The sequence below is a fragment of the Erythrolamprus reginae genome, chromosome 7 (assembly GCF_031021105.1).
Source record: "Erythrolamprus reginae isolate rEryReg1 chromosome 7, rEryReg1.hap1, whole genome shotgun sequence".
Classification (NCBI taxonomy): Eukaryota; Metazoa; Chordata; class Lepidosauria; order Squamata; family Dipsadidae; genus Erythrolamprus; species Erythrolamprus reginae.
This window is the reverse complement of record NC_091956.1, coordinates 47815593-47887681: the sequence shown is the minus strand read 5'-3', so window position 1 is coordinate 47887681 and position 72089 is coordinate 47815593. Positions and strand designations below refer to the sequence as shown.

The window sequence follows — 72089 nt, the reverse complement described above, 5'->3', positions numbered from 1 at the left end:
ATATTTTATAAAAGTTGATGTTTTTTATAACCCTCATTTCCAATATAGCTAACTCATTGTTGTATGATTTGGAGTTGCCAATTGTTTGACCATTTTGACACAAAGTCAAGGTCTTTTTGTAGGGTAGCAGCATTGTCGATGGTGTTGAATAGTTCTACATCATCAGGTAAGAGAATGTAGTTACTTATAATATGATTGCAAAGGTCATGTTTAACTCAATACTGCATAAAGAAGCATTTCTCTTTATTGATCTTGATCTCCCTATACTTATTTTCAAGAAGACAGAAGATTGACTGATAGCCATCACTTATTAAGAAGAACAAGAAAAGAGAGAAGTGTGGTATAATGATTAAAGTTTAGAGATCAGAAGCAGGAAGGCTTAGGTTCATATAATTTTTGGTCATGGAAGCTAACTAAGTACTAGTGCTTCTTTGTCAGTTTATTTGTCTTAAGCTTTGGGAAGAAAAACTGTAGGAGGGAGCTCCTGAAAGAAAGACAGAATACAAATCAAATGAATAAACAATAAAATAAACATATGTAACAATGATGCCTTAGATGCGATCATGTCCAGGAATTGAGCCAAAGTGAATTTGACAAATGGTGGGTGTCTCTTTTACACTTTGATTTGCCTTGAGCAATGTGGGAATCTCATTCTAGTCCAAGTAAGAAATGCACTGACAGGAATCAAGGAGAAGCATGTAGTTAGTGTAAGCTTTCATTCCCTTATATTTTCAAAACTATTGATCTAAGGGGAGGCTGGTTTTTCTCACCAGTTCTACATCTTCCGCTTACATGTCTGACATTTTACTAGCTGCTCTTGTTAGAGATGCATGGCATCCTAAATAGATTTGTTTGCATACTGTGCTATACTGCTCCCATGAAATTCAGAAAAGGGTTTGCAAATTGCATTTCTAGGAGCAATATGGCATGACAGCCAAAGATATTTTTCCTCCCTACACACTCAAAGATGAATCATATATTTCATTAAATATGTCCTGACACAGCTTGATCAGCAGGCAAGCAAAAACAAACTTAAACAACAACCCACTTTACTCCTGACCTCAGATCAATGACCGACCTGACATTCTGCTTCTCTGCTGGTAAAGTGCATTCTAAAACTGCAGGGAAAAGCAATGTGGCACAGTGATTTATAATCATAGTTCTGAACAAATGAAAACCCACAATTTTTACACTCGAGTAAAAATTAGGCTGGGACAATGGGGAACCAAAAACTCATTTGGATACATGTGGCGTTCAAAAACGCATCCCCTGGATCTTAAAATCAATGTGGTATCTAATTGGTAGGCAGGTACAGTGATATCAATGCTGAAACATGCGATGACCAGCTACTGTACATACTTAAAATTACTGTAGTGAAATTACTCTCAATACCATAGTTCTCAGGAGAGTAGACCAACTGATACCTGCAAGCTGTGAATTACAGTCATTCAAACAGACTGTGACAAAAGCACAAATTAACATTTTGGTATCTCTGCAAGAAAAAAGTTTCAAACTTGCCAAACTTCTAAACTAGTAATAGGACTTTTCTTCTCCTAGGATGCACATGATCTCTAAAGAAAAGTCCTCAATTAAAGTTTACTCGAGAACAGATCTAGAATACAGCCAAAATTTTTAAAAATAGAAAGTTCGGGATTTTCAGGCACCATGTTAATAGTATTATTGCCATAACTATGAGAATTAGTTGGAATATATCACAGTTGATATATTTACAAACAGCCAGAAGAATGAAATCACATGTCAAAAAGGTAAGCAGGACATCTGGGAAAAATAAATCAGAATTTGAAACACAGACAAAACTAGCATTAGCCATTAGAATACATATATAAAGTATTAGTTAGAAATAACACAGAGAGCAAGCAAAAAACTGCATGATAAAATGGGCACAAAACTTCAAAGTACAGTAATTTGCGAAGTATAAGATACACCTTCCCCACCCCCCAAAAAAGAGGGTGCAAATGTTGGTGCATTTTATTTATTTGTTTGTTTTGTCACCTATATATTGGTGGTATACAAAGATATAACAATATTTATATACATAATACCTGTAAGAGATAAACATTAGTACAGGGGATGGAAGGCACACTGGTGCATATACACCAAATGCAGCCATTTTTGCTGTCTGGAGCTCACTGCAGAGAGTTCTTGGGTGCTGGGGAATGGCAAAAATGCCCGCTTTGGTGTATAGGGGCCATTTTTCAGCCATTTTGTTTGCAAAAATGGGGTGGGGAAAGGGTCCAGGTAACCTGCAGATACCTCTTGGGTGCTGGGAAATGGCAAAAATGCCCTTGTTTTTACAAAAATGACCAATTTTTTGCCCATTTTCCCCACATAAATGGTGTGGGGAAAGGGTTTAGGGAGCCTGAACAGCGCTCTGGGGACTGGGGGAAAGGCAAAATGCCTCCATTTTTGTGGGGAAAATAACAGGGAAAAATTGCCTGTTTTTCACAAAAATGGAGGCACTTTTGCCATCCCCCAGCACCCAAGATCAGTCTACAGGCTTCCCAGACCCTTGGCCCACCCAAATGTTGCCCCCCCAAAAATGGCCGAAAAATGGCCTGCTTTTCACAAAAAGGGAGCTATTTTTGTCTTCTAATTACTCCATCTAGCATGATTAGAGGAGGGATTCTGAGAGTTGAAGTCCATTAGTCTTAAAGCTATCAAGTTTGAAAACCTCTGGGTTAGGGATTAGGGGTACAAGGGTATTCAAACTTGGCAAGTTTAAGACTTGTTGACTTCAACTCCCATTCCTGAACTAGCATGACTAGATGAGGAACTCTGGGAGTTGAAGTCCACTAGTCTTAAAGCTGTCAAGTTTGAAGACCTCTGCATTAGGGATTAGGGGTGCAAGGGTGTTCAGACTTGGCAAGATTAAGATTTGTGGACTTCAATTCCCATTCCTGAACTGGAGGAGGAATTCTGAGAGTTAAAGTCCACAAGTTTTAAAGCTGTCAAGTTTGAAGTTTGTAAAAAGTGTACATGGTTGTAAAAAGCATACATGTTTAGAAAAAGTATTATGCTACACTGGTATTTTATTAAATAATATATTACTACAGCATTTGGTTCAGAATACCCTTTTCCTTGTTTTCCACCTCTAAAATCTACATTAGGTGTGTCTTATACTCTGGTCCGTTCTGAAAAATACGGTAAATCACAACATACCAATGTGAAAATTATGGACTACATTTATAAATTTACTCCAGGATATAACTGAAAGGAAAATTGGGACAAAATATTTTACAGATGGTATACAACTCCATCAATATTTAAGATACTAGCATCTAAGAAAAGGACAAGCAGTAAGATTGTAAAAGTCTGTTAAAAAGGTGTCAGGACGAAGTCATTTCAGCTGGGGTCTTTGGCCTGCCAGACTTTATGCTATTTTAAGATATATTCTTTGTTGTGGGAGGAGGAATAGCATGAGGGCTGTCTGCATGTAGACATAACAAATTTTTTCTAGATATGCAAGGTCATTCTTTCTCATCCTATTACTGCACCTGCACGGAAAGAGATGGGTATTTTTGCCAAGTTGAAGATTAGTTAAGGTGATGAACTTGGGGATATTGGGACAAGGGGTTGAATTTTCAACTGGGTGGAGAAACCTCTGGAACTTTAGATTTGGATTTCTCCAACATGGCTCTGTTAATAAATTGGAACTTTGAGGAATACTTTGCTCGGACTCTGATTTAATTTTGGATGCTATTTGGAACCCTGTCAGAAAGTTTGAAATCATTAATACATTGCTTAACTATAGCATATTTTTCTTCATCCTCTCTTTTTTTCCCCTTGCACTTTCTTTCCTTTCAAATTTGTCATTTATACTATAAAAAATACTTAATATAAATTCAAAAAATTAAGCTAGCCAGATGATAAAGTAATAAATGTCAGAAATGTCATGAAACAGATTGAATGTTTTTTCACATGTGATGAACATGTATAAACCCCAAAAGTACTGGAAATGCAGGCATAGTATAATACAGATAATGACTGAACTTAAATTTGAAATGAAACCATAGCTTTTCTGATTAGCTGTAATCTTAGGGGGGAAAATTAACAACAAACTTTTAAGGACATATGTGCTTGAAGCAGTAGGAATAAATTTCACTCAACATTGGAAGAAAGACCCAATGGCAATAATATATTGTATAATTAGCAACTTAAATCTGGAAAATATGCAGCAATGGACTTGTTCGTACTTGTTCATATTTGTATGTATAGGAAAGGAAGGGAATGAGACAAAGAGGGGAGAGAAAGGAGGGAAAGAAGGAGAGGGAGAGGGAAGGAGAGAGAGGGAGGGGAAGTTTAATTAAATTTAAGCAAGAATAATTTATATACCGGTATATAATATATAATAATTTATATACAACACATCACGCAGTATGGCAAGTATAATCACTTATAAGGGGGACTCAGTAACCAAACATTTTCCCCCTCTTCTTCTAATATTTTGGTTTTTAATTATTGTTAAATTTGCTTGGTATAATTTTTTTCTTCCATTAACATGTATGTTCATGTATACACAAAATATAATTAAAATTTTAATATTAAATAATGTTTAAGTTTAGCCTCTATTATACAGCACTTACTTCAATGTGAATCATACTGATCTTTTTTCAGTTTTAAACTCAACTTTTGATGACAAAATCTAATAATGACATCCTAAATTGTAACTAGCATTGATAAAATATTTTTTCCTTTCCCTATTCTCAGTACTCTAAGCTATCTGCATAACAGAATGCTAGCAATATTTAACCATACAATGTATCAAGATTTCTAACAGCATAATTACAAATTTAAAAAGCTATTTAGGTTCATTTTTTTCCTTTGCTGAGGCTATTTTTCAGGTACAAAAGAGCCTGAAAGTAGCCAGTCTGTGCGAGATAAGGGAAACCAGATGCCACTACTGCTTCTGCAGCAAAATAATTTTAACTATTATTTCTGGTACTAATGCCAACTTTTCCATTGGGCTGCTTATATCTTTTCTTTTTCATCTATCTCGTCTACAATATCAAGACAAAAGTATAGTAATTAAAAATTAAAAATTAAAAACAGCATTCATTGAAGGTTTCATTATTCACTATTCTTTCTAACAAAAGATAGCAGCAATTGAATTAGACAATAATGCAAAAAGAACAAAAAATATTGAGGTGATCAGTTCATATTATTTCCTAAGCAAATATGTATTTTCTTACTTTTTCAATTATACACACAAACGTATTAAAATGTACACACCTTTGCAGGGATGGGAAGATTTCATTAAGCAAGTGAAACAGACTTTTTACCTGAAATATAGTAATTAATGGTAGAAACTATTTGCAAAACAAATTTATCTAGTTAAATTTATTTGGCCCCAATTTGTACAACTTTTAATTCAAATCCTAATCTATTATGTCAAAGATGATGCTCTAATCCTCACACCATACACCTACGGTCTCTATATAACAATTTTGCTCTGTGAGAAATATGAATCTGTATTTGAATGTTACTCATCTTGTTGTTGTTGTTGTCGTCATCTCTTTTATTAAGTAAACATGAAATTCAGTCAACTGAACATTTTAAAAAATGTCACTAATACTGACTGGAGCTAATGGTTGATATGGGTTTCTGGAGCTAATGGTTGATATGGGTTTCTGTCAGTGTTCTAAATATCACCCAAGTATCTTCTTAAAATATATGATGTTCTGAGTAGCACTGTTTTTGTGGTTCCACTGATATTATTGCAGGAAGCTGCAATTTCTTGATGTGTTTTGTGAAATTTTTGAACATGGTACCAAGTGCCAGATGTCAACAGGCATACGTGTTACATGTTTCATCTGTAGCCATGTAGAGTAGTTTCAATGGCAAGGTTGCAATATTTTGTAATATTTTTCCAGTTCTTTTTCTTCGACTCTGGCATCTTCTGGTATAGCGATATCAATAAACTGTACTCTTTGGCCCTCATCAGCCATGATATCTGGGGTGTTATGTTTCAAATCTCTCTGTATTATCTGTATTCAAATGTCCCACAAGATCACAAGCCACCCCGAGTCTACGGAGAGGGGCGGCATACAAATCTAATAAATAATAATAATAACAATAACAACAACAACAACAACAACAACAACAAAGCATTGCATGGCTAGTTCTTGGAGAAGATTGAAGGCAAAGTGGATAAAGAAAAGACCTGGTCATAGCTTACAAGTGGAACACTCAAAAAGGAGACAGAAGGACTAATACTGGTGGCACAAGAACAGGCCATTAGAACAAATGCTGTCAAAGCCAGAATTGAAAAATCAACAGACGATCCAAAGTGCAGACTCTGTAAAGAAACAGATGAAACAATCAATCACATACTCAACTGCTGCAAAAAGGTCACACAGACTGACTACAAGCATAGACATGATGCTGTGGCACAGATGATCCACTGGAACCTGTGCCGGAACTACCATTTACCAGTGGCAAAGAACTGGTGGGATCATAAGCTCGAAAAAGTGGTCAAAAATGAGCAAGCAAAACTACTGTGGGACTTCCGACTTCAGACTGACCGAAGCATAACACACCACAAATCCTGATTGTGGAGAAAAAGAAAGTATGGATCATTGACATCACAATCCCGGGGGACAGCAGAGTTGAGGAGAAGCAGCTTTAGAAATTAGTGAAATACGAAGATCTAAAAATCGAGCTGCAATGACTCTGGCATAAGCCAGTGAAAGTGATCCCAGTGGTATTTGGCATGCTGGGTGCAGTGCCAAAGGATCTCAGTGGACATTTGAAAACCATCGGAATTGACAGGATCTCCATCTGTCAATTGCAAAAGGCCGCTATATTATAATAATAATAATATTAACCGATGATTAGCTAATAATTAATATTAAGAACTGATTTTATACCATTTTTACCATTTTATACTATTTTATACTATTAATTATTAACCTTGTGAAATTTTCTATTTTTATTTATATGTATTTATACTATGTCATATTTTATCAGCATTTTTATCTATTATTAATTTAATCCTTTTTTAACATTGGGGGGGTCTCTAATTAATGGATGATTGGAGCAGATTCAATGTTGTGCATGGAATGAATGACTGGTATGAGTGTGATGGTTGGGGTGGGTGGGAGTATGGTATGGATGGGATGAGCGACAGTAGTATGAGTGATAGATTTGGCCCACCTGACGCTCGGGAGACAGGAGAGGAAGGGGCATTGATCTCTGGGGTGGCAGAGGGCCGGAATATCCCTGTGTTGCTGGGGAGAGGCAGATATGGCGGGGGTCACAGAGCTAGCCGTTCCAGGGGAACGAGAGACCGTTGCTTAATAACGGTCCCTTGTTCCGGGTCTGTGAGCCCAATCTTGGGTACTGGTGATGAGTGTAACTCTGGCCCTGGACTCAGGTTGCTGCTGCTTAATGCCAGGTCGGTGGTCAATAAAGCTCTCCTCATCCGGGATCTGATCCTGGATGAGGAGGCCGACCTGGCATGTATTACTGAAACCTGGCTGGGCCCAGAGGGAGGTGTTCCTCTCTCTGAAATTTGCCCAGCTGGGTTTCAGATATGGCACCAACCTCGACCCCAGGGAAGGGGGGGAGGAGTGGCTATTATAGCCAGGGAGAGCCTTTGCCTACGTGGACTCATTGCTCCGGAAATTGCGGGTTGCGAGTCACTCTTGATGAAGTTGGACTTAGGGGTTCAGGTGGGCTTATTTCTCACGTACCTGCCTCCCAGCTGCGTGTCAAAAGCCCTGCCTGTGCTACTCGAGGAGGTAGCCGGGTTGGCGGTGGAGTTCCCCAGACTTATTGTCTTGGGGGACTTCAACCTGCCGTCACTCGGCGAAACCTCTGGGTTGGCACAGGAATTCATGGCCACCATGACAGCCATGGACCTGACTCAAGTAGTACGGGGTCCGACTCATGAGGGGGGGCACGCACCTGACATGGTATTCCTTTCCGAGCAATTGAGCAATGGTCTGAGACTAAGGGGCTTAGAAGCAGTGCCTTTGTCATGGTCAGACCATTTTCTACTACGGCTTGACTTCCTGGCTCCAATCCTTCCCCGCAGGGAGGCGGAACCAATGAAGATGTTCCGCCCCAGACGCCTGATGGACCCAGAGGGCTTTCAGACGGCGCTTGGGGTTATTCCAGAGGCACTCATCCACAGTTCGGCGGAGTCTCTTGCGGAGGCCTGGAATACGGCTGCTGCGGAGGCTCTTGACCGGATTGCGCCTTTGCGACATCTCCGTGGCGCTAGACCCCGTAGAGCCCCATGGTTCAACGAGGAGCTCCGGGAGTTGAAACGCCAAAAGAGACGTCTAGAGAAGCGATGGAGGAAGAGCAGGTCTGAATCTGATCGAACACTTGTAAGAGCTTTTATTAAGACTTACAAAGTGGCGCTCAAGGCGGCAAGATGCGCGTACCATGCCGCCTTGATTGCATCAGCGGAATCCCGCCCGGCCGCTCTGTTTAGGGTGACCCGCTCCCTTCTTAACCAGGGGGGAGTTGGGGAGCCCTTGCAGAGTAGTGCCGAGGAGTTTAACACGTTTTTCGCTGATAAGTCGCTCAGATCCGGGCCGACCTCGACTCCAATTGTAAAACAGAGTCGACTGACAATGAGTCAGTCGAGGTGACTGGGGCACGTACTTGTCCACCTGTCTGGGAAGAGTTTGATCTGGTGACACCTGATGAAGTGGACAAGGCCATTGGAGCTGTGAGTTCCGCCACCTGTTTACTGGATCCGTGTCCCTCCTGGTTGGTCTCGGCCAGCAGGGAGGTGACACGGAGCTGGGCCCAGGAGATTACCAACGCTTCCTTGGGGAGGGGAGTTTTTCCATCACTCTATAAAGAAGCGCTTGTGCGCCCCCTCCTCAAGAAGCCTTCCCTGGACCCAGACGTACTCAACAACTATCGTCCAGTCTCCAACCTTCCCTTCATGGGGAAGGTTGTCGAGAAGGTGGTGGCACTCCAGCTCCAGCAGTCCTTGGAAGAAGCCGATTATCTAGGTCCCCAGCAGTCGGGCTTCAGGCCCGGTTACAGCACAGTAACCGCTTTGGTCGCGTTGATGGATGATCTCTGGCGGGCCCAGAACAGGGGTTTATCCTCTGTCCTGGTGCTCCTCGATCTCTCAGCGGCTTTCGATACCATCGACCATGGTATCCTTCTGCACCGGTTGGAGGGGTTGGGGGTGGGAGGCACTGTGCTTCAGTGGTTCTCCTCCTACCTCTCTGGCCGGTCGCAGTCGGTGTTAGTGGGGGGTCAGAGGTCGACTCCGAGGTCTCTCCCTTGTGGAGTACCTCAGGGGTCGGTCCTCTCCCCCTTGCTATTTAACATCTACATGAAACCGCTGGGTGAGATCATCCAAGGACATGGGGTGAGGTATCATCAATATGCCGATGATACACAGCTTTACATCTCCACCCCATGCCCAGTCAACGAAGCGGTGGAAGTGATGTGCCGGTGCCTGGAGGCTGTTGGGGCCTGGATGGGTGTCAACAGACTCAAGCTCAACCCGGATAAGACGGAGTGGCTGTGGGTTTTGCCTCCCAAGGACAATCCCATCTGTCCGTCCATTACCCTGGGGGGGGGGAATTACTGACCCCCTCAGAGAGGGTCCGCAACTTGGGCGTCCTCCTCGATCCACAGCTCACATTAGAGAACCATCTTTCAGCTGTGGCGAGGGGGGCGTTTGCCCAGGTCCGCCTGGTGCACCAGTTGCGGCCCTATCTGGACCGGGACTCATTGCTCACAGTCACTCATGCCCTCATCACCTCGAGGTTCGACTACTGTAATGCTCTCTACATGGGGCTACCTTTGAAAAGTGTTCGGAAACTTCAGATCGTGCAGAATGCAGCTGCGAGAGCAGTCATGGGCCTACCCAGGTATGCCCATGTTTCACCATCACTCCGCAGTCTGCATTGGCTGCCGATCAGTTTCCGGTCACAATTCAAAGTGTTGGTTATGACCTTTAAAGCCCTTCATGGCACTGGACCAGAATATCTCCGAGACCGCCTTCTGTCGCACGAATCCCAGCGACCGATTAGGTCCCACAGAGTGGGCCTCCTCCGGGTCCCGTCAACTAAACAATGTCGGTTGGCGGGCCCCAGGGGGAGAGCCTTCTCTGTGGCGGCCCCGACTCTCTGGAACCAACTCCCCCCAGAGATCAGAACTGCCCCTACTCTTCCTGCCTTCCGTAAACTCCTCAAAACCCACCTTTGCTGTCAGGCATGGGGAAACTAAACATCTTCCCCTGGGCACGTTGAATTTATATATGGTATGCTTGTGTGTGTGTATGTTAGTATAGGGGTTTTTCTTAAATTTATAATATTTTAATTAATTGGATTATGTATTGGATTGTCTTTTCAGTTGTTGTGAGCCGCCCCGAGTTTTCGGAGAGGGGCGGCATACAAATCCAAATAATAAATAAATAAATAAATAATAATAATAATAATAATAATAATAATAATAATAATAATAATAATGCCATGGCAGTTGCTGCTTACTGCCTGCCTCCTTAGACAGTGATTCCTTTGATTGATGATGAGGAGGAGGAAGACTGTTCTCCTTCAAACCCCTATCCCAGGCCCGCCAGAGATCATCCATCAGAGCGACCAAAGCAGTTTCCATGCTGTAGCTGAGCCTGAACTCTGACTGTTGAGGGTCCAGATAATCAGCTTCGTCCAAAGACCGTTGGAGCTGGAGCGACACCACCTTCTTGACAACCTTCCCTTTTTGACAATCTTCCCCATAAAGGGAAGGTTGGAGACCAGGCAATAGTTATTGAATAAAGCTGGGTCCGGGGAAGGCTTCTTGACTAGAGGATGCACAAGTGCCTCCTTGTAGGGAGCCAGAAAGGACCCCGTCCTCAAGGAAGCATTGACAAACATTGTCCCTCCAGCCAGGAGGGACATAGTTTAAACAAACAGGTGGCGGAGCTTACAGCTGCCATGGCCTTGTCCACTTCATTAGGTGTTAGAGGTCAAACTCTTCCCACACAACAGGATTAAGATGAGCCCCTGTCACCTCAACTGACTCATTGTCAGCTGACACTGCATTCCAATTGGAGTCAAGATCTGTCCATATCTGAGTGATTTTATCTATGAAAAACTTATTAAAGTCCTCAGCACTACCCTGCAAGGGTTCGTCAAACACCCCCTCCAGTTAAGGAGGGAGCGAGTCACCCTAAATAGGGTGCTGGGCAGGATTCCGCAGGTGCAATCAGGATGACATTATACATGAATTGCCACTTGGTAAGTCTAAACATAAGCACTTAACAGTGTTTGGTCAGATTCGCATTTACTTTTCCTCCAGCGCTCCTCTAGATGTCTCTTCTGGTATTTCATCCCTGGAGTTCCTCAGTGAACCAAGGAGATCTCCAGGATCTACTGCCACAGAGAGGTAACAAAGGCCCAATCCAGTCAAGAGCCCCTGCCGCTACTGTATTCCAGGCTGCAGCAAGGGACTTTGCTGAACTGTGTACAGGTGAATCCGGCAAAACCCTGAGCACCCTCTGAAAGCCCTCCAGGTCCATCAGGCGCCTGGGGCAGAACCACCTAATTGGTTCCGCCTTCCTGAGGAGGGAGGATTGGAGCCTTAAAATCAAGCCGCAGCAGAAAATGATCTGACCACAGCAAAGGCAAGATATCTAAGCCCCTTAATTACTCAACTACTCTGAAAGGAATACCATGTTGGGAGTGTGCCCCCCATCGTTAGTTGGGCCCTGAATTACTTGGGTCAGGTCCATGGTTGCCATGGTGGCAATGAAATCCTGCACCAACCCAGAGGATTCACCAAGCAAAAGTAGGTTAAAATCTCCCAAGACAATAAGTCTGGGGAACTCCACTACCAGCCCGGCTATCTCCTCGAGTAGTGCAGGCAGGGCTGTTGATACACAGCTGGGAGGCAGGAGCAACAAGCCCACCTGAACCCCTAGGTCCAACTTCACAAACCCGCAATCTCAGAAACAGTGAACTGCATAGGCTGAAGGTTTTTCTAGCTCTAATAGCCACTCCTCCCCCCCTTCCCTGGGGTCGTGGCTGGTGCCATATCTGAAACCCAGTGGGGCACATTTCAGAGAGAACAACTCCTCCCTCTGGGCATAGCCAGGTCTCAGTTACACATGCCAGGTCACCCTCCTCATCCAGGGGAGTTTTATTTACGACTGACCTGGCATTGAGTAGCAACAGCCTGAGTCCAGGGACCAGATTTCGCTTGGATTACACCAACTGTTTCATTTTTCAATTAAATTTTAATGCTATTGCTTACTTCCTCTACTAGTTGTTTTCTCTTGCTTAATTCATCTAAGCCTTTGTGCTTCATTCATTCGCTTGCTTGCTTGCTTACTTGCTTGCTTACTTACTCATCATTCATTATTCTTAACCCCATTTCATGACAATGCCCCTAAAAACTTCCACATTTACTTATTATCAAAAATGAAATATCAATTCATATTAAATATTATACATCTTATATCTGGCTGATATCCTCTCCTTTACAATACAAGGAAAAGCAGGTATCATTCAAATTCCAAAGCTCACATGTTAACTTCTTTCATTCATTATTCATTATACTATGACTTCCCCTCTAATATTACAAATACCGGTATGTCATTTTAAATTTATTTCAACATATCTAATTTATACCAATCTATAATATAATTATATTTTCACAGAGGCATCACTTAATTATATAATTAATTGCTTTTAAATAATTGTATTAGATTTGAATTCTTAGGTTAAAAACAAATTAAAATTTAACTTTATTGCTTGTTTCCTTTGCTGGTTATGCTCTCTTGCTTAATAAATCTAAACCAAGTAACCATCATTTAATTAATCTAAGTGTCACTACGTTATATGGTCATTAAGCAAAATGACACTTAGCAATGGCAATTATGGCAAACCCAGTTGCTGTCATTGAGATAATCCTGTGCAGCCATTAAGCCATTAAGCCATCAAATGAAAGTTGCTCTTGGAAAACCTCCCTCTCCCCGTCTCTGTCCTTTTGCCCATCCAGCTTCCCACTGTTACCATCTGCCCTCACTATCCAACCCTGCCTGCTACCACACCAAACACAACTGCTGCATTTTGTGCCACCACCAGTCAATCTTTTTGTGCTGTTTTTTTCTTCTTCTCCAGCCTACATTTGTGTAATGGTTGAATCCTTTTTTCATACTTGCATAGCCAGGGTCTTCTTTCATAGCGGCCTTCTTTCATGTACCGGTTGGCTATTTCTTCTGCAAAAGAAGATTCTGTCCAGCATGTGAAAGGAAGACCCCGGTGACATGTGAAAGAAGTTGATGTATGAAAGAAGAATCAGTAGTGACACTTCAAATTGATAATGAATGGACATTAAGTGAGAACAACTTGTATAGGGTTTACAGACAGTATCCACACAGAAGAGTTCTGTTTCAGAAGAAGCACTTTAAATATATGATTACTATCAAAAAGGAAAAGCTGCTTGTGTAACCTGGGCTCAGCTGATAGTGGCACATAGGTGAGACTGCCAAATACCAGAGGACAAATTGTCATAATGATTATCACCATCAATGGCACATTAATCCTTTTGACTGTATTATGGAGAATAGAGTTCTTCACAAAGCACCGTTAAATTTTTATGCTATTTTCTATAAAATTTTACTGATTTTGTCTTATTGTATTTAATCTGATTGTTTTGATATGCCTGTTGGATCTGTGACCTGTAATAAAGAAATTGAATTGCTTAGCTCTGAGGACTTCAAATTTGGCAACTTTAAGATTTGTAGACTTCAACTCCCAGAATTCTCTAGCCAGCTGTGACTTGTTAGTTCCCTCATGGATCATCTGCACATCTGCTCAGCTTTCCATCTACCAAATGATTGAAATCGTTAATAAAAAATATAAAATAATACAAATCCATGAGCATAGTAATCACACAGGAGTAGAGGCTGCAGCTCCTCAGCAGTAGTCATTGAGCAAAATACATTTTCCACACACTGATAAAGAGCTCCTGAAAGGAAAAAGTCAAGGAGCGTAGCATCCCAATGGGTGGTTTTCTCCAAGCCATTCAGTCCCACCCTGACTAAATAAGGACATAGAACAGTGGAGCGTCAATTACAGAGCTGGCAGAGTTACACCTACTTCTTGCAACAGCATGGAAAAGGAACAAAAAGAATACTAGGACTGTCTTTTGTTACTTGATGTCATTGGACTGCTGAAAAAGACTAATCCTGAGGGGTTTTTGTCTAAAGGTAAGTACCCACTTTTGGAAAGCAAGAGTTTCCAGAGTGGGGAGGCAAAATGCTAAGTACCATTTTAGTCATACACAAAACAGGACAGATGCTATTGTGCCTATATGCAAAAGAAGAACTAGTTACTTTGTTTCACACCTCCTCCATCAATCTGGTAGCTTTTATAGTTCACATATGGTGGAAATATGTTTGTCTAGTCCTAATAAACTTTTTAAAGTTACTCTTCAGGATATTGGACATTACTGACAAAAATGTTAGAGGAATTTAAAATCTAGAGTACTCAGCAACTGCACAACTTTTATAAAAGGTTAAGTACAAATAGCTTTCAACTTTTATATTTCTAAAAGAACTAATCAGTAAGCACTGGAAACTTGATCATGTACCACAAGCCTAGTCTAACAGTAATTAACGGGCCAGACACATCAGGGACACTGAGGAATTAAAGCTTCATTTGACAGTTACAATAGGGGCTCAATTCACCAATGTAATATAGGCCTAATGGAAACAATTTGGCAAAGCATTAATTCCAAACTAACACTGGGACAAGCAGAATGGAAAACCAATGTTGTAAAGTCTCCAAAATAGCTTCTAAACATAAACTCTCTATTTGTTTTATCTTAGAATCAGTAATGCATAATTTAAAACAACGTTTTAACCAGAAAAATCACATATTTCAAAAAACAGAAAAATAGTTACAGAAGCATAGGCAATCATTTATTTTCTTACAAATCTAAATTTAAAACAAAACAACCTGCAAACAATTTTACATCTGTTACTCCTGCAGCATTTTATATTATACATAATAGCAAAATTGGATCTTGGAAAATAAATCTGTACTTTAATGCTACAGTGCAATAATGTGGGTTGCTACAGAAGAGCTCAGGATGTTGAAATGTTGCAATCAGAACAGTTCAAAAGAATTCAATGAAGTTAATTTCCAGATGATCACATTATAATTATGGGATGGAAGCACACTCACAATTGAATTACATTTTAGCCTGCTGTACTGTATTTCTTTTTCAGGATATTCCTTTCACTCTACTCAGTTTATCATTTTTCTTCCTAACAGATACTATATACAGTATTGTGGTTACCTGACATGTGCAGCCTTCAACAGGTTATTTCTTTAGATCGAGGCTGTTCCTTAAATATTACACATTTATCTCTTTGTATAAATAAGTCTTTGTCTAAATTGCAGTTCGTTTGGCTTCAAAGGGGTTAGGGTTGCTCAGGGTTAGGGTTGCTGTAGGGTTGCTACAGTTGAGCTGTATAGTTCCTGGTGCCCTCTGAGTTTGGTTATTTGTTTGCAGACATTTCATTATCCTACTAGGTAACATTATCAGTGTTAGTGTATATGGAGTTTGCACTTGGTTTTTATAGACTAGCTTACGCTGCCAGTGTTGGTAGGGATATGGTTTTCTCCTTGGTAGTTTCTTGATTAAAGTATTAAAATCAGTATTAAAGTACTGATTCAGATAGAGAACTGATTCATTTAAAGGAGTACATTCTCCCACACTGATAATGTTACCTAGTCAGGTAGTGAAATGTCTGCAAACAAACAATGATGCTCAAAGAGCACCAAGAATTTCACAATTCCTTTGGTTCTTCTCAGCTACATTTGTAATTAAATGAAAAAGTGGTATAAAAGGTAAAAGGTGAAGAATAATTGCATAATGTCAGGAATGATCAAAGCCCTCAAAGGAGTCATGCCCAGGACTCATCAGTCTGAAGCATTATGGTGGCTCAAATAATGGACTTAGTAGAGCATGCTTAGAAGTAATAACAACATACACTTTATATTGTTTGTTTGTTTGTTTGTTTGTTTGTTTGTTTATTGATTGATTGATTGATTGATTGATTGATTGGATTTCTCTGCCGCCCCTCTCTGAAGATTCAGGGCAGCTTACAACATATAAAAACCAGTAGGTTACAATAATATTAAATCCAATTAAGTTAATAGAATAGAATAGAATAGAATAGAATAGAATTTTATTGGCCAAGTGTGATTGGACACACAAGGAATTTGTCTTGGTGCCTATACTCTCAGCATACATAAAATAAAATATACATTTGTCAAGAATCATGTGGTACGACACTTAATGATTGTCATAGGGGTCAAATAAGCAATGAAGAAGCAATATTAATAAAAATCTTAGGATATAAACAACAAGTTACAGTCATACAGTCAACATGGGAGGAAATGGATGATAGGAATGATGAGAAAAACTAGTAGAATAGAAGTGCAGATTTGGTAGAAAGTCTGACAGTGTTGAGGGAATTATTTGTTTAGTAGAGTGATGGCATTCGGAAAAAAACTGTTCTTGTGTCTAGTTGTCTTGGTGTGGAGACATAACTATCTAAACTCCCTAGTTATATTAAAATCAAGCACACCCATTCGCACAGCAACCATACAATCATTCATTGGCCAGGGGCTAAGGTCTAATCAGCCCAACCCTAGGAACATAAATGAGTCTTAAGACTCGAAAGGTGAGGAGGGTGGGGATTGTTAAATCCTTAGCGGAATGAAGGACTGCAATCTTGAAGTAAGAACAATTCTTTATTGAACAGGAGGTAACGGTTTACAGAACAGAACAAGACAAAACATAGCCATGCCTGGCAGCTATATATATGCCGGGCTGCCAGGCTGAGCCAACCAATCATCTTGCAGTATTTTCCCGCCCAAGGAATGTGGGGCGGGTACAAGGCCTAACTGTCCCCTGGATACAACAGGGATAGTATGAATCTCCGAAAGCAGCTGATTCCAGAGGGCCAGGGCCCCCACAGAAAAGGCCTTTTCACTAGGTCCCACCAAACGGCATGTCTAGTAGTTGACGGGACCTAGAGAAGGCCAATTCTGTGGGACCTAACTGGGATTCATGCGGCAGGAGGCAATCGTGCAAGTAATCTGGTCCAATGCCATGTAGGTCATAACCAACACTTTGAATTGAATCTGGAAACCAATTGGCAACCAGTGCAAACAGCAGAGTATTGGAAAAACATAGGCATGCCTAGGCAGACCAATGACTGCTCACGCAGCTGCATTCTGTGCAAATTGTAGTTTCCAAACACTCTTCAAAGATAGCCCCATGTAGAGAGCATTGCAATAGTCGAACCTCGAGGTGATAAGGGCATGAGTGACTGTGAGTAGAGACTCCCTGTCCTGGTAGGGCTACATTTGCCTTCTTGGGCAAATGCCCCCCTTGCCACAGCCGGCAGATGATGTGGTATATGGTATGTGGATTATCATCCCCATGACAGAGAAAATTATGGAATTATACAGAATATTTTTATTTCAAATGCTATTTGAACCAACCAAACCAGGGAAAAATTTCTAGAATAAAAGTAATATAATATTTGCTAACAAATGCAGAGGAAATTGAATGAAAAAACTGCATAGAGGTGTCATGAGCTAAATTATATTATACATCATTCTACTGCCCTGTGTGTGTGTGTGTGTGTGTGTGTGTGTGTGTTTCTTTATTGATTGATTTACTTGATTTTTATGCAGCCCTTCTTAACCAACTCAGGGCAGCTTACAACAAAAATAAATACAAATTAAAAGTGTGTAAGAAATCTAATATTAAAAAATTCTAAAAATTTAAAAACCCATTTTCCTAGGAAACAATCATCCACATTCACAGGCCATTCAACATAGCATTGTGGTTATATGAATTTGATTGCAAAGCAGTTTTATATACAAATAACTTGTGTATATACATATAGGCTTTATTATTTTCAATAATGTAAACTAAAATGATTTTTAGTTCAACAAGTTTTACCACATTATATTATGCTCATATTTAAATAATCTAAGATTCAGTTCCAATACAGGGAAGGTACTCTAGAAAAAGGGTGAATTTTCCTCCTTTCCCATAAGTAAATTTTTTGGAACAGAGTTGATTACTAAGTTTTTTATGAACAATGAATGGAAATATTCAGCCAAGCAGAGATGCACTTTCTGTTCATATTAAAATGCCACTCAATGAGAAATCCCAGTCGGGTGATTTGAATGGAATAATATGCACCCCTCTATTTTAGTTGTCATGGGTAGATATGAATTCAGACTCTCCAGCTGAGATTCATTCAAGCAGAACCAGGCACCAGATGGTTATCTGTGTAATACCCTGACATATGTGTTCCTTGTTACACAGCTGTTCTTGAAATTTGAAAGGAATATTTAAAAAGCACAAATATAGAATATTAAAAAGGTAACTAAAGAGACAGAGTAGTGGCTGTCTTCAAGTCCTCAATAATAATATACCTAGTGATCCTGTCTACAAGGCCTTTTCCCATTGCAGAAGTGTACTAAATCGTAGTAATATACTACAGCTTCCATTTGCAATGGTCCCTCTGGGTAATCATTATGCTATGGTTTTCCCCACAGATGAATGAGAAGAGTGCTGCTTCTATTTTAAAGCCTGAGTGTTTTGAAAATGAATCCTAATAGATTTCAAAGCCAAGCTTCAAGAAGTGAGGGGATTTTTTAAAAGCGGTATATAGGCTACCTTCAATGATTCTGACAAGCCTGTGGGCTTTTTCTGAATCCCTCATGCTGAATACCGAAATATGTATAGCATTATATTTAACCATTTTTAATAAGTAGATTTTCTTGACCTTAGTTGCAAAAGAATGTAGTTTTAGATATCAAAATCCATTTCTAACTAGAAACAAATTATTTGTAGTTTCTTTCAGACACATCCAAGGCAGCCACTTTCTGTTCAGAAGATGGCAAAGTATGTCCTATACGGTACTATAACTGGCATGATAGTAAGCACATACTGTATGTATTCTCTGTCACCCTATGTACACACACAAACTTTTATAGAGAATGGAATATGGAAATATGGTGCACAGCAAACTAATGTGATTAAAGCTAAGGCTGCAATTCTAAGCATGGTTATTTAAGAATATTCCTCCTTGAAATCAGTGATACTAAAAAGAAAATATGCCTAGAACTAAATTATATCATTATGGCAAATAATTTTTCCCTAAAGCGGTGGAGGAAGGGTAAATCTGAGTCTGATAGAATACTTGTAAGAGTTCATATTAAAACTTACAAAGTGGCGCTCAAGGTGGTAAGATGCACATATCATGCCGCCTTGATTGCATCAGCGGAATCCCGCCCGGCCGCCCTGTTTAGTGTGACCTGCTCTCTTCTAAATAAGGGGAGAGTTGGGAAGCCCTTGCATGGCAGTGCCGAGGATTTTAACGCATTTTTCGCTGATAAAATTGCTCAGATTCGGACGGACCTCGACTCCAATTGGACTGCAGTGTTTGCTGACAATGAGTCAGTCAAGGTAACTGGGGCCCACCCTTGCCCATCTGTCTGGGAGGAGTTTGACCTGGTGACACCTGATGAAGTGGACAAGGCCATTGGAGTTCTGAGTTCCACCACCTGTTTACTGGATCCATGTCCCTCCTGGCTAATTTTGGCCAGCAGAGAGGTGACATGGAGCTGGGTCCAGGAGATTGTCAATGCTTCTCTGAGAGGGGGTCCTTCTCTGAGAGGGGGTCCTACAAGGAAGCACTTGTGCGCCCCCTCCTCAAGAAGCCTTCCATGGACCCAGCCATCACTCCAGCTCCAGCGGTGTCACTCCAACTCCAGCGGTACCGCTCCAGCTCCAGCGGTCCATGGAAGAAGTCAATTATCTAGGCCCTCAGCAGTCAGGATTCAGGCCCGGCTACAGCACAGAAACTGCTTTGGTTGGGCTGATGCATGATCTCTGGTGAGCCCGGGACAGGGATTTATTCTCTGTCCTGGGGCTTCTTGACCTCTCAACCACTTTCAATACCGTCGACCATGGTATACTTCTGCGACGGCTGGAAGAGTTGGGAGTGGGGAGAAGTATTTTGCAGTGGTTCTCCTCCTACCTCTCTGGACGATCAAAGTCGGTGTTATTGGGGGGTCAGGGGTCAACCTTGAGGTTTCTCCCTTGTGAGGTGCCCCAGGGGTCAGTCCTCTCCCCCCTATTTAATATCTACATGAAACCGCTGGGTGAGATAATCCAAGGGCATGGGATGAGGTGCCATCAGTACGCCGATTACACCCAGTTGTACATCTCCACCCCATGTCCAGTCGGTGAAGCAATGGAAGTGATGTGTCAGTGCCTGGAGGCTGTTAGGGTCTAGATGGGTGTCAAGGGGCTCAAACTCAACCCTGACAAGATGGAGTGGCTGTGGGTTTTGCCTCCCAAGGACAATTCCATCTGTCCGTCCATTACCCTGGGGGGAATCATTGACCCCCTCATAGAGGGTCCTCAACTTGGGCATCCTCCTCGATCCACAGCTAACATTAGAATATCATCTTTCAGCTGTGGTGAGGAGGGCATTTGCCAAGGTTTACCCGGTACACCAATTGCATCCCTATTTGGATCAGGACTCACTGCTCACAGTCACTCATGCCCTCATCACCTCGAGGTTCGACTACTGCAACGCTCTCTACATGGGGCTACCTCTGAAGAGTGTTCAAATCTTCAAATCGTGCAGAATGTTGCCACATGAGCAATCATGGGCCTTCCTAGATATGCCCATGTCTCATCAATATTCCGCGGTTTGCACTGGCTGCCGATTAGTTTCTGGACACAATTCAAAGTGTTGATGGCATCGGACCAGAATACTTATGGGACCGTCTTTTGTCGCATGTATCCCAGTGGCTGATTAGATCCCACAGAGTTGGCCTTCTCCGGGTCCCATCGACAAAATAATGTTATCTGGTGGGACCCAGGGGAAGAGCCTTCTCTGTGGCAGCCCCGGCCCTCTGGAATCAACTCCCCCTGGAGATTCAAACTGCCCCCACTCTCCTCGCCTTCCGCAAGATGTTGAAGACCCATTTATGTCACCAGCCATAGGGGGGCTAATCCCCCCTTCTGACTTGTAGCATTTGAGTGTGGTGTGATTGTGTATTATTGATTGTTTTTAGTTATAATTGGTTTTAACTTGTTCTTTTTAATATTAGATTTGTATTGTATTGTATTGTATTGTATTGTATTGTTATTGTTGTTGTGAGCCACACCGGGTCTTCGGAGAGGGGCGGCATACAAATCTAATAAATTATTATTATTTTCCTTACAGTCTATAAGCAAGAAAAACAGGTGCCGCACCAATTTATCACTATCAATTTAAAATAATCCTATAAGTGAACTAGATTTAGCCTTTTGATTTTGAGAGAGAGCTCTATGAAACTAAATATCAAATATCCAACCAGGGATAAAAGATCATCTCTAAGAAGAGTTTTTTAAAAGCAGGGGCATCTCCATTTGGCCTTTTAGCCTTTTCTCTCATGAGAGAGACTAAGCATCTTTTTCCTTTCCAACTTATAGGCAGAGAAGCAGTACCCTAGTCCCCTGGAATCAGAGCATGGAGATCTCTTTAAAAAAATATAGCAACCTAGGGAATAGTAGAGTAAATATGCAATACACTTGGGGGGAAAGGAAGATTTTTATTTTATGGAAATGATTTCAACTGTATGCTTTTGTTATACATTGTAATTATTTGCTCTGCAATTGTTTCTCTACAAGTCATATCCCTGATTTTCTCCAATAATAGATCTTAGTTGAAGTCTCTGAGAATTTCATTAAATATTTAACAGGTTCCAATTTTATAAAGGGGAGCTGTCCTTTTTGCCTACTATTATGATACTATAAAAGAGCAAGCTTCTGTTTTCAGAAGAAATTAATGAGTTGAAAGTTTGTTTCACCAGTTCAAATAAAAACTGGTTGGATCAGTCCAAATGTTTATTGTGACACATTACAAGGTTTATTATTACCACTAATATAGCCTCAGAAGAAAACAGACTGTGCCCATTATCACCTCTCTCTATATAGCAATTTGCTGTACAATGAGATTTATCTGTAGAAATAACTGGCAATGGAAAATAGAAATATTGTTCTTAGAACTTGAAATAAGAATAAGTAAATATTTATCCAAAATGAAGGTTTTTAAAATAAATGCTTGATCTGAAGAGCCCCAGTACCCAGTCTTCGGAGAGGGGCGGCATACAAATTTAAATTATTATTATTATTATTATTATTATTATTGTTGTTGTTGTTGTTGTTGTTGATATTATTATTATTATCTTTTAAATAGCAGAGAATACTTCCAGAAAGCCCCATCAATTTTAAAGATTTGTAAAAGTATAATCTGAAATGTAACGGTGTCCTGATTAATATTAAGATTATGTAGCTGAGTAAAACCCTCACTTAGTAATGTTTAGAGTCAGTTCTATTTAAATAATTGGGAGGAGTTAGTGTGATTACATTTAAGAAAACTCTGGGATTAATATACTGTCATAATGTACATTTCTTAAATTCTTTGCTATTTCTATGGGTCAGGCACACATGCACAGAACTACACAGCAAACATTGCATATCATCTGTGCTGTTTGTAGTTTGATAAATTGCTGAGAGGGAGCGGCCTTTTTTCTTTGACAAAAATATGGTATTTCCCCCCCCAAAATGCGCCCAGTCTAGATAAAGGCTATGATAAGAGATTTACCAGTAAGTATGTTTTGGAGAATATATATACAGTGATCCCCCGGTTATTGCGTCCCCGACCATTGCGAATGGGCTACATCACGATTTTTCAACCCGGAAGTAAAAACACCATCTGCGCATGTGCGCCCTTTTTTCCTATGGCCACACATGCGTAGATGGTGTTCCCCACCGGGCAGATCAGCTGCTGGGCGGCTTCCCTGGGTCTTTCCCCTCTTGCTGGCGGGAGGGCGAGAAGCCCCCCCCCAGCACCCGCTCGCCCTCCGTTCGCCCGCCCTTCGCCGGGCCACCCGCCATTTGCTCGCTGCTCGCCCGGCCACCCGGGTTCGTTTGGCTTCGGGACTCAGTTGGGAAGCGGCACGGGTGTTTTAAAAGGTCTCCGCCGGCATGGGGGGCTTCTTAGCACCCCCCCAAACCCGGGTTGGGGGTTCGGGGGGGGTAGGAAGCCCCCCATGCCGGCGGAGACCTTTTAAAACACCCGTGCCGCTTCCTAGCTGAGTCCTCAAGCCAAGCGCAGAAGTTAGCCTTGAATCCCTTTGAATCCTGCCGCTTCTGCTGGATACGGGCGATGGGCGGGGCGAGCTGCCACAGCCCCTGGCTTCCGCGCCGCTCGTCCCACCCACCGCCCGTATCCAGCAGAAGCTGCTGGATTCAAAGTGCTGGGGTGGGGGGCTGTAGGGACACCCCCCACCCCAGCACTTTAAATCCCGCCGCTTCTGCTGGATACGGGCGATGGGGGGGCGAGCTGCCACAGCCCCTGGCTTCCGCGCCGCTCGTCCCACCCACCGCCCGTATCCAGCAGAAGCTGCTGGATTCAAAGTGCTGGGGTGGGGGGCTGTCGGGACAAGCCGCACACAAAGGCCAAGGCGAGGCTGAGCAGGAGGAGAAGCCAACCAGCGAGGCGGTGGGCTGGGAGCCGCAGGTGAAAGGAGCTCGGGCATCGGAGCGCGGCACCAGGCATTGTTCTCCGGACCCCGCCCGCTCAGCCCCGCGGCGGCCCTTTCCCTCTCCAGGCTGCGGGCAGGGTCCGGAGAACAATGCCCGAGCTCCTTTCGCCTGCGGCTCCAAGCCCACCGCCTGTCTCCTGCTGCCCGGTTTAGCCAGGACACGAGCGGCGAAATGACTTGGAGGAATGTGAAGCTGAAACCGGCCCCGCGGCGGCCCTTTCCCTCTCCAGGCTGCGGGCGGGGTCCGGAGAACAATGCCTGGCGCCGCGCTCCGATGCCCGAGCTCCTTTCACCTGCGGCTCCCAGCCCACCGCCTCGCTGGGACTCAGCTCGAAAGCGCCGACAGCCAGCGCGGAGAAGCCGTTCGCCGGCGCTGGCTGTCGGCGCTTTGGGGCTGAGTCCCGGAGCGAATTCGCTCCGGGACTCAGCTCGAAAGCGCCGACAGCCAGCGCGGAGAAGCCGTTCGCCGGCGCTGGCTGTCGGCGCTTTTGAGCTGAGTCCCGGAGCGAATTCGCTCCGGGACTCAGCTCGAAAGCGCCGACAGCCAGCGCGGCACGGCTGTTTTAAAATGTCGCCGCCGGCATGGGGGGCTTGCCAGCACCCCCCGGACTCCCAACCCGGGTTTGGGGGGCTGCTAGGAAGCCCCCCATGCCGGCGGTGACATTTTAAAACAGCCCCGCCGCCCCCAATCTTCGGCTCCTCGCTAGCGCTGCGGGAGTAAAAACACCATCTGCACATGCGCAGATGGTGTTTTTACTTCCGCAGCGCTACTTCGCGAAAACCCGCTCGTTGCGGGGGGTCCTGGAACGGAACCCTCGCAACGAGCGGGGGATCACTGTATAATACATAATTTTATATTGGGACAATGGTTTGCTGTATCTGTTACTTTCATGGATAGGGCTTTATTAGAAGTCTCTGGTTACATTGCAGATTAACTACCTGTTTTAAGCAACTTTGTATTTCAATCAGATTTCAGGTAATATTTAAAACTACTTTCTTCATTCAAATAGTAAAGAAAAATAACTTAGCCAACCAGAAGATCTTAATGGCAAATGTCCAAGACTCAGAAGGAAAACTCAGCTTATACTAACTGGTATAAAATAAAGTTTAAATTTTTATTAAATATTATTACAAATAAGAATGTATAAGATGGATGATTTAACTGGAAAAATCGTGTCCAATTTGAAAAATAACATTGAAATCAGGGGTTATGAAACAAGTTGTAGAAGTTGTCCAAAGTCCTTATTATTGTAATGCATGGCATTGTGAAAACTTTGTAAAGTTGTAATCAAATGTAAATTTAAAAAAAATCACTTGCAGCAGTATAAAGTATGTACTGTACTCTGTTAGAATCTGAGTATGAAAATTCTGGAGTGGGATATTCTTACAATTATTAAAGAAATATATTTAACTCTCTTGAAACATAAAATCTAGACACATTAAAGTACTGTGATAAAAACATATTTTTATGAATATGTAAATAATTACACAGAAAAATTATCTATATGAAAAACACCAGAATATAATAACATACCGTATGCTTTATTGCAGTTCAAGGCTATTGGCCACAATCTTACATTCACTTCCCTGAAATAAAACTATGTTCAACTTATGACTTACTGAACATTACAAATTTAAAGTAATAAATATTCAAGTTATAAAATAAATAATGTGGCAGCACTTTCAGAATGAATAGACCTTTCCAATTACCAGCAAGGTAAAAATTAATGTCCCTGATAACTTCTCAAGGAAACGGTGTTAATATAGCACATTATTGCTGAAAAACTCTTATCATAATGAAGATCAGTCTTGTTTTCACAAATTACCATACCTGCATATATTATATAAAATGTGAGCTAAAGTCCCCTGATAATGAGCAGACAGAAGAGACTAGCCAAAATATTAAATTGTTTTACCTCCCCCATTTTCTATTACATTGGTTAATTTGTGGGGTTTTTAATAAGAAAATTATGCCCACTTTTAGTTTAAAACAGTGAAATTCCACTGAACTCCTGAATACAATTTTATTTCTTTGGAATAAATTATACCTAACAGCAATAAGTATCAGAAAAAAACAAGCTATAAAAATACAGCTAGCATGACAATAATTTTCAAATATGGATTAGACTAAGTTGCAGATTTGAATAATAGCTTATTGCTTAGAAAGTCAAACTTTACATTTTTTTAAAAAAACTATTGTTTAGATCTATTTTCTATTAACTATTATCCATTACTATTCCAAATTTTTGAATTCCTGTAATAAAATAAAACACATAAAACCATATAAAATAGCATATACAGTGGAACCCCGACATAAGAGCTGCTCTACTTAAGAGCAACTCGAGATAAGAGCTGGGAGGGGAGAGATATTTTTGTTCTACTTACAAGCCCAAATTCGAGATACAAGCGCCAAGGAGCTGTCTCCTGAAGCCAAACGCTAACTTCCGCGTTCGGCTTCAGGAGACAGCTGCGAAGCGGCGCGCGTGTTTTAAAAGGTTGCAGCCGGCCTGGGGGGCTCGGGGGGGGGGGGGCTTGCAGCTTTCTTTCTTGCTCTTTTTCTTTCTCTCTTTTACCTTCCATTCCTCTATTTCTTCTTTTCTTTCTCCTTCCCACCTTCTTCCCTCCCTCCCTCCCTTCACTCATTCCTCTCTTACTCTCCCCTTTCATAAGTTTCCTTGCTTCCTTCCTCTGTTCCTGTCCCTTCCCCCTTTCTTTCTTTTTCTTTCTTTCTTGCTTGCTTTCTTGCTCTTTTTCTTTCTCTCTTTTACCTTCCCTTCCTCTATTTCTTCTTTTCTTTCTCCTTCCCACCTTCTTCCCTCCCTCCCTCCCTTCACTCATTCCTCTCTTACTCTCCCCTTTCATAAGTTTCCTTGCTTCCTTCCTCTGTTCCTGTCCCTTCCCTCTTTCCTTCCTTCCTTCCCACCCTCCGTCCATTCATTCACCCATTCCTCTCTTGATCGCTTAAAGCCGGTCCCTGGTGCAAAAAGGGTTGGGGACCTCTGTCCTACAGGATTGGGTGGCAGAGAAGTTGAACATATGTAAATTTAAAAGTTTAAGAAAGTTTACAAGTTAAGTGAAAGAAACTTCATTATTCATTTATATGTACATGTACATTTCTTCATTAAAAACATGTCTTTCTGCATAATTTAGACTAACTTTGTGAGTTTTTTGAGGGCTGGAACCAATTAAAATTATTTACATTAATTCCTATGGGGAAAAGTCGTTCGAGATAAGAGCTGCTCGACTTAAGAGCCCAGGTCCGGAACGAATTAAACTCGTATCTCGAGGTACCACTGTACTAAATTCAAATCACTTCTTAAAGTAAGAACTAGAAAAAATATTTTTTAATTAGAAAACATGTGGTATGTAAGTCTAAGTGTTATTTCTATCGCCATAACCACCCTAGTGGGCTCTATCAGAGATTAGGAAAAATAAAAAAATAAAAAATCTCCCTCATTCTGCAATTGTTATACAAATGTTAACAAAGCAACTGCAAATAATTCATAGCAAAATATGAATTCAGCAGCATCAAGTATCTTAAATTTGAACAAGAAGATTTAGCTTGTGCTCATTAAATAATATATGAAAAATGTTTTCATTTGGCTTAGGTTCCCTGCTTTTAAAAAAGTCATCTAGATCTATATTTGCAGATGATTTTCAGGTTCTTCAGACTAGAACGAACCACAGGCTTCTTTCCTAAATAAAATGGTTGTAAATAAACATTGTGCAATATATTCACTGGACTTGAGAAAATAGGAATGAATCAAAGGTCAGATATTATATATACGTAGCCCTCGAGTTATGTCCACTATTAGCCTAAAATTTTTGTTGCTAAATGAGACATTTGTTAAGTGAACTTTGCTCCATTTTACAACCTTTCTTGCCATAGTTAAGTGAATCACTGCAGTTACTGGTAAGTTAGTAACATGGTTATCAAGTGAATCTGTTTTCCCATTGACTTTTCTTCTCCAAAGGTCGCAAAAGGTAGATCACATGACCCCAGAACCCTGCAACCATCATAAATATGAGTCAGTTGCCAAGCACCTTGATTTTGATCATGTGATGATGGCAATGTTGCAATGGTCAAAAGTGTGAAAAATGGTCATGTCAGTTTTTTCAGTGTAATTTCCAACGGTCACTAAATAAACTATTGTAAATCGAGGACTACTTGTATGCTAGGAGAGGGGCGGCATACAAGTCTAATTAATAATAATAATAATAATAATAATAATAATAATAATAATAATAACTGCCAACCAACTGGAAAACCAACTGGAAAACCAAAATAGAAAATCCGACTAGAACTGAAAATCAAAAGCTTGAGATCAGATGCAAGTAACTTGAAGAACATTAAGGAGCAGAAACTGAACAATCAGAAGATCAAAGACTATTTGACAAAAAAGTACTGGCTTAGTACAAGAAAGATTGAGGAAGCTCTGGAAATTGTAAAGCAGCAGATAACAGCAAGAGCCAGGAAAATTGAGCGATATGAAGCTAGGATCACCGAGTACAGGCAGAATCAAACATTTCAATCCAACCAGAGGCAGTTCTACCAGATGTTACCAATAATCATGAATAATCAATATAATTATATATAATTTATTATAATAACAGACATGTACAAACCATCCAAAAGTGATCACAAGTGGCTCAGAAATAAACCAAAACAGTTTTTGTATGCTTTGCTCTTGACATGGCTTGAAATTCTTTCGACTGTTCTGCTTTAGCTGTTGTAATTAGAAGTTGACTCTTGCAACTACAGTACTATCTTTTGAATTTTTCTCTCTAGACCAGTACAATTATAGTCCTTAGGCCTTCAGATAACCAACTAAATAAATCACCCTACACTACTTCAGAAGCATGGTTATCCAACATCTGCTTAAAAACTTCCAGTGTTGGGGCATTCACAACTTCTCGAGGCAAGATGTTCCACTGATAAAGCATTCTGACTGTCAGGAAATTTATCCTTAGTTCTAAGTTACTTCTCTCCTTGTTTAGTTTCCACCCATTGCTTCTTGTTCTACCCTCAGGTGCTTTGCAGAATAGGTTGACTCCTTTTTCTTTGTGCAACCCCTGAGAAACTGGAAGACTGCCATCATGACTCCCCTGGTCCTTCTTTTAATTAAACTATCCATGCCCAGTTCCTGCAAGCATTCTTCATATGTTTTAGCCTCCAGTCTCCTAATCATCTTTGTTGATCTTCTCTGCACTTTTTTTTAGAGTCTCAATATCCTTTATGCATCATGGTGACCAAAACTGAATGTTATATTCCAAATGTGGCCTTACCAAGACCTTATAAAGTGGTATTAACACTTTATGTGATCTTGATTCTTTATGTGATCTTATGTGATCTTGATTTATTATTTATTTATTACTTAGATTTGTATGCCGCCCCTCTCCGAAGACTCGGGGCGGCTCACAACATGTAAAAAACAAATCATAAGCAATCAGACAGATTTAAAATATTTAAATATTTAAAAAAAACCCATATGCTAACAGTCACACACACAAACATACCATGTATAAATTAAACGTGCCCGGGGGAGATGTTTCAGTTCCCCCATGCCTGGCGGCAAAGGTGGGTTTTAAGGAGTTTACGGAAGGCAGGAAGAGTAGGGGCAGTTCTGATCTCTGGGGGGAGTTGGTTCCAGAGGGCCGGGGCCGCCACAGAGAAGGCTCTTCCCCTGGGGCCCGCCAACCGACATTGTTTAGTTGACGGGACCCGGAGAAGGCCCACTCTGTGGGACCTAATCGGTCGCTGGGATTCGCTGATCCCTCTGTTGATGCAGCCTAGAACTGTGTTGCCTTTTTTGACAGCTGCTGCACAGTGCTGGCTCATATTTAAATAGTTGTCCACTAGGACATCAAGATCCCTTTCACAGTTACTACTGTTGAGCAATGTTGAGCCGCCCCGAGTCCGCGGAGAGGGGCGGCATACAAATCTAAATAATAAATAAATACATAATAAATAAATAAAATGTACCACATATACTGTGCCTGTATATTTTGTTTTTCTTGCCTAAATGTAGAACCTTTGAAGCCCAGAGCACTAGGTTAAGCATACCACGATTGAATTAAACACGAGCGGGCCTGCAAACACAGCCAATGAGCTGTACAAATAATTTAGACCCGAATCCTCTCCATTTCATACCCCCAACATCCCTACAGTCAACTTCTTCCTATCTGAAAGTTTGCTCGCTCGTTCCCACGACCGCTTTTCGAACTAGGCATCGCACAGCCTTCTTAACGACTTATTTCCGAACTAGGCTTCTCATAACCTCAACCCCTGAGAAACATCAGAGGGAACCTAGGAGCGCTTCCGCCGTCCGACCCAGCCTCGAAACGGCTGCTGATGTTAACATCCGAGGGCGCAGCTTTAGCGAACTCTTCCTGGTCTATTCCCTGCGCATGCGCCCCTCTTGCCCTTGGTCACGAGAAGCGGGAGGAACAGAAGGGCGATAGGAATTCGTTTGTCGCTGGCCGGCCGCGAGTCGGTGTTCAATCCTCGTCTCGGTTCTTGCCATGGGAGGCCACAGCCGATGCCCGGAATGCTGCTGGTTCTTAGTGTTGTTGCACGGAGTGGGGAACCTGGCCGCAGCAAGCGCTGGGGCGTGTCAGCTGCCTTTGGTCATCAACACCTGGGCATTTAAGAATGCTAACGAAATAGGTGCTACTTCTTTTTCTTCCATCCTTGGTTGAGTAGGCATCGACGTGGATGTATTTGTCATCATAATCAGAACTTTCCGAAAGTTTTCTATCGTCGTTTATCTGCTTGCTCCTTCCTACTGCATTTAGATTCCCTCTAGGCTGATGCACTTAATAGTGTAATATAACGTCATCAAGCTGCCATATAAATGATTACCGTATACTTCAGGGAGAAATATTTTTCCCCTATTACTTGGCATGTATTTGGTTTGCACTGAAAATAGATTTCACGTTTAATCACCTGCATCTTTACATACAGTACTGAACAAAATGCTACTGATTATTGCTCTCTTAAGAGCCTTTTTGGGTAGTGGTTAGAATACCTGGCTAGAAACTGGGAGATTGCCAGTTCTAATTTTGCCTTAGGCACAAAGCCACCTTGGGCCAGTCACTTTCTCTTAGCCCTAGGAAGGCGGCAATGATAAGCCACTGAATAGCTTTGCCAAGAAAACTGAAGGAACTTTCCAGGCAGTCTCGGAGAATTGGACATGATTGAAAGGGAAGGGAGGAATTCTCTCTTTATATTCTGGTTTAAAGACCATTAATGTAGTACAGATTAATAGCTCTTAGAGATAATTACTCCATTTCCTGGCAGTTGCTAAAATAATGATGTATACTCTAACTGGTACATTTGATGTGTAGATCTTTTGGTGAAATAAAATTGATCTTGGTTACTTTCAACAAGATAAGCAACAGCATAGAATCTGCTTAATACTTAAAGGGAAAGCTATTAGAAAAACGTATCATTGGAAGATTTTAAAATACATCTCAGGAGATGATAACAGCAAGTCATTCCATGTATTGTTGCCAAGAAATAAAATTGTCAGGAATTGAGCTTCAAGAAAGTTCTTAAATAAGATTTTATATTTTGATGAATTGAGCATTTTGATTTGCAGTTGTTGCTAATAGTAATCAATAGGGAAAGCATAATTATCTTTGAAAGCCTTAATGATTATGAAACCTACATTGGGGTGAATATTTCAAGGATTGTGCTGCTGTTAATATAAGTAATGTTGGAATGCTCCTGGAAATTTAGTTTAGCAAGTGTTCTGTAACAAAGCTGAAAGAAAAAAAATGATATCATAAAATCAAATATCCCTTTTTAATTCTAGTTTATTAAGGGCAGATTTTAAAGAGGATATATAAGTAACCAAGAAGTTATAAAAAATTAATCTTTCTCCAATTTGGTTACTTTTTTATGACACGAGACTGAAGTCCTTTGAATGGTTACTCCTTAGATTCAGACTATAAATTTCTGCTTACTTATCTTGCAATAGTATTTATAAAAAAACATCCTGCACATTTCTTTTGACAACTTTGGATGAATTCATATGATTTTTGACATGGGCACATAAATATTGAGCCAGTGGCATGTTGTAAGAATGGGTGTAAAATTTACATGTACTTTTCTTAGAGAAATTATGTGCATTCAATCATTTGTAATAAGTTTATACGTGCTTTTGATTGCAGCTTGGAATACCTTACAAGCAGGAGGTTCAGAACTTGATGCAATAGAAAAAGGTTGTGGGCAGTGTGAAATAGAACAGTGTGACGGAAGTGTAGGATATGGCGGAAGTCCAGATGAACATGGAGAAACAACTTTGGATGCTATGATTATGGATGGGTAAGACAAATAGTAGAGATTCCCCCCCCCCCTTGAATCCAGTAATTTCTGAAAGGAAGAATGGAGAGCCTGAGCCTTCTTCTGCATGATGAAACAATTTCTTGCCATATTAAAATGGAAACACTGGAATACTAAAGTTGGGCCCTAAGACAAGCATATCTCATTTTTTTTTTAAAGTGAAATCCTCCATGCCCATTATCCAGAAGAGTGATATGATCCCACCTAATTTGTGGCCTTCTGCAAACATTTGTTAAGCAAATGTCTTGCTTGTTCACCAATATGTTTCCCATTTCTGTTTTAGTTTTAAAACTGAACTTCAGATACACTGTAATATAGCAACCAATTCTATGTTAATGGCCAACTCCACAGTATGGTAGCAAAAGCTACTGAAATCAGACATTCATACGTGCAACTAAGAATCAGGATATTGTGTTTGGTATTATGAAAGTTAAAAGAAAAATAGAAGAAAATTGGATGGCTGAGATTTGTTGCTATTTATAGACATAGGTCAAAGTGTTCTGCTTAAATGAACATTCCAAGGGGAGTATTTAGATTTTATTTATACTGTAAGCAAACTCCTATTCTTTACCTAAACTTGGATTGTGTTCCATGAAGTCCAATGTAGAGTCTTAATAACAACATAATTTCCCCCCATAACAGTCTGTCCCTAACCTGATCTTTCCATCAGTTCCCATTACTATAACTGATTTTGTCTTTGCTACTGGCCATCCTTTGTTCTTCCACCTTTCCCAGAATTACAGCCTTTCTCAAAGTAGGAATACCCAAAGTAGTATAATTTGAGCCATGTCATTTGTGCTTTGAGAGAGAAATTTTTGCTGATTTGTTTGATAATTCTTTTTTTCCTTTTAACTATCCATGGTGTTATAATTAATTTTCCCCAACACCCAGATTTTAAAAGCATTGTTTTTTCTTAGTCCCGCTTCTTCAAAATCCAACTTTCATTTCCATTTCATTACCAGGAATATCATTGCTCATAATATGATTTTTGTAGATTTTTTAAAAATACAGATACTATGATGTATTTAGAATAGAATAGAATTTTATTGGCCAAATGTGATTGGACACACAAGGAATTTGTCTTGGTGCATATGCTGTAAGCGTACATAAAAGAAAAAGATACATTTGTCAAGAATCATGTGATACCACACTTAATAATTGTCATAGGGGTCAAATAAGCAATGAAGAAACAATCAATATTAATAAAAATCTTAGGATACAGGCAACAAGTTACAGTCATACAGTCCTAAGTGGGAGGAAAAGGATGATAGGAATGATGAGGGGGGGGGAAACTAGTAGAAATAGAAGTGTAGATTTAGTAAAAAGTCTGACAGTGTTGAGGGAATTATTTGTTTAGTAGAGTGATTCGGGGGGAAACTGTACTTGTATCTAGTTGTCTTGGTGTGCAGTGCTCTGTAGCGACGATTTGAGGGTAGGAGTTGAAACAGTTTGTGTTCAGGATATATCACAGCCCTCTTTTTGACTCGTCCAGTATACAGGTCCTCAATGGAAGGCAGTTTGGCAGCAATTGTTTTTTCTGCAGTTCTGATTATCCTCTGAAGTCTGTGTCAGTCTTGTTGTGTTGCAGAACCAAACCAGACAGTTAAGGATGGGCAGATGACAGATTCAATGATTCTTCTGTAGAACTGTATCAGCAGCTCCTTGGGCAGTTTGAGTTTCCTGAGTTGGCGCAGAAAGAACATTCTTTGTTGTGCTTTTTTGATGATGTTTTTGATGTTAGGTGACCATTTTAGGTCTTGAGATATGATAGAACCTAGAAAGTTGAAGGTCTCTACTGTTGATACTGTGTTATCTAGTATTGTGAGGGGTGGAAGGATGGAAGGGTTTCTCCTAAATTCTACAACCAGGAGGGGGGGGACCAGGCAGACGGGGGAGAGGAACGTCAGGAAGAGAAGGAGGGAGAGCAGCCTGAAACCCCCGGGGGGGCCTCTCCCCAGCTAGTAGCCTGGATTCATTGGATGAAGACGCACAGGCTATAATAGACATGAGGCAGAGACGTGCAGCTCAAAGAAGGGGCCAATTAGAAAGATATTTCCATCCCTGAATTGGCAACAGCTGGGTTTGGGTGTGGTTCTCCTCAGCAGGGTTGAAAAGGCAGGCCCACCCTTACAGTCTTGTGGAGAGTTATCAACTGGGAGTCCTGTGACCTTGCTTCGATTCTTGGTGTCTCTGATCTTGGCTTGTGGCCTAGAAGGCTGAAAGACTTGGGGGAGGCATGGGTTTTATTATCTCCAGTGTTGTTTTTGCCAGCAAGAATCCTGTTTTATTGCCTGGCCTTCGTGAAACCTCTGTGAAGCTTCATCGTGTTCCTGTCTGTAAGAACAGTTTTTGTTACCTGTGTTTGCTTTCCAGTATATAAACTGCCTTTGATTTTTACCAGTGTGTCTGGATACTCTTTTTGGTTGGTGTTGGCGTCTGGGGGGACCCAGACAGGACACTCCCCAAGGAGGCGTTGACAATCTCCTGGACCCAGCTCCGTGTCACCTCTCAACTGGCCGAAACCAGCCAAGAGGTACACGGATCCAGTAAACAGGTGGTGGAACTCACAGCTCCAATGGCCTTGTCCACTTCATCAGGTGTCACCAAGTCAAACTCCGCCCAGACAGATAGACAAAGACGTTTAGCCCCAGTCACCTCGACTGACTCGTTGTCAGTCGACTCTGTTTTACAATTGGAGTCGAGGTCCGCCCGGATCTGAGCGATTTTATCAGCGAAAAACATGTTAAAATCCTCAGCACTACTCTGCAAGGGCTCCCCAACTCCCCCCTGATTAAGAACGGAGCGGGTTACCCTAAACAGAGCGGCTGGGCGGGATTCCACTGATGCAATCAAAGCGGCATGATACGTGCATCTTGCCGCCTTGAGCGCCACTTTATAAGTCTTAATATGAGCTCTTACAAGTGTTCGATCGGATTCAGACTTACTCTTCCTCCATCACTTCTCCAGACGTCTCTTATGGCATTTCAACTCCCGGAGCTCCTCGTTGAACCATGGAGCTCTACGGGGTCTAGTGCCGCGGAGAGGTCGCAACGGTGCAATCCGGTCAAGAGCCCCCACTGCCGCCTTGTTCCATGCCTCAGCAAGAGACTCTGCTGAACTGTGAACGAGTGTATCTGGAATAACCCCAAGCACCCTCTGAAAACCTTCTGGATCCATCAGGCGTCTGGGGCGGAACAACTTAATCGGTTCCTCCTCCTTGCGGGGAAGTATTGGAGCCAGGAAGTTAAGCCGCAGTAGGAAATGATCTGACCGTGACAAAGGCAACACTTCTAAGCCCCTTAGTCTCAGACCATTACTCAATTGCTCAGAGAGGAATATCATATCGGGTGCGTGTCCACCTTCATGAGTTGGACCCTGAACTACTTGAGTCAGGTCCATGGCTATCATGGTGGCCATGAACTCCTGTGCCAGTCCAGAGGAACCGCCGAGTGATGGCAGATTGAAGTCCCCCAGGACAATAAGTCCGGGGAAATGCACCGCCAACCTGGCCACCTCCTTGAGTAGCACAGGCAGGGCTGTTAACACGCAGCTGGGAGGCAGGTACGTGAGTAACAAGCCCACCTGAACCCCTAAGTCCAACTTCACCAGAAGGGACTCGCAACCCGCAACCTCTGGAGCAATGAGCCTACGCAGGCAAAGACTCTCCCTGGCTATAATAGCCACTCCTCCTCCCCTTCCCTGGGGTCGAGGTTGGTGCCATACCCGAAACCCAGCTGGACAAATTTCCGAGAGAGGAACTCCTCCCTCCAGGCCCAGCCAGGTTTCGGTCACACAAGCCAGGTCGGCCTCCTCATCCAGGATCAAATCCCGGATGAGGAGAGCTTTATTTACCACCGACCTGGCATTGAGCAGCAGCAACTTGAGCCCAGGGCCAGAATTACACTCATCACCAGTATCTTGGGTTGAGCTCAAGGAGTCGGAAGAAGGGATCGCAACGATCCCTCCTTCCCCTGGAACGGCTAGCTCAAAGGCTCCCACCATATCTGCCTCTCCCCAGCAAGACCGGAATATTTTGACCCTCTGCCACCCCAGAGATAGGTGCCTCCTCCCCTCCTGCCTCTCCAGCGTCAGGTGTGCCAAGGGTTTCATTTAAATCATAACCATTCATTTCATATATACTGTAATCCCACCAACCTATCCCATTCCATTCACTATCCCCCTCCCACCCCCACCCCATTAATTTCATTCCCATAAAAATCCATTGCTAAAACCCCTAATAATTAAGTTAAAAATAGATACTTAAAAACACTAATAGCATCAATAATTTAACCCTCAAAATCAATTAATTAAAAAACAGTAAATATAAAAACATATAACACATGGACAGGAATAGTATAGAAGTAATTTGCTAATAGTTCTTAAAAAGGGGAAGTAGCAAAAATAAGGAGCAAAAAGCAGCAGCAAGAGGGCGCCAGACTCCAAGTTGCTTTGGCTGATTAGTTCTTAAAGTTGTAAAAGTTCTGAAAGCCTCAGATATCAGTATCTGGGTCTCAGGTTCTAAATACAGTTTGGTCTTTCTAGTACTGGTCAAGATCGGTGTCCAGTACTGTAAAAATTCTGTCTCTTTACCTCGATTGAAAATGTCCCAAGTTCTTTCTCTCTGGGGGCTCCAATTTCCATCAAGTGCCATGGACAATCTCCAGTAGTCCTCAGTCCCACTCGATAACATCTCTATCTCCATCGCCCCTTCGTAGCCTGCCCTACACAATTGCAAAATGCTTCTTAATAAATCTTGACGAACACGGTCTCGATAAAAAACTCCGTTTCCACTTCTTTGCAAGAGCGGAAGACGTCCTTCCGACACCCGGCACCCCCACCTTCGGCGTCCCAGCGTCTTAGGTCCGTTAATCCGCCACCTTCACGCTGAGCGTCTCAGATGTTCCTCGGCGTTTCTGGCGTGTTAGGGGATTTTAAATAGCCACCAGCAGCCCCCTCCGGTTCTCAGCTGAGCTGGGCTCCTCGGGTGACGCCCAGGTCGCAGCGGCTCTCACCCGCCTCCATGCTGAGCGTCTCAGATGTTCCTCGGCGTTTCTGGCGTGTTAGGGGATCTTAAATAGCCGCCAGCAGCCCCCTCCGGTTCTCAGCTGAGCTGGGCTAATCAGCAAAGTTTCTTTCTGCAATATTAAAACATTCATCTTTTTCCAATTCTGCTTTGCTTAATGTCTATGTTCAGTAACATAGGTTGAATAAATAAATAATATATTGTATATCCATGTTTTTCAGACACTTGCATAATGTATAATTATTTATTTATTTTTATTAATTTATTTATTTTATTTGTCATACAAATATAGTATTGTATTGTAGTATGTTTAACATAATATAAGTATAAAGTAGAGATAGAAAAGATTTAAAAAGGAATTAGGACAGGAACGGTAGGCACAAAAGTGCACTTATGCACGTATATGTCTAGTATAGTGATGGCGAACCTTTTTTGGCTCAGGTGGCGAAAGGGTGTACATGCACATGATAGCGTGTGCCACACCTATAATGCAGTGCCCTCCCCGCACATGTGCACAGATCTGTGCTGTTTGTGTGCACGGGCCTCATTGAAGCCTCTGGACTTCCAGTGGGCCTGTTGGGCTGTTTTTTGCTCTCCCCAGAGTTCAGGAATCCTGGGAGTGCCGAAAAATGGCCCAATGGGCCAACTGGAATTTTGGAAACACACCTTGGCTCATTTTTACTTTAGCCAGCAACACTTTCCTGAAAGCCTCTGTAGCCGATAAAAGAATTCCGGATCGATCTGGAGCTGTTATCAGCTGCAGAGGCCTTTCTTAATGGCCTTTCCTGAAGGCCTCTGTAGCCAATATTTATTTATTTTATTTATTTATTTATTCGATTTTTATGCCGCCCTTCTCCTTAGACTCAAAGCGGCTTACAACATGTTAGCAATAGCACTTTTTAACAGAGCCAGCATATTGCCCCCACAATCCGGGTCCTCATTTTACCCACCTCGCAAGGATGGAAGGCTGAGTCAACCTTGAGCCAGTGATTAGATTTGAACCGCTGACCTAAAACTATCAGCCTGTCTCCAACCTTCCCTTTATGGGGAAGGTTGTTGAGAAGGTTGTGTCGCTCCAACTCCCAATTAAATCTTAAATCTTAAAGTAAGTGAACTTCTAGTTGGCCGTTGGCCCGTTTTTCCCCATTTCCAGGCTCAGGAGGCTTTTCTGAAGCCTGGAGAGAGTGAAAACAGCCAAAAAGAAGGCTGAAAATCAACTGAAGCTGACGTAGGGCATGTGTCCTCAGATATGGCTACGCATGCCGCCCCACATGACATGAGTCTAGTACATAGGTTGAATAAATAAAGGAGATTATATATCCATGACTCCTTTTCCAGAACATATTGTAATACAGATCAGGAAGTCCTAGTATGGGCCGACGATAATGAAAGATTGGCAAATTTTTCTTGGTAAAAATATTAGAGTGATTTATCACTGACTGTTTTGAAACAGTATGAATTGATGCCTTTGCAATTATCATTAAATGATAAATTATATCATCTGCCTCCAGCATCTTCCTATTTTAATGCTGTGTTGTGCTTTAGGTGCCCCCTTCTTTTAGCGGTGCTGCTGGGTTGACCATGAGGATAATCCTGCTGGGATTATATATTCTAGGTGTGTATGACTGGCATTCTTCACTCATCCTTTCCAGGAATAGACCTCATGCAATGATAAAGTAGCACAGCAGGACTCAGGGAAGGGAGGTATCCCAAATTAATCATACTTCAAATCTACATTTCCTCATACTACACTTCGATCTGTGAAAGCAAAACAAGAATTATTTTTCTTCTTAAACAATCATGCAAAACTATATTGAAGTTATTCTTCTCAGTTTTTGCTATAATAAAGTAATTTTACCATCTTTAACTTGTGTCTTTGAAAAATGTTTCCACAAAAAGTTTCCTAGTAACACAGAGTCATGCATAAATATTTAGTAGCATATTACATGGTATTAGATTGTTATATTGCGTTCTACATTCCGTCATCATCCATGTTGGAAAAAGATGGTTTTCATTACAAAATGGATCCTTCCCATTCCATGGTGTAGGTAACATAATAATCTGAATTCTTATTTTTTTGACCCAAACATTCTTAAATTCTGTGTAAGTATTTTAAGAAATTTGAATAGTATCCCACAGGGCAAAAATCTTAAGTATCTTGAGATAATCAACCAATAAGAGTATCTAGTTTAGAGTGCTTTGAAATTGATATTGCATCTTGGGTGGTAAATTTATATGTGAGAATACATGTGGCGCATAGCAAATATTTCTTTCTCTGATATATGTACTGGTGAGTTTCTATAAAGTATTTTAGAGAGGAGAAAGATAAACTTGTTTCATGGATAGCAGATCAAAGAAACCTGCTGATATTAGCAAAATAGTTTTTAATTTAAAGTTTTCAATCCAATGTGGGCTTTGCATTCTCTGCTATTAAACTTTAGGTTTTAGTTTATCCAAACATTACCATATGATTAGAGCTAAACATGTTTTTAGTTGTAGCAGATGTGTTTAGCATGCAGTTATCCATATTGCAGCCTACAAGCATAAGCTGTTTATTAGTTAGCAGACTACCAGCTTGAAAATGATTATTGAATATCAATGTATCTATAAACATTTTTCATTAATACCTACAATTTGACATAACTGATTTTGTTTTCTGTATTTTGAGAATAGCACTTTAAATATTTGTTCCTTGTTTTTTGTGTATGATTTAGTAACACAATGCAGGTTGGAGCAGTAGCAGATCTCAGACGCATTAAAAATGCTATTGGTGTCGCACGGAAAGTGATAGAACATACTAAGCACACTTTTCTGGTTGGCGAGTCAGGTAATTTTTTTATTGCTGTTATCTTTTTTGTAAATATTAGTTACCATGAGAGAAGCTCAGAACTTGAGCAAGCAGGCCTCAGAGTCCCACTGGACAAATCAGAGTACTCAGTTTTGTAAAACTGTCTACTACTCTGATTAAAGAAAAGAATATATCATATATTTCAGAATATATGATATACTGGAGTATAAGATGCACCTTGGTTTTGGGGGAAGAAAAGGCCTCTGCCTCCCAATAATTTGCCAAACAGCACAGATGACATACACTGTTTGCTGTGTAGTTCTGTGCATGTATGCCTGACCCATAGAAACAGCAAAGAATTGGAAGAATGTACATTATGGCAGTATATTAATCCCAGAAAGTTTTCTGAAATGTACATTATGGCAGTATATTAATCCCAGAATGTTTTCTTAAATGTAATCACACTTACTCCTCCCAATTATTTAAATAGATCTACTCCAAACTTGACTAAAAGAGAAAGAGAAGGTGATTGTGCGGCAGCTTAAGAGGTTTCTGGATGAAACAATTATCTAGACTAGTGATAGGCAACGTTGGCTCTTCTTGGACTTGTGGACTTCAACTCCCAGAATTCCTGAGCCAATCATTGTAGCTCAGGAATTCTGGGAGTTGAAGTCCACATGTCATAGAAGAGCCAACTTTGCTTGTCCCTGATCATGCTTTTTGATGATCTCTTGAGTAAGGTGACCAGACGTCCTGCTTTTGGCAGGACAGTCACGCTTTTGGGCAATTTGTCCCGTGTCCCGCAGTGTTTTTAAAAAGTCCGAATTTTTAAAAACGGGACATCTGATCACCTTACTCTGGAGGGAGTGGGATAGGAGTAGTGCATCAATCCTTGGTCTACCTGACCTCTTGGCAGCCTTCATACCATTGACCATAGTATCCTTCTTGAGTGGCTTAAGGGTTGGAAGTGGGGGAATCTGTGCTATCCAGGTTCATTTCCTCTGTGGCTACTCTCAGTCGGTATTAATAGGAAGCAAGAGGCCCAGCCCTGGTCCATTGATTTTCAGGGTCTTGCATGGCTTAGTACTCTCTCTACTTCTGTTTAACATCTGCATGAAGCTGTTGGGTGAGATCATCCATCACTATCGACTGAGTGATGACACTCAGCTGTATGTCTCAGCCTGTTGTGAGTTAAGTAATGCTGTGATCATTTAGTGCTAGAGGTATTAGCATGCCGCCCCGAGTCTATGGAGAGGGGCGGCATACAAATCTAATTAATAATAATAATAATAATAATAATAATAATAATAATAATAATAATAATAATAATAAGCTGGATGGGAACTGATGGGTTGAAACAACCCTGGCAAGACTGAATGACTCTGGGTTTGGTTTTTTGTCTATGAACCCTAATGCAAGTGTGTAATATCTGTGTCCTCCTGTATTTCTGACTCCTGCTCAAAGAGCAGTTATAGACAGAAGGGCCTTTGTGCAACTGCAGGTTGTGCACCAATTATGCTCTTTCTTGGATGAACAATGCCTACTCATGGTTACTCATGCCCTAGTCATCTCCCATCCTGACTATTGCAACATGCTCTACAGGGGACTGTCCTTGAAAAGTATTCAGAAGCTCCAGTTGGTCCAAAATGCAGATGCCTCAGCGTGCACATGTGTCACCTCTGCTGTGGGAACTGCATCCATTGCCAACTTGCTTCCAGGTGTAATTCAAGGTGCTGATTGTCATGTTTAAAGCCCTTCATGACTTAAGACCAGATCAAGGACCATCTCTTGCTGGTCACATCCAATTGACCAACTAAAATGAGAAGGCAATGAATGTTGCAGGTTCCATCCCCTTAATTGGCGTTATCCAGAATAACAGCCTTTTCTTTGGAACATTATCCATGGAGAAATTAGCCTGGCCCCCACTTTGAGAGTCTTTCCGAAGGCCCTGAAGATGTGGTTGTGCCAGTGGGCTGGAGAACCCAGTGTGATGGAAGCCATAGATTGGCTTATTGAATCATGTGCTGTAGCCCGGGGGCAGGTGTTATTTATTTATTTTTTCTATGTTTGTTTTTTCTATGTTATGCTTTTATTTGTAAACACATTACATTTTGTTGTGTCTTTTCTGGAAGATAGAACATGTAGTCTCTCTTCATCCATTAGTCTGTGACCAATAAATGAGAAGAAAATGTGCAACAGTATAACAATTTAAAAGTTCTATACTAAAGGTTCATATGCTGTACATTATGATTATGCTTAAATATTAACTACAGGAATACTCAGACTTGTTTTTTTTCTATAAAGCTTCACTCTTTGCAGAAAGCATGGGATTTCCAAGTGAAGATTTAACTACGCCAAACTCTGTTTCAATGTATATAAACTGGCTCAATAAAAACTGCCAGCCAAACTTCTGGAAGGTAAAATATTTAAAAATAAACCTTACTGCTATTTGTCATTTTTTTAAAAATCTGCATATTTCATACCTTATGGTCATCACTTTCAGAAAAGTAGTTTTTAAAAAATTTCAAACATGGGACATGAGAAATCTATGTAAAAGTGAAGCCAGTGCATTTAATATTTCTTAACAGCCATAAATTTTGTATTTTTTTGATGATCAAAAAGATGAGAAGAGGGCAGGGGCAAAAGCTTAATTCACTCAAATAATTATGTATATGTCTGTTAATCGTTTTCAGTAGTTTGTTGTGGTTGGTATTAACCAATAGCATTTTGGATTTCTTTTCTTAAATAGCAAGAAAAAAAAGAAAAGAAAGAAAAAGTAGACTTTTTATCATAAGAGTAGTCCTAGGGTATATTGGGAAATTTTAAAAACTGAATGCTGTAAAAGATTCCTACTGGGCCAAACAGAGGTCTATCTTGATTTTCTCTTCAGGCATTATCTTTCTCACTAATAGGTAAAACACAAGGAAAATTAAGATATAACTTAATTTTAAGACATAGCTTTTCTTCCAGCAATTGGCATCCAAAGTTCTTTTACCTTTGATATTAAAAGCTGAGTTTTAATTTCCTGACTAGGCTCATACAAACTGTCAATACTTTAAGTTAATGAATGAGATACAAATAGTAACTTACGTTTAGGAATGTTTCTGTACCTGCTCCATTTCCAGTGAGCAGGAAAAAAGGGTTATAAAAACAACAGCATCAGACCATTTCAGCTCCCCAAATAAGGTTGCCTACGAAAATTCTGTTTTCTTTGGCAATAGTAAACAGTATAACTGGATAATAATATGGCAAGTCAGTCTTCAGAATAAAAAAAACACTTTATTGCCATTTTAACATGGAAACATATAAGAATGGATGCCTTAAAGTTGGTGTCAGACAGTATCTCCCAGTTAGTTGGCCATTGTGATCTTTGTAAGAGGTGCAAGGGCTTTACTAGTCTTCCAGTACCAAAGTAAAAACATTTTCCAGCAACAGTATACAGGTAACCCTCAATTTACAAAAGATCATTTAGTGACCGTTCAAAGTTACAACATCACTGAAAAAAGTGACCTAATCATTTTTCACACTTATGATCCTTGCAGCATTCCCATAGCTATGTGATCAAAATTCAGATATGTATGACCTTTGGGGTATGTCATGTGATTACTTTTTACAACCTGACAAGTAAAGTCAATGGAGAAACCAGATTTGCTTAACAACCATGTTACTTAACAATTGTGGCAAGAAAGGTAATAAAATGAGTTAAAACTCACTTAACAAGTGTCTCACGTAGCAACATAAATTTTGGGCTCAATTGTGGTTTCTAATTTGAGGATTACTTGTAACTAGGAAACTTCCCTAATTGTATAATGTTTCCAAAGAGTTAAACAGACTTGGAATAATTTACAGGAGCCAAAGGTTTGGAGAAAGAGAGGTTTTGACATTTCTTCAACCTTCAGTTAAAGCAACATTATCTTGATTTTATTTTACTGGAAGCTTCTCTACTGTTGTGGTTGGCTCTGGGCCAGCTCCTGCAACAGAGAATTTGGATGTTGGCTTAGGAGAGTCCTCAGGTTCCCAGAGACTTGTTTTACTGCCATCAGTTTCTGATAGTGAGGATTCATTGCCAAGGTCAGACGCTGGGGAAGAAGAATCAGATAGAGAGATAGATGAAGCCAGCCCATTAGTTAATGACCCCATTAGAGGGTCATCGGACTCGGAGAAGGAGGAGGATCGGTGGATAGATGCGGAGGCTCATGGCTAGAAGGGACCAACTGCACAGAGATAAGGGAGAACACCTGTGGCTGAGGCAATTAGGCTAATGGGGTTGCTGATAAATTACCAGCATTGCAGAGAGCGCATGTGAGAGTTTATCCATTTGGAGAAGGATACGTTGTGCTTGCTTTGTTCCTGGACTTTCACAGACTTTTTGGGATATTTCACAGCTAAGTAAATCTTGTGGATCCACTTGAAGAGTGGCTGTGACGCTCTCACAGCTGCTCTTATCTGCTCTGTTTGTTTTTGTCTCTCACAGCTTTCAAGGACTGTTATCTGTGTGTGAGCTAATTTGCTCAGTTTAAAGTGTGTGTGCACAGCTTTATTTTGGATGAACGGCTTTTCTGTTTACTTTACAACAGTGTGTGTGTTTGAATTTAATTGGTTAATTGGGGCTCATAACATGAAGCCCGGCATAACATCTACTAATTGGTATTTTAATCTATTTTACATATTCCCTTTAGATCATCGGTGTCAAACCCGGGGTGTCACATTGCCGTCATGTGATATTTCACAATATTTTTTCCTTTCAGGGAGCTGGAGTAGGCATAGGCTGTGCATGATGCATCTAGTGCGCGGGAGGGCTGGTTGCTTTTATTATTTGAATGGGAAAACAAAAGGCAGCTAGAAGGATTTTTAAAACTCCAGAACTAATCAAGAAAATTCATCAGTACTGCTCCCAAAAAATGATATGAACATGTATATGAAATCAGTTTTTAAAAGTGAGCCTTTCTGAGTTTTTATCTCTCTACTCCAACCAATCTCTTTCGTTCTCTATGGCTGTTGCATCAGGGCCAGCTTTATTAGGCCCTATAATTCGAACAGGTAGTACTGGTATATGCTATGCTGTACATGTACTGTATATGTTTTAACTATGTTTCATGGATTCATTTTGACATACCTTTATGATCCTAGATATTACTAGCATAGTCAATACTTGTAGTGGTTTTATGATCTTACTCATAGGTAGTCTTACGCAATATTCATATCGTGTTCTGTAAGTTACCCTTCAAAGAGCAGAAAGCAGTGCTTTATAGTGGAAATCCAAGACATATATCAAGGGTGTTAAGATACAAGAGCTTATAAATGTTGCAAGAGAACTTGTGATTAAGCTAACCTCTTCATTACCTTCCTTATGAAAGCAGGAATGTGGGGTATTGTGTTTTGCATTTAGTATCTGGATTGCATGTAAAGTGGGAATAAAATATGCTGAATTATGAGGTTTAAATCTTACAGAAACCAGCACTGTAGTTATATATGACGTTGTCTCATTACAATCAGTAGGGATGCTTATAAGGTTTAGGAGGAACTCATTTTAAATTACAGTTGTAGGAGCAAGACATATTATGCTGAGGGGCTTTTTGCACATAGAATCTTGATATATTTCATTTCTCTTCTGGGTATTTGTCTTAGGACATATTTGCAAATCACAAAGCAACATGAGAGCTGAACATTTTTGTAACTGAAGTGTTTTTAGTACGTACTGAGTTGCTCCAATGGAGATATATGTTTTATCTATTCTTTGTTTATGCCTCTGAACTGCAATAATTTGCTTTAGATGAAAGTTCTTTGTCCTTGGCATATACAAGCCTATATTTTTCTTTCAGCAGAGTAATTTAGTTATTTTCTCTTTTTCAAAGTCTAACAAAAATACCATAGGTTTCTTTGAAATACCTCTTCATTAAAGATTTTAATGTGAACAAAACTTTGATTACAGAATGTTACACCAGATGCTTCAAAATCATGTGGTCCCTACAAACAGTCTGCAGAGTTCAGTAAAAAAGAACAAAGCACTTCAGTCAGAAGAGTTGAAGTTCATAACCATGATACTATTGGTATAGCAACTATTCATACTTTTATACTTCTGTTTGTTGCAGCTAAAATCCCATGCACAATTAAATATCAATTGTGTATAAAGTAATGGACAAAGAAATGGATAGTGCTACTGATTTTGCAATTTATGTATTGAAATCTGCTTGATGCGTATTGTAGGCATCTGGCATATTCTTCTTTTATTAGTTTTGGAGTATTATATTTTATTTTCAACCCTTAGCCCTCCCTCCTCAAATATAGTGATAATGGACTTTAGATCCACTTACTGGGGTATGCAGATGGACACAGCCTAAAGAGAAGCTTTTATTAGCAAAGCTGGGTTGTGATCTTGAAATGTGAAATGTAGGTTTATTTTCAAGAGCTTTTTTTTTTTGGTTTTTGCCTGCTTAAAACATTCAGCAAGAGTATCCTTTAAAACAAAATGAAAGATTTGTTGTTGAATGTTCTAAAACTCTGCAACCAAATGAAACTTGGGAATTTGGACAAAATTAACTTCACATTTTAAAAAATTCACTCAAATGAGTAGGAGGGGAACTATCTGTGTATTTGGATTTAGTCTCTGCCATCTGCGTAGCAATTAAATATGGAATTTACAAAAGCACTGGAGTGACTTGGGAGTGTACATCTCATTGCCAGACACTTAAGGCAACACTTCAAGTGTGATGATTACACTCGTCATCATTTAGCAATTAGCATTTTTAAAATGTCAAATGCTAAGTTTCTTCCCAAGCAAAAGGTATGACCTCGTAAACGCTTCCACTTTGGCAGCTTACCTGAGCCAGACATATTTTTCACTAGGTACAGTGATGTGCAGGAAAAGTAGCAGAAATAGATTATGCTAGTGTATCTTAAATTAGATATTTTGTCTATTCTAGGCAAGTTGCCCACTTGGCAGATAGGATGTGATTAAATTTTGTATTTATTCAGTAGTAAGATATGACATTCATTGCTTGTTACATGAGCAACATAGCGATATTAGTAGAAATGAAGTTAAGTTCCTTAAATTCTGTATTTTCACAAAGAGGTAAAACAAATTATTAGAATGGTTCATTGAAAAAAAAATAATCAAGATTTAAATCTACTACAGGGATATTGGCCACAATGTGAATTTAGGCTGTGTGTTAGAGGGAGAAAACATCAAACTGCTAGACTCATTATCTCGCCTGCGTTTAAAAACTAAAGTATACAATAGAAATAAGAAATATCAAATGCATTTGAATGTACAAAAACACTAGTAGACACATTAAAACCTAAGCACCTCTAGCTATAGGGAATAGCAAATAATTACTTTACAACCAAAATAAGTTGGACTATCTTACTGATTAGGCACCGCGAGTAAACCCATATCTATTATGGCATCTATCTCCCCCTCCTTTCATGTTTCAGGCACTTTAATCTTTGTCTTTATGAGGAATGGGCAAACTGCTTCACTCAGCACGGGTCATCTTCATCACTGCTCCCTTCGTTCCAACGGGTTGCCACTTCTTTCGTAGGCAAGGTCATCATCCGGAGAGAAGGGTGCTCTTCTGACTGCAGCACCAGCCACCCCGATTCTGCCAATCTTGGGGGCCCTCTTCCTGGAAGTGGGAAGTGGCCTGGCCTTTGGGTGAGGGATAGGGCTGGTGCCAGACACTCGGCCTTACCACACTAAAAATATATAACAAAATTATGCAATATACATAAAAGAAATCCATCAACCAGACGACACCTGAAATGACAAATCCCAATTCAGTTTATTAAAATTTAATAATTATTTCAACCTCCCACACCCACTTTCAATATTTCACAATTATTAGAGCAGAATATATTAGATGATTTATTTAGAGAATGTAGAATTATCTAATTATTCAATTGCACCCATAATAGAATATTGTGAGCAGAAATCTATGTTCAGATATTCTTGATAGAGCTAAATATTTGTAAACTGAATAGAATTTGAAGAAAGAGCCATTTTAATGGTCATGCGTCTTCTCTGATGGAAGATTCTCTTTTGACTAGTGGAATGTTCCTTGAGCAAACTTATTTCAAAAGTAAAATGTCTTCTGTCTTATTTCTCTGAGAGGCCTCTGGAAGAAGGATAATTTCCAAGTGTGATCGATCCAATTAAGCATGTTGAAAAAAAAATGTAGCTGCCATCTAATGTTCTGTTGTATATACTTGTACAATAATGGAAGCCCTATCCATTTTGAAGGATGGACAGCTTAGTATTAAATGAGGAAATCTTCATCAAAATGCTTATCAATTTTTTTTTCATTTGTAGGTATGATTGTAATTGGTGAGAATGGAAATGTTGCTGTAGGGACATCTACAAATGGTGCAATTCACAAAATTCAGGGGTTTGTATAGTTTGTCTATAAATCTTGATTATACAGTATTAGCGTGATGCAAATATTTTTAGCAATGTGTTTACCAACTATTTGTATAACAGAGATCACTTTTATTTGGTAATCTAAGCCATAGGTTGGGTTTGTCTTATGTTATAATCTTTTATTTACTTCTTAGTAAAATAATTTATTTTAGTAGTTAGCGTTTTGAATCAAACTGCTAATTCCTAATGATGAATAAACAATTGAGATAAACATCTCCAGTTCTCAAGCCTTGACATTGTTAGATCAGCATGACCATAGAAATGTTACAATGTTTTTAACCATAGACCACCTCAATATTCTTTTTCTTGAGATATACAGTATATATTTAAAACTTATTTTATGACAGTTGGGTTTGAAATAGAAGTGTACTGCTGTCAAGATTTGGTATTACTGTTGTGAAATAAATTGTGCATTATATATTTATTTATATTATTTATAAATAGTAGGATAACGCTGGGCAGCTTACAGTTACATAAAAGCTAAAACATAAAAGGTTATAGCCAAAGACACATAGGGAGGATGTGGGGGAAGTGGGATCTATTATTACTCAATCAACATCAGCAACAAAGATGATTAGGAGATTAGAGGCTAAAACATATGAAGAACAGTTGCAAGAACTGGTTGCTAGTTTAATGAAAAGAAGGACAAAGGGAGACATGATAGCAGTGTTCCAATATCTCAGGGGTTGCCACACAGAAAAAGGAGTCAACCAATTCTCCAAAGCACCTGAGGGTAGAACAAGAATCAGTGGGGTGGAAACTAAACAAGAAGAGAAGTAACTTAGAACTAAGGAGAAATTTCTTGACTCTTAGAACAATTTATCAGTGGAACAGCTTGCCTCCAGAAGTTGTGAATGCTCCAACACTGGAAGTTTTTAAGAAGATGTTGGACCAATAATTGTCTGAAGTAGTGTAGGGTTCCTACACTACTGTTGGACTAGAGGACCTCCAAGGTCCTTTCCAACTCTGTTGTTGTTGTTGTTGTTGTTAACATCTCCATTGTGCTGTTCCCCCATTCAGGCTCCAAATGACTGACATAGCCACATCTTTAAGTCTTTCTAAAAATATAGGAGGGTTGGGGCCATTCTCACATCAGGGGGCAAGATATTCTATACCAGATATGTCAAGCCCAAGGCCGATAGGCCATATCCGGTCCGTAATGTGTTTCGATAGGGCACACGGGGCCATCCTGAAGACGGTGAGGGACTGGCCATTACTCTAACCCAGCTGGATGCTATCCCTGACCCTCTATGCCCCACAACAGTCCCTTCCCTCAAATAAGCTTGCAACCCAACTTCCCCCCCCCCATGACAGCTGTCCTGTATCTCTCCTGTTGTCGCCTCCATGGGGTAGGCAGACGCATTGGCAGCCCTGACCACTACTGGCCTTCTTTATTGTCTCCATCAGGCTAGGTCAAGTCTGTTGGGGACAGTTTGAGGAGAAGTAGGAGGAGGAACTGCTGGCCAAGGCATCTGAGCCCAGCTCCTGCAGGACCAGTGATGCTGGTGTATCTATTGGGTCCCCAAAAAGGGGAGTAGGGAAATTGAGGTCACCACAACTCCTTTCCCGGCTTAGCGGTGTCTTGGATGGTGGCAGCTGGGGAGAGTTATGAGTGGTAGCCAGAGAGAGCTGGATGGGAGGCCAAAAGAGCACCACTGTCATCCCTTAACCTCTTCTAATACCCTTCCAGGGAGCTCTTGGTTCCCTGGATGGCACTGCTGCGGGCATTCAACTGTCACACTGTGCTTGTAGAAGAGGCATCAACAGGGAGTGTAGGCAGGGCATTTGTGCACTTTCCAGACCATGTTCCAGTCTACATTCACCAACCGCCTTTGTCTGCCAGCCTGTCCCAGCCTGGTCCCCTCCAGATATGGTCTGTTGGGCTATGGATTTCTGTCCCCACTCCCTGTCCCTGAACAGCAAAGCTGGCTTTTGCATATAGATATTCTTAAACACTTTCCATGTTTATTTTGCAAAATAAAATGGCATCTCTTGGTAGCTGCCTCAGCTACTTCCTTCTTTCCCTTCCTCCCTCCTTTTCTTGCTTTCTTTTTTCCTTTCCTTTCTTCTTTTCCTCCTCTTTTCCTTCCTTATTGCCTTCCCTCTACTGACAAGTCTTTTGTTTAGCTGCTAAGGAGGAAGCCCCACCACACGCTCCAATCCAGGAAGCCCTCACACAGTCACACATATACCCACACCCACCCATTACAAGCTTGGAGACTTTTATCCACATCTGAGCTTGCAAACTGCTAATCATGCCTGGGCTTGGGCAGAAGACCCTCTTCCTCTGTGGATAAAAGTCCTCAAACTTGGAATGTGTGTGTGTGCGTGTGCGCATGCAAGGAGCTTGTCGGATAACAAATTTTCCCACATAGAGTTAGAGTTAGCCAGTGAGATTTGTTCCATCCAAACCCCACAGTTTCAAGTCAGCTATGCCCAGTGAAATCATGCCCACACTTAGTTGCAGCCATACCTACCCAGCCATGCCCAACCGGCCATTGTGTATTGTCCTAGTCTTACATGCAATTGGCCCTTTGGGAAACTATAATGCTGATGTGTCTCTCAATGAAATTGAGTTTGACAACACAAATGATACATTATACTTCTGAAATCCCATAACTACATATCCTGCTCTGACTCACTTCATCAATCATAGGAACCTGCTGTGACCACACTTGCCAAGTGATTAGATTTTTATAGATTTGAAACATGAAATGTCCTCCTTAAAAATAAGTATTTTAGAATATACTGCACATTTTACATGGGTTGGAATAATATAAATATCCCTAAGTGCTTTCAAAAATCTTTTCAACATGGCCCCACCTAGATGATTTTTCAATACACTAGTTGTTCTTTTGCTCAGAATAAAGCTGCTCTTATATTTTAAAAATGAAGTTATTGCATGTTATTTTCTTCCTTAGTCGTGTAGGAGACTCTCCAATAGCTGGAGCAGGGGCGTATGCTGATAGTACAGCTGGAGCTGCAGCTGCTACTGGTAATGGAGATGTCATGATGCGCTTCTTGCCCAGGTTTTTATACATTATTAACCTTTGAATATAGTTTTTTTAAATACGCTTGAATACTTTTTTTATACAGGTAGTCAAATGTCAAAGTGGAAAGGAATCAATCCCTTTAATTTACAATATAAACTTAGAACATTTCAATTAAGATTTTATAGATTGTTTTTAAAATGGCATTCTTTGTCGATCACACTTATATCCTGCCACAATCTAAATTGACTTTGGGGTATATTTTAAAGTGAACCCAACCTAAATCAAATTGGTGTAGTGCTGTCTCTGCACTGAAGATCTAATTCACTATTCTACAGTATCTGGAAAGAGGCATATTTAATAGCAATAGCCCTTAGACTTACATAGCACTTCAAAGTGCTTTACTCTCTAAGCAGTTTACAGAGTCAGCCTGAGTTATTTAATATTTGTGATGGTTACAGCACCATTCTTTTTCATGTTATTTGAATCATTTCTTCATTTTCAGATGGGAAGTAGTGAAAGCTTAGATTAAATTGTAGCAAACTGAATTGCTGTCATAATTAAGCATGAGTCAATTTAAAAATATTGGGTGCAGTAGTTATTCTTAATGAGGCCCCATTAATAGAATTGGTTTAGGATTTGTGATCCACTTAGAAGGAAACTGCTGCAGCAGGTAGAAAGCAAGGCCAAAGGTCCCTAGTCCAGTTTTTGCTGGTGTGCCAGTTATGATACTACCTGGACTAATCTGGCAGTAGTATTTAATGCCATGATTGTCACTCAGCTGCAGTACTGTAAAAGTTGCTCTGTATAAAATTGTCATTGACCTGGAACAAGCAACTAATACAGAATATGGCAACGGACACCAGGTTCACCAGTGATACCTCATCTTATGAACTTAATTGGTTCCGGGATGAGGTTTGTAAGGTGAAAGGTTTGTAAGACAAAACAATGTTTCCCATAGGAATCAATGGAAAAGCAATTAATGCGTGCAAGCCCAAAACTCACCCCTTTTGCCAGCCAAAGCGCCCGTTTTTGCGCTGCTAGGATTTCCCTGAGGCTCCCCTCCATGGGAAACCCCACCTCCAGACTTCCGTGTTTTTGTGATGCTGCAGGGGAATCCCAGCAAGGGAATCCCAGCAGCGCAAAAATGGGTGCTTCACTGGCAATGGAAGTCCGGAGGTAGGGTTTCCAGAGAGGGGAGCCTCAGCGAAATTGCAGCATCGCAAAAACACAGAAGTCCTCGAAACCCCACCTTCGGACTTCCGTGTTTTTGTGATGCTGCGATTTCGCTGAGGGTCCCCTCGCTGGGAAACCCCACTTCTGGACTTCCATTGCCAGCGAAGCGCCCAGTTTTGCGCTGTTGGGATTCCCCTGCAGCATCACAAAAACACGGAAGTCCGGAGGTTGTGTTCCTCATGGAGGGGAGCCTCAGGGCAATCCCAGCAGCGCAAAAACGGGTGCTTCGCTGGCAACAGAAGTCCGGAGGCAGGCCATCCCAGTGGCGTCGGCTTGGGTTTGTAAGGTGAAAATAGTTTGGAAGAAGAGGCAAAAAAATCTTAAACCCCGGGTTTGTATCTCGAAAAGTTTGTATGACGAGGGATTTGTAAGACGAGGTATCACTGTACAGTGGTACCTCGAGATACGAGTTTAATTCGTTCCGGACCTGGGCTCTTAAGTCGAGCAGCTCTTATCTCGAACGACTTTTCCCCATAGGAATTAATGTAAATAATTTTAATTGGTTCCAGCCCTCAAAAAACTCACAAAGTTAGTCTAAATTATGCAGAAAGACATGTTTTTAATGAAGAAATGTACATGTACATATAAATGAATAATGAAGTTTCTTTCACTTAACTTGTAAACTTTCTTAAACTTTTAAATTTACATATGTTCAACTTCTCTGCCACCCAATCCTGTAGGACAGAGGTCCCCAACCCTTTTTGCACCAGGGACCGGCTTTAAGCGATCAAGAGAGGAATGGGTGAATGAATGGACGGAGGGTGGGAAGGAAGGAAGGAAAGAGGGAAGGGACAGGAACAGAGGAAGGAAGCAAGGAAACTTATGAAAGGGGAGAGTAAGAGAGGAATGAGTGAAGGGAGGGAGGGAGGGAAGAAAGTGGGAAGGAGAAAGAAAAGAAGAAATAGAGGAAGGGAAGGTAAAAGAGAGAAAGAAAAAGAGAAAGAAAGAAAGAAAGAAAGAAAGAAAGAAAGAAAGGGGGAAGGGACAGGAACAGAGGAAGGAAGCAAGGAAACTTATGAAAGGGGAGAGTAAGAGAGGAATGAGTGAAGGGAGGGAGGGAGGGAAGAAGGTGGGAAGGAGAAAGAAAAGAAGAAATAGAGGAAGGGAAGGTAAAAGAGAGAAAGAAAAAGAGCAAGAAAGAAAGCTGCAAGCACCCCCCCGAGCCCCCCAGGCCGGCTGCAACCTTTTAAAACACGCGCGCCGCTTCGCAGCTGTCTCCTGAAGCCGAACGCGGAAGTTAGCGTTTGGCTTCAGGAGACAGCTCCTTGGCGCTTGTATCTCGAATTTGGGCTTGTAAGTAGAACAAAAATATCTCTCCCCTCCCAGCTCTTATCTCGAGTTGCTCTTAAGTAGAGCAGCTCTTATGTCGGGGTTCCACTGTATAACAAAATACATGTACATATACCAATAACAAAAACTACTTCAGTTGTACTTGTACCTTAACATCCTTAAATGTGGTACTGAGTGGTTAAAAACAGGTCAGATAATTTAAATACTATTCACAATAAAGTGTTAGTTTATGTAAAAATAGATTTGACAGATTTCAATATTTCTTTGAGGTTAAAATGGGTGGGTTCCAAGGATAGAATATCTATGCAAATTTAGGTATAGTTCTGGTTGCTGTTGCTTCATATCTCAGAAGGAGATTTTCCCCTACAACAAGGAGACAAAAATCTCCTTGTTGTGGGGGAAAATTCACAATGAAAAACATTTTAAAACATTATTTTCTCAGCTAAAATACACTTATTTGGACACTGAAAGATGTGGATTATCAGTTCGTTTTTCTGTCTTTATAGTTATCAAGCGGTGGAATATATGCGACTGGGACTAGACCCGACGATGGCATGTCAGAAGGTTATTTCTAGAATACAGAAATATCACCCCTATTTCTTTGGTGCTATTATTTGTGCAAACACAAGTGGAAGCTATGGTACTTCTTTTAGTTTTTTTAGCATAGAACAATTTCTAAGTTCATTATAGGTATGGTTATATTTACAATATGTGTTGGCCATGCTAGCATTGATATGAATAAGTTTCATATGAAAGGGGGTAAATGAAATGTCCGTGTCCTTTTTCGGAAAGTAGCATCAGACCGAGGCTCACTTCAAAGCAATCAAAGCTCAGTCATGCTGGGTGTCTCATTAGTAAACCCTTGGATCACTGAGAACTATAATTTTGCTAATCAGTATGGCCTGTTGGGCTAGGTTGCTCAGTGCAGTTCTTTTATCTCTGATTTCCTGCAGTTCATATTTCAAAGATTAAATATACAAAGGTTCATTAAATTCACCAAAATTAAGATGTAAATTGAAATAAAGTTACAATTATACTTTTAAGAGATATAAAGTCTATTTAACTGCTTTGGGGTGGATTTTTTTTTAAAGTGAAAAGATTTATGAGAGAAAATTCAATAATGGTATAACTGAATCTATAAATAAATCATTACATCACAATAGAGAAGTAGAATCCCTAAATATCCGGTTGGGGGAGGAGGAGGAGGGTGAAACCATAGCTCTACCGGACTACGGTTTAAAACATCGAAAATATAGAAAACATAGAAAAATTCCCGTCGAGTCAGCAAACCTGTCTCAGAGGTGAAGTGTCCCTGCTTCCGGAGACCTTTGATTTGGCGGTGTTCGTGGCGGTGGTGAGCTGTTTGGTCGCGAACACGCCCTGAGCTAGATCGGCGGAGACGCGGTGGAATGGCGGCTGCCATTTACAGCTGAGCTGTGTTGTGCTGTCGGGAGTGAATTAGAGGTGCTAGACAGCGCGTTTACAGCTCGTTTGCAGCCCGGAGACCTGGAGGGTGAGCATTTGCTGCGGGATGATCACTTTCCTATGGTTTCTTCTGTCTCCCTCGCTGTGAAGACCGCCGGACCGATCAGCTGGGAAGCAGTAAATGCGGCAGCTAATTAGAGCGCAGCTGCCTCCCACCCGCTGCATGTTGCTTCCTCTGTTGCCGCACTTGAAAGGATGGGGAGATTTGGAGGTTGGAGGAGAGCACCCCACAATGGAATCCTGATACCCTGCTGCTCCGGAATGCTTTTCGGGTGGTTTTTACTGGGGAAGCATTGCCGAGAAGACTGAGCACCAGGACCGAACAAGGCTGGACCTTCAGTGCTGGATCTGTTCCCGGGACGCTGTGGTGCCGAATGGTGGGGGCGCCCGTCGTCGAGGGGACCATTGGAATGCAGCCCATGGTGCAGGTCTGGAGTCGGAGAGACTATCGTGAGGGGAGAGACTATTGTGAGGGGAGATGCCATCCAGGAAGAACAGCGGTCATTGGAGGGCGACTGAAGCAAATGACAGGAGTAAAGAAGAACATAGGGTTGGGGAAGTTGGGGGAGATAAAAACTGAGCTTATAGACTTGGACTGGGGTCAGGGCCAACACTTGGTGATCCTTTTCCCCAGAAGCCATTTACCTAGACTTTGACACCATCTCTCTGCTGACTATTTAAGAACTGCTGACTGTCTCCTTTTTCTATGTTTTTCTATATTTTTAATATATTCCATATTTTTAATATATTTTATTCTTAGCTATTTTTATGTTTTTATATTTTATCCGTTTTTAATATTTAACTAATTAATTAATTAACTGGGAATTGTATTTTATATATTTATTAGTGTTTTAAACTGTTATCAATTTAATCTATTTTTAGTATTGGGGGTTCCTAAATTTAAATGGATGATTGGGATAGAGTTACTTGTGTGCATGAGTTGAATGGTTGGTATGATTGGGATCGCTGGGGTGGGTGGGGTTACGGTATGGATGAGATGAATGGTAATAGTATGAATGGTAGTTTTGGCCCACCTGATGCTCGAGAGGCGGGAGGGGATGGGGCACCGATCTCTGGGGTGGCAGAGGGTCGGAATATTCCAGTGTTGCTGGGGAGAGGCAGATATGGCGGGGGCCACGGAGTTAGCCCAATCTTGGGTACTGGTGATGAGTGTAACTCTGGCCCTGGGCTCAGGTTGCTGCTGCTTAATGCCAGGTCGGTGGTAAATAAAGCTCTCTCATCCGGGATCTGATCCTGGATGAGGAGGCCGACCTGGCATGTATTACTGAAACCTGGCTGGGCCCATAGGGAGGTGTTCCTCTCTCTGAAATTTGCCCAGCTGGGTTTCAGATATGGCATCAACCTCGACCCCAGGGAAGGGGGGGAGGAGTGGCTATTATAGCCAGGGAGAGCCTTTGCCTACGTAGACTCATTGCTCCGGAAATTGCAGGTTGCGAATCACTCTTGATGAAGTTGGACTTAGGGGTTCAGGTGGGCTTATTTCTCACGTACCTGCCTCCCAGCTGCGTGTCAAAAGCCCTGCCTGTGCTACTCGAGGAGGTAGCCGGGTTGGCGGTGGAGTTCCCCGGACTTATTGTCGTGGAGGACTTCAACCTGCCGTCACTCGGCGAAACCTCTGGGCTGGCACAGGAGTTCATGGCCACCATGACAGCCATGGACCTGACTCAAGTAGTTCGAGGTCCAACTCACGAGGGAGGGCACGCACCTGACATGGTATTCCTTTCCGAGCAATTGAGTAATGGTCTGAGACTAAGGGGCTTAGAAGCATTGCCTTTGTCATGGTCAGACCATTTTCTACTACGGCTTGGCTTCCTGGCTCCAATCCTTCCCCGCAGGGAGGCGGAACCAATTAAAATGTTCCACTCCAGATGCCTGATGGACCCAGAGGGCTTTCAGACGGTGCTTGGGGTTATACCAGAGGCACTTGTCCACAGTTCGGCAGAGTCTCTTGCAGAAGCCTGGAATAAGGCTGCAGCGGAGGCTCTTGACTGGATTGCGCCTTTGCGACCTCTCCGTGGCGCTAGACCCCGTAGAGCTCCATGGTTCAACGAGGACCTCCGGGAGTTGAAATGCCAGAAGAGACGTCTAGAGAAGCGATGGAGGAGGAGTAGGTCTGAGTCTGATCGAACACTTGTAAGAGCTTTTATTAAGACTTACAAAGTGGCGCTCAAGGCGGCAAGATGCGCGTACCATACCACCTTGATTGCATCAGCGGAATCCCGCCCGGCCGCTCTGATTAGGGTGACCCGTTCCCTTCTTAACCAGGGGGGAGTTGGGGAGCCCTTGCAGAGCAGTGCCGAGGATTTTAAAACGTTTTTCGCTGATAAAATCGCTCAGATCCGGGCCGATCTCGACTCCAATTGGGAAACAGAGTCGACTGACAACGAGTCAGTCGAGGTGACTGGGGCACGTACTTGTCCACCTGTCTGGGAAGAGTTTGATCTGGTGACCCCTGATGAAGTGGACAAGGCCTTTGGATCTGTGAGTTCCGCCACCTGCTTACTTGATCCGTGTCCCTCCTGGTTGGTCTCAGCCAGCAGGGAGGTGACACGGAACTGGGTCCAGGAGATTACCAACGCTTCCTTGGGGAGGGGAGTTTTTCCAACCCTCTATAAAGAGGCGCTCGTGCGCCCCCTCCTCAAGAAGCCTTCCCTGGAACCAGCCGTACTTAATAACTATCGCCCAGTCTCCAACCTTCCCTTTTTGGGGAAGGTTGTTGAGAAGGTGGTGGCACTCCAGCTCCAACGGTCCTTGGAAGAAGCCGATTATCTAGGTCCCCAGCAGTCGGGTTTCAGACCCGGTTACAGCACGGAAACTGCTTTGGTCGCGTTGATGGATGATCTCTGGCGGGCCCGGGACAGGGGTTTATCCTCTGTCCTGGTGCTCCTTGACCTCTCAGCGGCTTTCGATACCATTGACCATGGTATCCTTCTGCACCGGCTGGAGGGGTTGGGAGTGGGGGGCACTGTTCTTCAGTGGTTCTCCTCCTACCTCTCCGGCCGGTCGCAGTCGGTGTTAGTGGGGGGTCAGAGGTCGACTCCGAGGTCTCTCCCTTGTGGGGTGCCTCAGGGGTCGGTCCTCTCCCCCCTGCTATTTAATATCTACATGAAACCGCTGGGTGAGATCATCCGAGGGCATGGGGTGAGGTATCATCAGTACGCTGATGATACCCAGCTTTACATCTCCACCCCATGTCCAGTCAACGAAGCAGCAGAAGTGATGTGCCGGTGTCTGGAGGCTGTTGGGGCCTGAATGGGTGTCAACAGACTCAAACTCAACCCGGATAAGACGGAGTGGCTGTGGATCCTGCCTCCCAAGGACAATTCCATCTGTCCGTCCATTACCCTGGGGGGGGGAATTATTGACCCCCTCGGAGAGGGTCCGCAACTTGGGCGTCCTCCTCGATCCACAGCTCACATTAGAGAACAATCTTTCAGCTGTGGCAAGGGGGGGCGTTTGCCCAGGTTCGCCTGGTGCACCAGTTGCGGCCCTATCTGGACCGGGACTCATTGCTCACAGTCACTCATGCCCTCATCACCTCAAGGTTCGACTACTGTAACGCTCTGAAAAGTGTTCGGAAACTTTGAAAAGTGTTCAGAAACTTCAGATCGTGCAGAATGCAGCTGCGAGAGCAGTCATGGGCTTACCTAGGTATGCCCATGTTTCGCCATCACTCCGCAGTCTGCATTGGTTGCCGATCAATTTCCGGTCACAATTCAAAGTGTTGGTTATGACCTTTAAAGCCCTTCGTGGCATTGGACCAGAATACCTCCGAGACTGCCTCCTGCCGCACGAATCCCAGCGACCGATTAGGTCCCACAGAGTGGGCTTTCTCCGGGTCCCGTCAATTAAACAATGTCGGTTGGCGGGCCCCAGGGGAAGAGCCTTCTCTGTGGCGGCCCCGACTCTCTGGAACCAACTCCCCCCGGAGATTAGAACTGCCCCTACTCTCCGTGCCTTCCGTAAAGTTCTTAAAACCCACCTTTGCTGTCAGGCATGGGGGAACTGAAACATCTCCCCCGGGCATGTATAATTTATGTATGGTATGCTTGTGTGTGTGTTTGTTAGTATATTGGGGTTCTCTTTTAAACTTTTTTAAATATTTAAATTTATTTGGATTTGTTACCATTTGTTTATGCCTTGTTGTGACCCGCCCCGAGTCCGCGGAGAGGGGCGGCATACAAATCTAAATAATAAATAAATAATAAATAAATAAATGTTAAAAGTACCAGTAGACAGATTAATAAAAATAGCCGTTGTTTATTCTCTCAACTTTTCTTTTTCCTGCCACAGGCGCCGCCTGCAATAGAATCCCAGGATTCACACAGTTCCACTTTATGGCTTCTAACCCTATTCTGAAGCAGCCATCTGAGCAAATAATAAACTGCGTTTAACTTTTTTTCCCATCCCTTCTTCTCTTAATGGAAGTCCCTAAACTAACCCAGTGGAAGAAATGAAGACTCGCAATTTAATCCTAATATAGTCTTGGAATTAAACTGCACTGCATTCAGTAGAAATTATTTCTATGTAAGTTTGTTATACAAATAAATGAGTAGATTGGGTTCAGTCAAGTTGAACAAAACCATAAAACAACTTTTCTCAATGACTTTCTGAGCTACTTTCTACAATAACATTCATTTTAAAGATACTTTGCGAAATTAAACAGCTTGATGATTTTTCCCCTAAGTTAACTTTCAGTTCTGTATTTTGCATAATATTCTAATGTAAAAGAAGCTAATTCTGAAATAGACAAAATGTAGCCATTGCTTAAACATTTACTATTTTATCCCTAAAATAAATTCTTATGTTGACTTCAAAAAAGAAGATTCAATAAATTTCATTTTTCTTTACAATACGGTATGAAATATTTTTTTCTGCTATTAAAATTGGACCATGAACTCCATAGCATCTACCTCATTCCCATTCCTCTCAAATAACTAGCAGAGCTTTCTTTAAACATGGTCTTGCCACAATCTATTTAATTAGCATAATTTGTGTTGAATAACCACAGACAAGTAGTTATTGCTCAACCTGGCCTACATTGCAGTAATAGGCAAAATCAACTACCGGTATGTTGGTTTGTGGCTTTCAAAAGAAAATTATAACTTAATTGCATGAGACCGTGGGGAAACCAAAAAATCTGGGAGAAGTCAATTGAGGAATTATATCCTAAATGGTAAAATTCTTAGAATAGAGGTCCTCAAACTTGGCATCTTTAAGACTTATGGACTTCAGCTCCCAGTATTCTCCAGCATGCTGGCTGGATATTCTGGGAATTGAAGTCCACAAGTCTTAAAGTTCCCAAGTTTGAAGATCTCTGTCCTAAAAAATGTCTGGAAAAACACTCAAAGAGATTCAATCATAATTCCAGATTGATTAGAACATGGGCTTGATCACTTTCATCCAGAAGAGAAGGCCAAAGTATTAACTTTTGTGTCACTCATTGATTATAAGCTGAACCTGAAGGATCGCCTTTTTTCAAGAGTTTCTACCTGTCAAACTAGCATGCTGCAAATCCTGTCAGCCAAAGAATGTTTTGCTGATGGAGATTAGAAGACAAGCTTTTTCTGTTGCAGCTCCTGTTCTATGGAACACCTTCCCTTTGGAGATTAGAATTTTTTTTTTAATTTATTCATTTGTCCAATACACAAATACATAGGAAGAAAAATAGACATGTGATAATATAAAAGAGGGTGAAAGTGAACTTAGAGGATAGGATATATGAAAGGAAGAGAATATATAAGATAGGTGAAAGAAAGGAAAGACAATTGGACAGGGGACGAAAGGCACACCAGTGCACTTATGTACGTCCCTTACTGGCTTCTTAGGAACCTGGAGAGGTCAATCGTGGAGAGTCTAAGGGAGAAGTGTTGGGGGTTAGGGGTTGACACAATTGAGTCTGGTAATGAGTTCCACGCTTCGATAACTCGATTGTTGAAATCATATTTTTTACAGTCAAGTTTGGAGCGGTTAATATTAAGTTTGAATCTGTTGCGTGCTCTTGTGTTATTGCGGTTGAATAACTCCTATCTGTTAACCATTTGTAAAGATTTAAAAACCTGACACAGCTTCATGCACCAAGGGCCCAACTTCATGACTATATTGTTAATGGGCCAGATATTTTGCTCTTTTATACACTTTGAATTATATCCTTAAAAGTTCTCTACTGTTTTTTTACTTCTTATTGTTTTTTTGATTAATTTTTAATTGTAATATATATATTGAATTGTATGCTCCCCGGAATAATTTATTGATACAAGTTTAGCAATCAAATAAATATATAAAAACACTAGAAGCACTGTGGTTGGTTGGTTTTTTGAGGGGGTTTTGCCAATCAATAGAATTATGAGACAAAAAAAATAGAAAAGAACATAATCTATCTTTTAAGAATAGCCCTAGCAATATTTCAATAGAAGAAACATAATTCTTTGGAGACTATCAATGCAGACACTTAGTAGAAATATACCTGCTAAAAGACATTACAAAATTTTGGGCCAGGATGCAACTATATCAATGGGATAAATGTTTTGATTTTTTTTAAAAGTAGACTCACATGCTTGTAAATAATTGTCAGATATTGAATGAGGTCATAAGGTATAAATAAACTGCATGCTGCCTTTCTCCTTCTTTTCCATTAGTTGTGTTTATTGGACCTGATAAGGGTTTAAGTGAAAATACTGTCCCTATTTCTTGCAAGTCATAAAAAGTAGCATCGCCCTTCTCAGCTTACCTTTTTTAGACAACAGGTGACTTCTGTCTAACTCCCCATACAAGCCCAGAGAGATAGCCCCATTCTCCTCCTTCCCCTTCCAGCAGAGGAGAAAAGTGGCAGTGTTGCAAACCACCGTAGAGTGAATGTGTTATCATGGCAACTGGCAGAGGCAGATGGCAGGCCAGCCTCAGCCACCCCAGCCTTTCCTCCACTTTTTTACTGTGTGGGTAAGAGAACTGAAGGCCTGAAAGAGCAGAAAAGAAGCCCAGGTTAGACAAGAGCAGGTAGGGAAAAGGAGGGAAGAGGGCCTGGCAGGAGCAATTTGGACTAGAGCTGAGGGTGGTGAGGATCCCAAGTGGGATGAAGAGGGACATGAAATTAACTTTGGGATGATGGAGGACGGATTCTCCAGCTACAGCTGCCTCTATGGCACTTCTTCAGTTCTGTAATGGTAGGGGAAGAAAGTAAAGAGTGAAGCCTGCATGCATGCTTGAAGGGAAAATTCAAGATCAAGGATCGCTAGGGTGATGGTGGTGGTAGTGGGTGGGCATCGCCCTGAAATCAAGAGGCTGGAGGGCTTCGGTTTTGGGTCTGTCGAAGATGGTCTGACTTGGCAAGTAGGATGGAGTGCTGGAGAAGCTGGCAAGGAAAACTACCCCCCATCAAGCTCCCAACTTTCCTAATTGGAGAAAAGATGGGGCCTTTTGGGGGCTTTCTCTCTGTTGATCTTTAGCTTAAGGAGAGGACAAGCATTAGCTTCACCAGCACAATTTTATTTCTGCCTGACTGAAAGAAACACAGGATTTTAGTTAGCTTCATGAGAAGACAAGGGAGAGGGAGACAGCATGAGCTGTGCCTGCCAGCAGAGACTCTCCCACTACAGAGTTGCATTGATGGGTATCTCATAGATGATCATGAATATTATGGAGAAGAAATTAAAACAACCAATAACCTCATTGTGTTTCTCCATATGGAGGAGGAAAGCAGTTTCTATTTCTGAGTTTAACTTCTAGGAATTGCCCTGTAGTTAAATTTTGGCTTGAGTGACATGTTCACTGGTTTTTCAGTCTTTAGTGCTAAATAAACAAGGAAAACATTTACTATTTATTCATTCATTCATTCATTCATTCATTCATTCATTCATTCATTCATTCATTCATTCATTAGATTTGTATGCCGCCCCTCTCCATAGACTCGGAGTGGCAAACAACAATAATAAAACAGCGTATAACAGATCTAATATTTAAAATAACTAAAAATCCTTATTAAAACCAAGCATACACACAATCATACTATGTATAAATTGTATAGGCCTGGGGGGAAAGGAGTATCTCAATTTCCCTATGCCTGATGACAGAGGTGGGTTTTAAGGAGCTTACAAAAGGCGAGGAGGGTGGGGGAAATTCTGATCTCTGGGGGGAGCTGGTTCCAGAGGGTCGGGGCCGCCACAGAGAAGGCTTTTCCCCTGGGTCCTGCCAAACAACATTGTTTAGTCGACGGTACCCGGAGAAGGCCAACTCTGTGGGACCTAACTGGTCACTGGGATTCATGCGGCAGAAGGTGGTCCCGGAGATATTCTGATCCGATGCCATGAAGGGCTTTATAGGTCATAACCAACACTTTGAATTGTGACCGGAAACTGATCAGCAACCTGAATGCAGACTGCGGAGTGTTGGTGTAACATGGGCATATTTAGAGAAGCCCATGATTGCTCTCGCAGCTGCATTCTGCACGATCTGAAGTTTCTGAACACTTTTCAAAGGTAACCCCATGTAGAGAGTGCTACAGTAGTTGAGCCTCGAGGTGATGAGGGCATGAGTGACTGTGAGTAGTGACTCCTGGTCTAAATAGAGCCGCAACTGGTGCACCAGGCGAACCTGGGAAAACACCCCCCTCGCCACAGCTGAAAGATGTTTCTCTAATGTGAGCTGTGGATTGAGGAGGACGCCCAAGTTGTGGACCCTCTCGGGGGGGGTCAATGATTCCACCCCCAGGGTGATGGATGGACGGATGGAATTGTCCCTGTGAGGCCAAACCCACAGCCACTCCGTCTTATCAGGGTTGAGTTTGAGTCTGTTGACACCCATTCAGACCCCAACAGCCTCCAGGCACTGGCACATCAGATCCACTGCTTCGTTGACTGGACATGGGGTGGAGATGTGCAACTGGGTATCATCCGTGTACTGATGATACCTCACCCCATGCCCTTGGATTATCTCACCCGGCGGTTTACTGTAGATGTTAAATAGCAGGGTGGAGAGGATCGACCCCTGAGGCACCCTGCAAGGGAGAGACCTAGAGGTCAACCTTTGACCCCCCACTAACACCGACTGCGACCAACTGGAGAGGTAGGAGGAGAACCACTGAAGAACAGTGCCTCCCACTCCCAAGCCCTCCAGCCAGCATAGAAGGATACCATGGTCAATGGTATCAAAAGCCGCTGAGAGGTCAAGAAGCACCAGGACAGAGGATGTAACCCATCCTATACCATTTCAAAGAAATGGCTGTCCAGTCTTTTCTTAAAAACCCAGAACGTCTGGAAACAATCAGTTCCACTGGTTAATTGTTCTCACTGTCAGGAAGTTTTCCTTGCTTCTCTCTTTGTTCAGTTTCCATCCATTGCTTCTTGTTTTGCTTTCTGCTTGTTTGAAATACATTGCCCCCCTATTTTGTGGCAGCCCTTAAAAGCATGCTGCCTATCACAAAGCATGTGAGCCATTTTCTCCTTTCAATGGTCCATGAAAGTACATCTATAGTATGTATATAACAAAGTCAAAAAAGGTGAATAACATTTTTACAGCAATATAGATATGTTGAGGCTAGGTGTGACAAGGAATGGCAGGGAGGGGAGGGGCCAGGTGAGGCATCCCTTCATGTGAATAACATTGAATTGGCCATGCCCACCTGATCACATAACTACCAAGCCCTGACCACCAAGCCATGCCCAGAAAGCCACACCCACAGAACCAGTAGGGAAAATTTTTAGATTTCACTACTGGTTCCTACCAACCCTACATTAAAAATGTATTAAATGTTCCCTTAACCCTGCTGCGCTGTTCAAAACCACTATACACTTGTACTGTTTTCGAGTCTGTGTGACTCGAACTGAAAATTCTTTATTTTATGTGCTTATATTTGGTCAATTTGAAAACTTCTTTCCCTTGGAAATTAGGTTGAACATTTCAGCACACAATGAAATGAAAATTGAAATAAAAAGATAATGCTTATTGGTTTATTTTGCTCAAAAAAGCCTGCCCCCCCTTTTTGTGAATTTTGTTTCAATTTATAGATAGTTTTGCCTGCAAACAACGTACAATTTTACTAAATTTGGTGTGGAATTACTAGTTTGAACATTTCTGAACATAATGATATAAAATTGAACTGAAAAAAATGATGCTCATTTGTTTATTTTGCTCATAAAAGGGCGGTGCCCACCCATTTTTTCAAGTATGTCACTTTATAAATTTTTCTAGGCCCCTAATTCCAAATATTTTCAATAACTTTGGCATTGAATTACCAGTTTGAACATTTCTGAATATAATGAAATGAAAATTGAACTGAAAACATTGATACTTATTTGTTTATTTTGCACATAAACACCCCCCCTGCGCGCTGTGTTCAATTATTTCAATTTATATAAAAATTATGCTGTTAATTTCAAAATTACATACTTGTTTTTAGTAAAATGAATTTCTTTCATAAAATTAGTTGTCTGGCTATCATGTGCTTGCTTTTCAAAAGGATATTGCCAATATTTCTAACCAAATCTATATAAAAAGTGAAAATAATGGCACACCGCAAGGCCGAGGGGGTGGCACTTTTGTGAGCAAAATAAACAAATAAGCATCATTTTTTTCAATTCATTTTTATTTTTCTTATGATCAGTAATGCTCAGTTTAGTATATTAAAACTTTTGGGGGGAAATTCCTTAGAGATTTGTAGCCTAAAAAAATATAAACTGACATGAAATGCTCAAAAAATGGGCGGGGGCATTTTTGATCAAAATAAAAATATAAGCATCACTTTTTCAGTTCAATTTTCCTATCATTATGTTCAGAAATGTTCAAACTAGTTTCCCAGTGAAAAAGGTTTTCAAAAAGACAAAATTTAAGTACCCAAAATAATCTTTTTGTTCCAGTATACAACCTGAAACAGACTCAACCTGAGTTTTTTTGCCCAGAAAAAAGTTAGCCCCCACCCCCCAAGCATCTGGAGGGGGGGAGGCCTTATTTCTGATTTAAAAAACCAATAAGCATAATTTTTTCAGTTCATTTATATTTTTCTTATGATCAGAAATGTTCAAACTAGTAATCCCACACCAAATTTAGTAAAATTGTATGCACTATCTATAAATTGAAAGAAATTCACAAAAAAGCAGGGGCAGGATTTTATGAGCAAAATAAACTAATAAGCATTATTTTTTTATTTCAATTTTCATTTCATTGTGTGCAGAAATGTTCAACCTAGTTTCCAAGGGAAAGAAGTTTTCAAATTGACCAAATATAAGCAATTAAAATAAAGAATTTACAGTTCGAGTCACACAGATTCGAAAACAGTACAAGTGTGACTTTTTTTGCCCAGCAAAAAATAAGCCCCCCACCCCCCCAAAAAAATTTTTCATAGAGAGAACCCCTGAAATGATGAAAAGTCATGAAATTTCAAGTTTCAGAAATGCAGGGAAAAATTTTTACAGGGTCTTGAGTCCCACAGACTCGAAACATGACAGCAGGGTTGAAAAACCTGAAAAAATATACAATTTTAAAGAAAAGGTCAGGTGATTTTTACATTTTCTCTTTCGTTGGTATTATGTTTCAATGAGATCAATAATTTTAACTTCAAGTGAGTGATTCTATATAGTTGATATATGAATCTTTAAAACAAATTATGTTCTAACAAAGAAGGGAGTATAATAAATTGTAATTAACAGAGAATTTTACTTCACATATTTAGCTAATAAAACAAAATCATGATTTCCTGAAATAAATTTAATTTTAAGAACTCAAATTCTTATAATAAAAAGATTGTTTTTTCATTTGTTTTAAATTTTTAACCAGATCCTAAGCAGGTAATCACATTTTATTACACTAAACAATAAAGGATAGGATCAGATTTTAAAAAAGAGAGGCTGGGCGATTTAACGCCCAGCCAACAGTTGCCGATGGCGGGAACCAACTCGGTACCGCCTATCAGCTGGGGGCGTTCCCCGCGGTAGCGTGGGAACACCCCTGACAACCCAGTGGTCGCTCGGGCATTCTGGGAGGCCGGGGGCAGGGAATGCGCCCTTTATCAGGGCTAGCTCTCACACACCCCTGGCTTCCCTTGCCCCCCGAGCTTGCCACAGAGCGGACACCCACCCATCCTCCACTCAATCCAGGGTGTCTTATAGGTCGCCTGGTTGGGGCCGAGTAGGAATTTTTTGCAATCTTATAGCATTTGCTATGGATTGTTTTTTCGCCTACTCCATCCTGGATGAAGAAAAGTATTTATGGTTATGGGGTGCATCTGTATGTAAATAAGTTTTGACTCAACAATTGGATGTATATATACTTGGTCACTATATGGCAGAAACGGGGCGGAAAGGGTATCAGTAGCAACTGTGTGTTCTCCTATGGGCATCTATTGTAAGATGATTGGCACCCCTGTCACACAACTCATGCTTCCTCCACGGACAGAGTGGTGTGAAGGGGGTGCCCTTGGGGCTCACCCATGTCATTTCCGGTTCTGGGTCATGCAGGGTGAGCCCTCCCACACGCTGGGCGTTGCTTTTGGGCTGGGTATAGGCGGGGCATGCCTCACCCTGACCCGGCATGAAGTTCGCCCATTATGTTGCCCAAGCATGTTTGTGTTCAGGAAACTCCGTCCCCTTTTAGCGACCCCTGCAGGTCTTTTCGTTAATATTTAATAAAGTGACCCATTTTACCCAGCTTGGTGTCAGAGTGTTCATTTCCCGTCGAAGGCAACAGAAAACACTATGGTTTGATATACTAAATGTAATCTTTCCTAGCCTGGCATTTTCAGAAGTATTGAGACCACAACTTCCATTGTATTAGCCTTTTGACCGTGACCTGATAAATCCATCATTTTCAATGATTTTAGGCAGCATTGTCTTAGCTTGTTCTAAATAAGGTTCTGTATTTTTTGGGGGGGGGGGGGGGTTGATTACAATTTTATAATACTTTGATGCCTTAGGGGGTCAAAAAGGTAATTTTGAAATAATTTTAATCAGTATAACCATGTATTGACTTGTGAGATTTGGTGAATGTTAGCACTTTAATAGAGACATTGTAGAAATAGATCATAATAGCCCTTATACGTTTCTTGGAATTTTTCCTTTATGCCTCTTATGAACAGCAAACGTATTTGTAATTGTAGGTAAGCACATTCTTTTGAATTCGCTGTATGGATTTGCCCTAAGGAGTCAATTATGTCAGTTACTTTGAATCTCCATTTTTACCTATTGTGGAATGGAAAAGGTTTAGGTTCTCTTGCATTAGAAAAGAAAAATAAGAAAATTGCCCTGTGTAAAATAGTGAAGAAAATTATTGTTCATAGAGGCTTTTAAGGATGAGAAACTACCAACTCTATTATTACCTTATTCCTTTTAACCTTCCTGAAATAAGTACTTTTCAAGTAGTACTTCATATTGTGGAACAATACAAATTTCTGTATCTCTTAATGGACTTTATGCCACAATTTTCACAATACTACTTTCAGTGACAATAATTTTTTCTTTGCGTCATAATTAATTACGTTAGAATTTTGCTTCAGTGTGCTTTGGGGAACCAATTAAAGGAAAAGAAGAATGGCTAGTGAAGTTATAATTTGTTTTTAATACTAAAGAAAAGCAAAAGTTTTATAACTCAGTGGTAGAATAGTTTGTATAAAAGAAATGCCACCCTCGATTGCTATTATTCAGATATTGGGCTGGAAAACCCCCAAGAAATGAACTTATTGCCAAGAAAACTTAAGGGACTTGTCCAGATAATTATCAGGAATCAAGCCTGACTGAAAGACACAATTATTCAATCTCATTTATTGTACACATTGGTCTAATTTTTCTGTGATGTTGATTTTCATAGTTATATGATATGTAAAAAGCATTGTAGTGTACCTGCATGCATATATAGTTAATTTATAAATACATGTTTAACATGTTTTTCAAATATGCATAGTACATCAACACAAATGAGATTGTGCTGATGGCGGCTATCCAGGGTTTATGTTAAATCTGAGAATTAAAGGAGATATAAACCAGTTATTCTTATCCTATTCCAACTTTGGAAGGCATTTTCATATACTGGATCATATAACTGAATTTAGAAAATGAGTTATTTGATGAAGAAAAATGCCACACAAACTTTTTTAATATTCATTTCTGTATTCAACACTATGATACCTACATATAGATTTCCTTTGAGTCCAGTAAGACTGAGTTTTAAGTGTTGGAAAAGCTTGTGCACACAAAAGGTCTACACACAAGGTTTCAATTATGCATGACTAAAATTGGAGAAGTCAAGGTGTTTGGGATGTAATACTGGATCCTTTCATATGTTGACTGCAGGTAAAATCATTGATATGAGAGAAACACAAGATTTTTCATCAGTTGAAATAACATGTTTCTTTTAAGAAAAGAATCTTCCTTAGACTGGGTTTTTTCTGAAGCTGTTGACATTTCCAAACTACTTTTCATTGAGATTTGAGGATTTTTTTTTGGGGGGGGGGGGGGGGATTGAGATTGGAAAAAATTATGTACCAGTAATTCCTATTTTAAATCTTATAATCCCACTACTATCTTCTAAACCAGAGGTCAGCAACCCATGGCTCTGGAGCTGCATGTGGCTCTTTGGGCCCCCTGCTATCACTCCCTGTCTCATCACTGGCAGGTCTGACCCTCCTCTCCCTCACCTGGCCTGAGAAGGTAAGGGAAATGACAGGAATGGAGTAGTGGATGGGGCTGATTCTCCAGCACTGATTGAGGAATATAATAATCCCTCCCGGAGGAGGCTTCATTTTGGGCAACTCTCCTCCCCTCTTGCAACTCCCTGGCTGGCTGTGGTAGGGCCAGGAGGGTGTGCATGTGTGTGGAGACCCTCAAATGAGCACCAAAGTGAAACAAAGGCACGAAGAGAAGGAGGGAAGCTGTTTGTTTAAGGAGGATCTTTGGATGCGGCATCTCTCCTGCCCTAAGGATCTGGCCATTGCCTCGCCATGTCCCTTCCCATCCTCCCACCCCCCATGCAGCTCTTCAGCCAAGTGGGGTGAGTGTAAACTCAACCCCAAAGCAGCAGGAAGCGAAGGCTGCCTTCGCTCCAGCAACCCCCCTCCCCCCACTTCTTATGCAGAGTGGGGGAAACAGCAAGATAATGGCCAGATCCTTAGGACAGGAAATAAGTGGTCACATTTGCACATAAAGCAGGCTTCGTTTTCTGCTGCTTTGGGCTGGAGCTGATTCCAAAGAGCATCAGGGAGGGAGGACAGAAAGAAAGATAAGAAGAAGGAGAGAGAGAGAGAGAGATGAGAGTGAAAAAGAGAAATGGAGAGAGAGAGAAAGAGGGAAAAGAGAGAGAGATACTGTCAGCCCAAAGCCATTTTAATTGGGGTCTTTGGCCTGCTACACTTTATGCTATTTTAAAATGTATTCTTAGCTGTGGGAATTTGGGAAGGGCAGTTGTATGAGGGATGTCTGCATGTAGCCATAACAAATTCCTTCTACATAGTCAAGGTCATCCTTTGTCTTCACACTTCAGCACCTGCATGGAAGTAGATGGGAGTTGCTGCCAAGTTGGCAGATGAGGAGTGTCAACATGATGGACTTGGGGTGTGGGAACAAGGGCTTAAACTTTCAACTGAAACAAAAAAAGAAGATGGCAGTACCAATGAGAGAGCCAGTTCAGGTGTGGCAGGTTTGGGTCGCTGCTGGTTCCAGCAACCCAGGCTGCCAAGGTACTACTGGTTCCAGTCCGAACCAGGACGAACCTACCTCTGAGTCTTAGGATGAAAGAACCAGTATTTATTTTAATTTCCTTGTATCTTTCAGTATTGAAGTAAAGAGATGTTTTGTTAATTGTAATGTTTATGTCTTTACTGGTGATTATATTCTATGTGGCCCTTAAAATTGAAGAAAGGTGTTTTAACAGGCAGTCTCTATAAGCTATGATTCATTAAAGAAATAATTTACATTACTGGATAAAATCCATGCTGCTTCCTACCTCTAGTCTTGGGTAGTTTTTCTAAATTATTTAGCTCCAAAATGAACTTGAAATTAATACAATTTTTACTGGCATGAATATCCTTTATTAGGCATAACATGGACCTATAGAACAGACTATTGCTTAAATTCAACTTGTTCTTAGAAAATTGAAGGGACTTCACAATTGTTTCCTGGTAGTATAAACTGCATTTATGGATAGACAGCATGCTTAGTAGCATATCTTACTCACATTTTTAATAACACTTGCTGAGTGTTTTTCATTTATAATCATTTTATCACATTTGCAATAGCAATTTAGGGAGACAAGCTTAATTTTCTTGGCAATAGTTCCCTTCACAGGGAAAAATATTAAATGAAGGAAAAGGCTCTAAGCTATAATTGAATCAGTCATTTTGCATAGCTCAACAGGCATTTTAAGCACAAAAGAGAATGGTTATTTTCATGCCAAGGATTTCATTTCCAGAAGTGATTCCTACTACTTGGGTGGCCATGGTTAAAATTATACTGGCATTTTAAGATGCCCCATTGTGGACAGAATGTACAGGTTGGTTGTACAAAAATAAGATACTGTTCTCCTTAAACCTAAAATAGCTTCACCTAAAATATATATTTGCAAAATTCTGATATACGTTTTAATAAAGTCGACCACAATCTCCTAATCCACAAATTAGGAAAAAATGGAGTAGATTACTACACATGTAGATGGATAAACAGTTGGCTGACCAACCGCACCCAACGAGTTGTCCTCAACGGCATCAAATCCACATGGAAAAAAGTAGACAGTGGAGTACCACAGGGCTCTGTCCTGGGTCCTGTACTCTTTAACATCTTCATCAACGACCTGGACGAGGGAATAAAAGGGGAACTAATAAAATTTGCAGATGACACCAAGCTGGCGGGGGTAGCCAACACCATTGAGGAC

The 72089-nt window shown here is 41.2% G+C and overlaps 1 protein-coding gene across 1 annotated transcript; it reads left to right on the top strand.

Annotated features, from left to right (window-relative positions):
* The first annotated feature begins 30065 nt into the window (after positions 1–30065).
* Positions 30066–60097, top strand: AGA (aspartylglucosaminidase). The gene is made up of 9 exons (XM_070757468.1): positions 30066–30315; positions 31824–31977; positions 39733–39845; positions 42111–42223; positions 45739–45856; positions 48115–48190; positions 51144–51251; positions 54245–54378; positions 59538–60097. Exons 1-9 carry the CDS (start codon positions 30171–30173, stop codon positions 59636–59638), a joined length of 1062 nt encoding a protein of 353 aa, XP_070613569.1. The 5' UTR covers positions 30066–30170; the 3' UTR covers positions 59639–60097.
* Positions 60098–72089: the final 11992 nt, after the last annotated feature.

Coding starts and splice junctions, on each gene's coding strand:
- AGA (XM_070757468.1), top strand. CDS start 30,171: ATGGGAGGCCACAGCCGATGCCCGGAATGCTGCTGGTTCTTAGTGTTG. Junction 42,224..45,738: donor GCCAGCCAAACTTCTGGAAG/GTAAAATATTTA, acceptor CTTTGATTACAG/AATGTTACACCAGATGCTTC. Junction 51,252..54,244: donor ATGATGCGCTTCTTGCCCAG/GTTTTTATACAT, acceptor CTGTCTTTATAG/TTATCAAGCGGTGGAATATA.